This window comes from Onychomys torridus, chromosome 10 (assembly GCF_903995425.1).
Source record: "Onychomys torridus chromosome 10, mOncTor1.1, whole genome shotgun sequence".
In the NCBI taxonomy this organism is placed as follows: Eukaryota; Metazoa; Chordata; class Mammalia; order Rodentia; family Cricetidae; genus Onychomys; species Onychomys torridus.
Window position 1 is genome coordinate 23,682,721 of NC_050452.1, and position 51,879 is coordinate 23,734,599.

Below are 51,879 nucleotides of genomic sequence, written 5' to 3' on the forward strand. Positions count from 1 at the left end.
TGGGATTAAAGGCGTGCGCCACCACCGCCTGGCTAAAAAGCCCTTTTCAATAAAGGACGAAGCTGTTGGGTATTGACCCAGGCCCTTCCGAAGCTATCCTGTGTTTCTTTCTTCTCCTTTGCTAGGTTTCTCTTTCTATCTATCATTTCTTAATTCCTCACTCCTCTACCTAAGAACCCTTCAAAAGGTGGGAGAAGGCTCCTACAGTGTGAACGTGTGTGTTTCCCTTTTTCGCTGGCCCCAGAGAATTAAATTTTACTCTCTCAGATAGAAAAGTCAAGTTGAATGATTAGTTCCTGGACTCCATGGAGTCCCCTCAATCCCGAGCTGCTTGAGGCTGGGCCTCACAGCAGTAACCCTCTTTCTTTCCCATCTCTCCATGACATTATTTCCTTGCTTCTTTCTCTCCCATCTCTCCTCCTCATGCTTGCTCGCTTCTTTCCACCATACCCAGCCTAGTAGTCTTGTTTTTGTTTTTGAGACAGGATCTTTCTATATAGACCTGATTGTCCTGGAGCCCAATATGTGGACCAGGCTGGCTTCAACTCACAGAGATCCTCCTGCTTCTGCCTTGAGAGTTCTGGGATTGAAGCCACATCTGGCACCAATTGCTAGTTTCTTCTTCTTCTCCTTCTCCTCCTCCTTCTCCTCCTTCTCCCTTCTTCTCCTTCTCCTCCTCCTTCTCCTCCTCCTCCCTTCTTCTCCTTCTCCTCCTCCTTCTCCTCCTTCTCCCTTCTTCTCCTCCTTCTTCTTCATTATACAGTGTTCTGCCTGCATGTATGTCTGCATGCCAGAAGAGGGCACCAGATCTCATTATAGACGGTTGTGAACCACCATGTGGTTGCTGGGAATTGAACTCAAGACCACTCAGTAGCTCTGTATTGGTGTGGGCTCTATGCTTCTGCCTCCCATTAAGAAGATCTCGTTGAACTCCTTGGCCTCCTATTTTACTTTTTCCTCCTCCTCCTCCTCCTCCTCCTCCTCCTCCTCCTTTTTTTTCATTTTTTGAGTTTTGGGTTTCTCTGTGTAACAGCTCTAGCTGTCCTGGGACTTGCTCTGTAGACCAGGCTGTCCTCGAACTCACAGAGATCCACCTGCCTCTGCCTCCTGTGTGCTAAGATTAAAGGCATGCACCACCACACCCAGTTTACAGCTCTTCTTTAACACACACACACACACACACACACACACACACACACACACACACACACTGTTCTGCAGTGGCATTCCTGCTGAGCTCCAGGCCTGGCTCCAGAGGGCAGCTCCTAGCCCTGATCCTTCCTTTGTTTAATCACACCTTTTGTTTCTCTTACCTCTTGTTTCTCTTATCGCCCTATGTGAATCTTGTCTGACAGTCATGGATCAGAGAGTCCCCCAAGAATCAAAGGCCTATGCAAAACTCGGCCCAGGAAACCCGGAAAACCAAGGTACCTGAGAAATCAAGTAATTTGCACCTGGCATTTGGTCTCTGGGAACTCCTTTTGGTTTGCTTTGAAGGTATGGAAATTAACCATCTAAACTGTAAAATGGAGTAAATAAATATGCCCTAGGCAAAGGGTTAGCGCTTCAATCCTTCAAGGCTGGACCCCCCCACTCCGCGTCCCAGCAGCCTCTTAGTCAAAAGGCTAAAGACATTCTTAAGGTGCCTCTGAGTCTTTATTCCACAGATCCGTGTGAACCCACACAACTGTGTTGTGATATACAGCAACACTATTCTAATTTGGTTTCTGTTGCTGTGGCAAACACCATGACCCAAAGCAACTTGGGAGGAAAGGGTTTATTTGGTTTATGGGTCACAGTCCATCACTGAGGGAAGGTAGGGCAGGAATCTTGGCAGAAACTTGGAAGCAGAAACCACGGGAAAGTGCTGCTTATTGGCTTTATTGCTCTGGCTTGTTCAGCTACCTTCCTTATACAACCCAGGACCACCTGCTCGGGGATGCTACCACCCACAGTGGGCTAGGCTGTCCTTCATCAGCTAACAACCAAGAAAATGCCCCATAGACAAACCCATAAGCCAGTCCCGTCCTCAATTGATGTTCCCTTGCCCAGATGTGTCAAGCTGACAACTGATGTTATGACATATACACAGACATAATCACTGTATGATGTACATATGTGTGACCTGAGAGACAGAATTAGTAATTAAGATTGGAATAAAAGCACCTTTGTTCGGGTTGGGGGAAGCTCGGTGGGTAGAGTGCTTGGCCAGCACGCAGGAAGCTCCATCTTCAGCTACTTAGCAGCACCAGGTGTGGTGACACGCTGCTCAGAGGTGGCGGCAGTAGGATCACAGCTTCTAGGCTAAGCAGGGATAACTCTCTCTCCCTCTCTCTCTCTCTCAGATTTATTTATTTATTACAAATATAGTGTTCTGTCTACATGCCAGAAGAGGGAACCAGATCTCATTACAGATAGTTGTGAGCCACCATGTGGTTGCTGGGGATTGAACTAGGGACCTCTGGAAGAACAGCCAGTGCTCTTAACCTCTATTGGCGAGTCCAAATTCACAAGGTCGCCTAGCACCCTCCTTGGAAACAGCTCTTATGCCTCCTTGTACGGTGCGCAGGCGCGGAGCGGTGCATAGCAAGGGCACTTAGCTCAACCACTAGGGACCGTAGCCTTGGGCAGCATCCACGCGCAGGCGTTTTACCTCCGTGTGGCTACGCTAGGAAGTGCGCAGGCGCAGAGCCCTGCAAAACTAGGGTTTGGGATTGCGCGGGACGGACAGAACCCCGTACGGGAGCGGAGGACCCGCAACACCGCGCAGGCGCACTTCCGCTTTCGCGCCAGTGCGCAAGCGTTGAGCAGTGCGCAAACCTGCGCATGCGCGGCGTTGAGGCGCGATGGCAGGTGTCGGGGTCCGGCGGCTACCGGCGATGGTGCGGTTTGCGCTGCTGGTGCTTACTGTGTGCGCGGCGGGTGCCCGCGGGCTCTATTTCCACATCGGCGAGACTGAGAAACGTTGCTTCATCGAGGAAATACCCGACGAGACCATGGTCATCGGTCAGGGGGCTGAGGGTGGAGAGGCCCTTTGTTTTCGCCTGGCCCTCGGAAGCGCCCCTCCTTCCCTGTCTGCTCGCCCCCACGCTGAGGGTGCCCTGAGGGCGCCAGGTCCCCTGTCCAGCGCCCCGGGGCCGCTTGTTGGGGGCCCGGTCGTGACTGTGTGTCTGCCCCGCAGGCAACTATCGAACCCAGATGTGGGACAAGCAGAAGGAGGTCTTCCTGCCCTCGACCCCTGGCTTGGGCATGCATGTCGAAGTGAAGGACCCGGACAGCAAGGTGAGGTCCCCCTCCCGCCCCCGGAAGGCTCTAGCGGGTGTCAGCTGCCCACTAACGTCCTCCGCCTTGGTCCTGAGAAAAGGCCCCTAGGTCTCAGGTCTTGCGTTTTGAGAGGTCGTTGTAAAGTTGGGGCCTGATGCACATTGCAGGTGGTGCTGTCCCGGCAGTATGGCTCCGAGGGCCGTTTCACGTTCACTTCCCACACACCCGGTGACCATCAGATTTGTTTGCACTCCAACTCCACCAGGATGGCTCTCTTCGCCGGAGGCAAACTGGTAAGATCCTCAGGCTTAGGGTTTTCCCTTTATTCCCAAGTTGATGTAGTGCCAACTTTTCTTCTTCTTTACATTTTGCCCTTTTGGCGGGGCGGGTGGGCACAGTCACAACTGGGCAAACCGGGCTTGCCCTGCTGCCTCAGCCAGAGACAAGAACGGACTCCATAACAGTACCAGACGGTGGGCGGCACCTGGTCATTCATTCCTGCTTCCTTGTAGCGTGTCCACCTGGACATCCAGGTTGGGGAGCATGCCAACAACTACCCTGAGATTGCTGCTAAGGACAAGCTAACGGAGCTGCAGCTTCGAGCTCGCCAGTTGCTTGATCAGGTGGAACAGATCCAGAAGGAGCAGGATTATCAGAGGGTAAGGGCGTGGATCGCTCTGCACTTGGAGGTTGCGATTGACCTTTGAACCCACCGTGCAGTGTGTCTGCTTGGGGCCTTCCCTACCTGCGAGTTAAGCTTTTCAGAGGGTTGAACCCAGGGCCTCACCTGAATGTTAGTCAAGATCTCTACCACTGAGCCACACTTGCACTACATCATACATTTATATGTGCGTGCGTGCGCGCGCACACACACACACACACACACACACACACACACACACACACATATATGCTACATCATCCAGAATTTTCCATCCCGGCCTGGCCCTGCTTAGCTTCTGATATCAGATCTCAAGGGTTCAGGGTGGTGTGGCTGTGGACCCTTTAGTTTTGTTTTTGTTTTTTATTGTTATGAAATACATATAAAACTTAACGTTTTAACTGTTTCTAAGTGTATAATACTGTGGCATTAAGTAGATTCATATTGTGTTGCAGCCATGTCTACCTTCTGTCTGCCTAACTTCCGCCTTCCCAGAGAATCTGAACCCATCAAGCACTTCCCTAGTTGCGGTTTTGAGTTTTTGTCTGTGATCCTGATCAGTGTTAAACACTGACTCCCCACTTACTTCCCATGTTGCTGTTGTACTTTCTTGCCTATGGTCTTGACCACTGTAACTCAACTTAGTGGAATCCTTTTGCAACTGTCTTAGTTCATTTATCACAATGTGTCCAGGGTTCATCTGTCTCGTAGTGTGTCATAACTCTGTTTTTCACATTTATTTATTTATTTTTTTCAGTGATAGACATTCAATATCTTATAGGCTAAATAAGGGCTCTGAATTCCATCATGCCCCCCACTTAAAGATTTGTTTTCTTATCGTGTGTGTGTGTGTGTGTGTGTGTGTGTGTATGTATGTATGGCTTATGTATGTGTGGTAGAGGTGTCCCTTGAGTTCAGAAGAGGGCATCAGATCCTCTGGAGCTAGAGCTACAGGTGGTTGTGACCAACCTGACATGAGTCCTCTACAAGAAGAGTATGAGCAGTATGCGCTCCTAACCACTGGTCATCTTTCTAGCCTATAGAGCTATCCCCCACCCCTGCCCCTCTTTGAGACAGGGTTTCTCTGTGTAGTCCTGGCTGGCCTCGAACTCAGATCCACCTGCCCCTGCCTCCCAGGTGCTGGGATTAAAGTTGTGCACCACCACATCCAGCTGCAGAGCTCTCCTTTTAAGGTTGAATAATAGTCTGTTGTGTATAGAGACCCCATCTTGCTTTGGATAGTTACTTCTAAATTGTATGAACTGGTCTAGAGAGATCAGTGTACAATCTAAGAACTCCAACTGCTTGCTTGTTTTCCACTGGCTGTTATTGTAGAAGCATTATTGTAGTCCTAGCAGAGATAGTTGCAGAGGGACATCACTTTCCTTCCTAGGGGCAGTCTCAGTGGGGGGACTAGCCACCTAATGGAATTACAGGTGGTATTCCAGAGACATTTGGTCTCAGAGTCTGCAGTCACACACATAGAGGGACCTTATAATAGCAGACTGTGTTTTCCTGTCCATTCTAATCCCTTGTTCACTGTCCCATGCAGTATCGTGAAGAACGTTTCCGCCTGACCAGTGAGAGCACCAACCAGAGGGTCCTGTGGTGGTCCATCGCCCAGACTGTCATCCTCATCCTCACTGGAATCTGGCAGATGCGCCACCTCAAGAGCTTCTTTGAGGCCAAGAAGCTGGTGTAGGGCTCTTGCCATGTAACCTTTCCCTTTTACCTCAATTATTTGATAATCTCCCTACCTAGTCCCTGTCCACCTGGCTTTTGAGGAGGAAAAATGAAAAAACAATGTGTCACATTGGTATCGTGGCAGTAAGCCATTGAGATCAGCTACCTTTTGACCCTCCAAGAAACAAGCATTGGCCCGAGCTTTCCAAATCTGCCTTAGGGTTTGGGAGACGTTGGAATTAACCCAAGATCAAGTCATTTCTTTTGCCTCTGGTGTTCCTCTGTTTTTGAAGAGATGTCCAAATGCTCTTCTGTTTGTCTGCTTGTTTAGTAGGCAATTGGCATGCCCCATGGAGGAGGCCCTGCCTCAGTGTTCCTGGGTTAGTCCTAAGTTCTCTCAAATCTTTGTGAATGTAAATAAGGGGCAGTTCTTGGCCCTGAAGGACTGAGATGTTTTTCTATATTTTAGAACTATTTTTGGATAAATTATATATTTTCCTTCCTGGTTGAATCATCGCTGCCTGTAACTATCCAAAAACACTAATCCAGACCTTATGCATTGTACTTATTCACACGTTTTGAATAACCACCCTCAAGTGCTCAGACTCAGCAGTCTGGGGCCAGAAAGCAGGTACGGTAGTTACTCTAAAGTCCGTCTTAGAAGGCCAAGAGGAGCTCTCTTGAACATGTGTGAGTCCAGTCCCACAGGGTCACAGAGTCGGAAAAGAGTGACAGTGACTCAGAGCAGGCTCGGTCCCTCTGCTTTCACGTAAGCGATGGAAAGTGTTTTGTGGGTTCTCTTTTGCTTTTGAGACAGTCTCGCACTGTTGCTCTGGCTGGCCTGGAACTCCCTATGTGCACTAGACTAGCCTCAGATCCACCCATGTCTGCCTACCAACTGCTGTGATTAAAAAGGCATGTGCCACCACACCTGACAGAAATATTTTCTTCAAGGGAACCGGATTTTGATTCTGGATACAGATTTTTTTTTCCCAATGAAATAAAATATAGTAGCTATGTTTGATTTAAAATAATAGGTTGTGGGCAAAGGGGATGCAAAAAAAAAGAAAGAAAGAAAACAGTAAGGTCACTGGCCTAGACTGCTTGCCTTTATAGAAAAAGTGAGGTAGACTTAATGGGCATTCATTCTGCCACTTGGCCTGGGAGTGGATGTTTTGATTGCTTACCCATTCTGAAAGGTCACCCTAGTAGAGAAGAGGTCAGCGTGGAACTGACAAAGCAAAGACATGGGCTTCTTAGCCCCTGGGTCATAAACAGCACTTTCCTTACCCCTTCTGTAGAAACCTCATGCCAGGAGCTGCCCATTCTGATAGTTTACTTCACAGTTTTATTATATATTTATTTGGAATATTTATTAAATTTCTTTTTCTGACTTATAGAACCAAACTCTCCCCTTATTTCTGTGTACTCTGCTATATATGAACCTGTTTTACACTTAGAATGTATGCAATTTTTTTTTTTTAGTTTGCAAAGAGGAAGGCAAAAAAATAAAAAGAAAAGTTCTACATATCCCTCCTATTTCCTATTTCTAATTCTGGATGGCCACTTAACCACCAGAAAAATTCCTCTGGTACTCAAAATAGTTTTGCAGTTTTCTTCAGTTTAGGATCAGTATGAGAAGCTGAGTGGTGGTGGTACATGCCTTTGGTCCCAGCACTTGGGAGGCAGAGGCAGGTGGATCTCTGAGTTCAGGCCTGGTCTACAGAGCTAGGTCTACAGAGCTACAGCCAAGGCTACCCAGAGAAACCCTATCTCGGGGAAAAAAAAAAAAAAACAAAAAAAAACTAGTATGAGGCCGGGCCGTGGTGGCACACGCCTTTAATCCCAGCACTCGGGAGGCAGAGACAGGCAGATCTCTGTGAGTTCGAGGCCAGCCTGGACTACCAAGTGAGTTCCAGGAAAGGTGCAAAGCTACACAGAGAAACCCTGTCTCGAAAAACAAAAACAAACAAACAAAAATTAGTATGAGAAGTTAGATATTAAGAGAAGTTGTTTAGTTTTAGAGACAGAGTATATGTAGCTTTGGTATACACCAGGGTGGCCTTGAACTCACAGAAATCCACCTGCCTCTGCCACTGGAGTGCTGGGATTAAAGGTCTATGCCACCATGCACAGAAAGAATGCCTTCATTTGTCTTTGGACAGCCTTGAGGTAGCACTTGTATTGGTCTGTAAGTCAAGATCCTCTTGGCCCTGCATTCCAACTGTTGGGATTGTAAGTGTGTGTCAACATGCCCAGAAATAAGATCTTTTAATGACTTAGATGTTTGGACTTGTAGTGTGAGGCTCTTGAGAAGAGATAGGTTTCTGCTGTGTTTGTTGATGTCTCCAGAATTGTAGCCAGCAGAGCAGACTCTGGACCTGAGAGAGTAAGAGGCTAGAAAAGGCCAGGCATTGGTGGGCTTGTCCAACAGTGAACACACTGGAGCGCGCGCGCACGCGTGCACACACACACACACCACCACCACCACCACCACCACCATACCACACCCCTGTGCATAAGCAGGGTTTCTCCTGCTGATTCGTTTCAGCTCCACCTTGGAGACTTAACAGATTTCTGGCAGCACTCAAGTACTGCCAGATGCAGGCTTGTATATGAGGAGTATGGTGGGCAGGAGAATGACTGCCCCTGTGCATCTCTTCTAATCCCTGAAGTTATGAATGCCATCCTCGACCCCTTTACAGGTGTTGCCTAAGACCATCAGAGAAAGATATGTACATTACAATTTGTAAGAGTAGCAGAATTAGAGTTATGACGTAGCAACAAAAATAATTCCATGGTTGGGGTCATCACTACATGAAGATCTGTATTAAAGGGTGCAGCGTTAGGAAGGTTGAGAACCACTGGTATAGGTCATCAGGGTGAGCCCACTGTAATCACAAGTGCCAGGGACTAGCCTTTGCAGTTAGGCATCTAGACCTATCTTAAGTGTCCCTTCGGCTTAGTCTTCCTCTCTCTCTCCTTTGCTGCTGGTTGAGAACTGAACCTAAGGCACCATGCATGCTAGGGGGGACTTCTACACGGAGCCGTTTTCCCAAGACCCTCTGTTGGTCTTCCCTTCAGCTCAGCCCACTCGTGTTACCATGAGTGCTTGTTCTTTCTTAATAGACGGTCACTATAAAAAGACACCGACAATCTCTTCTATTATTGCCCTAACGAAAATTACCAGATGGCTTAAAACAATAAACTGTTAGGTTTGAGACCAGACTAGGTGACCTTCGGGCGAGCAGTTTACTAAAGAGCCAGACAGTGGCAAGGTGAAGGAAGGGCTTTTAATCCTCGGGGAAGGGAGCAGAGTTCTTTGAAGGTCTCTTGTGATGAAAGTGGCTGCAGGGAGTGCTCAGCCCCAGGCTGACACCACCTGACTAGACTTGGAGGCCTACTTCATTGTATGAGTTTGTATGCATTAGAAAGTGTTTAAGAGGTCAGGCGAGGTGGTGCACCTCTAGTCCCAGCCAGCCTGGTTACCGGCCAAATTCCAGGCCAGCCACAGCTAAACAGTGAGAACCTGTTTCAGAAAAACAGAATTAAAAGGTCCCAAGAACATCTCGGGGAAAGGGGTTCTGGAAGACTGGGCCTAGCCGGCATGTGGTAACACTGTCTGACTGCAGCCCTTCTGGTTCTGGTTTTCTGGGAAAGTCGGGTCCCAGGAAGGGGCCGGGTCAATTTAGCACTTCCGCGAGCTGTCAAAGACAGCAGGACGTGTGGCGGGATCCGCGAGAGTCTTCACAGCAGCTGTGTTGTTTTTTTCAGTTTTTTCTGTGTAGCTCTCTGCCTGTCCTGGAACTCTGTAGGCCAAGGCTGGCTTCGAACTCAGCGATCCGCCTGCCTCCGCCTCCCAACCGCTGGATTAAAAGGCGTGCGCCACCACCGCTGGGCTTAACATTTATCTTAATAGGTCAACAGTCTTGTCGTGATTTCTGCACGGTCAGAGGCTCCTCACACTGGTTACCCGCAGACCTCTAACTAACTCCTCTTCGCAAATGCCTTAGGTGGCGGCCTTGCTCCTCCTCCTCCTCCTCCTCCTCCTCCTCAGCCAAAAACAACAACAACAACAACAAAAACCGGTCGGATCCTAACCCTCATTCAGCAGGCCAAGTCCTGCCCCGCCACTCTGCGTCAGGGAAGGTTGGGGCGCCCGGGGACCCACACCGAAGACTGAGGGCGCTCCGAGACCGCCTCTGCGCCTGCGCACGGCACAATTTGCTACGACACTGGATGCCCACACGGAAAACCTCCCAGGAAGTGACGGCTCCTCCGGAACTGATTAGTTGGTAGTTTGTCCCGCCCTTACGCGTGCGCACTGTCAGCACGGAAGCACGCCATGGAGGACCAAGAAGCGCTGGGTTTTGAAGACATGGGGCTGGATCCCCGGCTCCTGCAGGTACGGGGGATGGTTGTGGAGCTGGGACCCGGCGTGCCGCCGCACTCGGCGCCGCCTGAGCCGCGTCCTCTCCCTTCTTAGGCCGTCGCCGACTTGGGCTGGTCGCGACCTACGCTGATCCAGGAAAAGGCCATACCTCTGGCACTGGAGGGGAAGGACCTCCTGGCCCGCGCCCGCACAGGCTCCGGGAAGACGGCAGCTTACGCTCTTCCGATGCTGCAGTTGCTTCTGCACAAGAAGGCGGTAGGTAGCGAGAGGGGCGGTGGGCATGAGGAAGGAAGCCCCAGAAGGCTGGGGAGGGAAGGGTCCCTCCGTGCTGCCAAGGTTTCTCTTGCTCCCTTGCTCGTGTTTGGCGGGCTAGAGAGAACCAGGACCATTTGCGGCATAAGCTCTGAGCTGGAGTTTAGGTTCCCTGGCTGTCTACCCAGGCCTTGCTGCTACTATCACCAGCCGTAGTGTAATCTTGAGTAAACCGTTATTTTATCTAGAGAGTACACATCAGCTAGATACCTAGTCTGTGTTAATTTCCGACACGCACCAAGTTATTTTCAAATTTCAGTGCTGGGTGAAAGCTCTCCATTCAGTGTTCTGAGGTGGTCAGAATTAAGAGTTTATCAGAACCTGGTGGTGGTGGCGCACGCCTTTAATCCCAGAACTCGGGAGGCAGAGGCAGGTGGATCTCTGTGAGTTCGAGGCCAGCCTGGTCTACAAAGCAAGTTCCAGGAAAGGTGCAAAGCTACACAGAGAAACCCTGTCTCGGGGGGAAAAAAAAAGGAAAGAAAGAAAGAAAAAGAGTTTATCAGAACATAGCTAAGTCATTGTATTGTACGCTCCCCACAGTTCGGAGGAGGTAGAGAAAAGCATCAGGTGGACCAAGCTGGCCTCGAACTCACAGAGATCCACTTGCCTCTGCCTCCCGAGTGCTGGGATTACAGGCTTGAGCCACCACCGCCCGGCAGGACCCAGTGCTTTTTTTTTTTTTTTCTGGTTTTTCGAGACTGCACTTTTAACAGTCTTTCATTCATGCCTTTTACAGACAGGTCCCGTAACGGAACAGGCTGTGAGAGGCCTTGTCCTTGTTCCTACTAAGGAGCTGGCCCGGCAGGCCCAGTCCATGATTCAGCAGCTGGCTGCCTACTGTGCCCGGGATGTGCGCGTGGCTAATGTCTCAGCTGCTGAAGACACAGCTTCTCAGAGGTAGGTGAAAGCTGCCGGGTTCTAAAGGGACAGAGCTGCGCAAAGATGTGGCTCTGGTTTTGTGAACAGCAAGAGAAGGCAGGTCTGCCAGAGTGAGGTCCTGGCTGCTAAATTCTTGCTACCTGTAACTTGCCACCTGCAGAGCTATGTTGATGGAGAAGCCAGATGTGGTGGTGGGGACCCCCTCCCGGATATTAAACCACTTGCAGCAGGAGAGTTTGAAACTCCGAGACTCCCTGGAGCTGCTGGTGGTGGACGAAGCTGACCTTCTTTTTTCCTTTGGCTTTGAAGACGAACTCAAGAGTCTTCTCTGGTAAGCAAGAGATGGAAGTGGCTCCTAGTGGGACCCTCCGTGAGTCTAGACTTGGACTGGAGTGGGATGGGCGGGACTCGGAGCCTGACCACGTCCTGTTTTTGCCTTCAGTCACTTGCCCCGGATTTACCAGGCCTTTCTCATGTCGGCCACTTTCAATGAGGACGTACAAGCTCTGAAGGAGCTGGTACTGCATAACCCGGTAAGGGGTGCTGAGGGAGCATTTGGAGCTGGAGCCGGGGACACTCGGAGGCTTGTGTTCCTTCTCAGAGGAAACATTTGGTGTTGGGGTGGGACTATTGTTGGGTGTGCTTGCTCTTCCTGGTTCTTAGTCACTGAAAGGAAGTCACCTAAAATGATTGTATATCTCTAGGTGTCCCCAGTCCAAACTATGCTTTGCCTAGAAGGCTTACCTGGGGTTGCTGTGTCCTCAAGGGGAGCCAAAATTCTAAGATCAGAGTTCTCTTCTTGTATATATTCCGGTCTTCAGGACCATCTTGTAGGCCTTTTGTGCTGCGAGCTGTCTCCTGTCACTGTCTTTGTTGTGTGCACTGATGTTGTGTATAGTGTATATGTGTGTAGTGTGTATATATGTATAGTATACATGAATAGTACATATGTATAGTTTCTGTATACCACAGTAGTTAGGGTGCTTTGAGTTCTTAGGTACAACCCCGGGGGGTAGGGTGTGTGTGTAGTGGAGATGGGGTGATGGCTCACTGTCTGCTCTGCACTCATGTGGGTGCTTTGGCTGGTGAGGCAGCGGTGGCCACAGCGTAGCGCGTCTTCCCGTTCTTTCCTGATCACAGGCGTATGTATCTTCCTAGGTCACCCTCAAGCTGCAGGAGTCCCAGCTGCCGGGGCCAGACCAGCTGCAGCAGTTCCAGGTGGTCTGCGAGACCGAAGAAGACAAATTCTTACTGCTCTACGCCCTGCTCAAGCTGTCACTGGTTCGGGGCAAAGCCTTGCTCTTTGTCAACACTCTGGAGAGGGGCTACCGGCTCCGCCTCTTCCTGGAACAGTTCAGCATCCCCTCCTGCGTGCTCAATGGAGAACTCCCGCTGCGCTCCAGGTGTGTTCTGGTCTGTGTCTTGGTGAAGATAAGCTGAGAAGAAACACGGAAGGAGAACCCAGTTAGTTTTTTTCTTGTTGTAAGAGATAGGGCTTTGTGCTCATTTGTGGTACAGGCTAGCCTTGAACTTCAGCCCTCCTGCCTCAGTATTCCAAGTGCTGGGATGAAAGCGATGGGCTGGCTCACACAGCTTCTCCCCCCTCTCCTCCCTTTGCAATCTAGGGAGTGAACCCAGAGCCTGTTCATGCTGGACAAGCGCTCAGCTGCGGAGTGCTACACCCAGCCTCATGTTCTTGTTTCTTTCTCTCTCTCTCTCTCTCTTTTTTTTTTTCTTGAGACAGGGTTACTCTGTGTAACCTTGGTTGTCCTGAAACTCTCTCTATAGATCAAGCTGGCCCCAAACTCACAGAGATCCACCTGCCTCTGCCTCCCAAGTGCTAGGATTAAAGGCGTGCACCACCACTGCCCGGCTTTGTTCCTGTTTTTGTTCTTTTGTTTGTTTGTTTGTTTGTTTGTTAAGACAGGGTCTCTCTGTGTAGCTTTATGCCTTTCCTGGAACTTGCTTTGGAGACCAGGCTGGCCTGGAACTCACAGAGATCTGCCTCCAGAGTGCTGGGAATAAAGGCGTGCGCCACCACTGCCCGGCTTCGTTCCTGTTTTTTAAGCACTTGCTGGGGCTCAGACTCAACATACCTGATGAGTATTTCTCACAACGCTGAAATACTTAGTGGTGCTCCATTTAGGGGAAGAAATTATTTTTATTTTTTATATGCATGGGTGTTTTGCTTGCATGTATTTATGTATTTATTTATGCCTGATGCCTGTGGATGCAAGAAGAGGGTGTTGGAGCTCTTAAAATTGGAATTACAGACAACTTGTTAGCCATCATATTGGTACTGGGAATAGAGCATAGATCCTCTGGAAGAGCAGCCAGTGAATTTAACCACTGAACCCTTTCTGCAGCCCATTATTCCATTTCCAACTGAGGAAGTTGAGGCACAGCCCTGAGGATGATACAGGAGATTAAAGAGGCCAAAGTGGGAAAGAAAGGATGGTGGTTAGGACTGGGAGAAGCCCTGGGCCGCAGGCTGACCATTCCTCTCGGACTGCAGGTGCCACATCATCTCACAGTTCAACCAGGGCTTCTATGATTGTGTCATAGCAACAGATGCTGAAATCCTGGGACCCCCAGTCAAAGGCAAGCGGCGAGGCCGAGGGTCCAAAGGAGACAAGTAAGTCCACGGTTCTCTTTCGTCAGCTATCCCCCAAGAGGACCTTTCTGCACATGTAAGACTAAAGCCAAAGTGCATAGAGCAGACACTCTTGATGGTTATACTAGGCAGTCCTGTAGGCCCTTGCTTAGCTCCCTGGACAGACATGGAGAAGTAGAGAAGATGGTCAGGGCTCTGCCTGCATGTACAGCACAGTGTCAGGCTGGGCATGGGTTGATGTGAGCTGACTCACAGAGGGAGATGGCCCAGTCAGCCCTGGGCATGTGCCTGTGATATGCAGAGAACATGTTTCAGGGGGAAGGGGACACTCTCTAGGTGTTGCCTGCTTGAAGGGTTCAGGGTCGGAGGCTTGGTTTGTGGGTCATTGTGTTCTGCTATTGCCCACAACTGAGATCAGGGCAAGGGTTTGGCCCTGAGCTAATTCTAATGTCCAAGTTTGGTGGTCTTTCAGCTTTGCTTACAAGGTAGTTTAGAGACTGAGCTTGAGAATGCCTTTCCAGAGGGTAAGGATCTGGCTGACTCTGGGCTGTGTCCCCAGGGCCTCTGATCTGGAGTCAGGTGTGGCCCGGGGCATAGACTTCCACCACGTATCTGCTGTACTCAACTTCGATCTTCCCCCCACTCCGGAAGCCTATGTTCATCGAGCTGGCAGGTAGGAGGATGGCACTGTGGTGAGCCAGGGCATGCTGAAGGAGTTGGGGTGATGTGGGCAGGCCAGTGATGCAGTGATGTTTGATCCCCTCCCACTCTAGGACAGCTCGAGCCAACAACCCAGGCATAGTTCTGACCTTTGTGCTGCCCACAGAACGGTCTTCCTTGGGAAAGATTGAGGCGCTTCTCAGTGGAGGTAAGAGCCCTTGCTCCATGTTCTCTAGAAGCCAGGCTTCTCCCATCACACCTTGAAACCTACCACAGTGCCTAGTATGGCGATGCACCCCTGTCATTGAAGAGCATGGGGGAGTGAGACCTGATGATTGACACTTTGAAGCTAGCCTGGGATCTATAGTAAGACCCTTTTGTTGTTGTTGCTATTTTAAATCAAGGAATGGATCAGTGGTTAAGAGTACTTGCTGCTCCTTTAGAGGACTTAGGTTCAGTCCCTAGCATCCACTTGGTAGCTTATAGCTGTCTGTGGCTCTTGCACCCTCCTTTGGCATCTACAGGCATCAGACATGTGCATGGTGGGTTGTGAGGCTGAGGCTGTGATGGCCCACGGGGCTCAAGGACACACCCTTGATCAAAGCATCTTGGGAACTGCTCTTAGACCCAAGTATAGTGAGGCCGAGTCATCTCAGGGGATAGCCTCATTCAGAGAAGAGGAGCAACAGGCTTCCAGGGAAGGCTTTCCATGGCCCTGCCCTCACTGCTGCCTTCTCCCCAGAGGGCGAGGCTCCCATCCTGCTTCCCTACCAGTTCCACATGGAGGAGATCGAGAGCTTTCGCTATCGCTGCAGGGTAAGCTCAACACTGGGGTGGGCAGGGGGCTGGTTGAGGAATGGACTATGACCCAGGGATTGTACCCCATTGCTGAACACTTGGCTGATGTCTGACCCCTGGTCTACCCACAGGATGCCATGCGCTCAGTGACCAAACAGGCCATTCGAGAGGCGAGATTGAAGGAGATCAAGGAGGAGCTTCTGCACTCAGAGAAGCTCAAGGTGAGGGCAAGCTTGGGAGCTGTCCTTTTTGAAGGCTGGCCAAGCTCTGGGGAGTGAGAAGCAGAGAGCTGGGCAGTGTGCTGGCCTTTGGCAGGGAAACAGGAAGGCAGCTGGGGGTGGGGAGAGGCACACTTCATGGTGGGCACTTGGCATTAGACACAAGTGAGTGTAGATGGGGGTAGGGGTGGGGATGTGCATTCATGCACATTCATTACAACACTATTAGGGAGCCAAAGATGGAAGCCCCATCGTAGGGTCCACAAGGGGCCTTCGAGTGTACAGGCCGTACCTGGATGTTACACAGACACTGGGAAGAGTGAAGAGGCTTTGGGTGTGATGAGGAATCTCGTCTGTGATTCAGAGAGCTGTTGTTTGTGTGATAGAGAAGGGTGTCCTTGTGCAGGGCATGGCATGCCCTTGTACCCGTGGTTGGGAGTCAGAAGAACTAAATCTAGTTGCGCACCTCTGGCATGTGCGAAGGAACTACATTCCAGAGTTGACAGATTTCCAGGAGGTGGTGGTATCTGGCATTGCTGCAGCAGGCAGTGCCTTGTTAGGCCAGCAAGGGTCAGCTGTGCAAGCCATGAGAATTCGGTCCTGGTCCGTGCTGTCAAGGAGGGCGAGGAACAAAGTGGTGGGCAAACTGGACTGTGTCGCTTTTGTGCCTCTTAACTTTGAGCGCTCTCTGCCTGTCAGACATACTTTGAAGACAATCCCAGGGACCTCCAGCTGCTACGCCATGATCTGCCCTTGCACCCTGCGGTGGTAAAGCCTCATCTGGGCAATGTCCCTGACTACTTGGGTGAGTGTTGCTGAGGATGAGGAGACTGGGGAAGTGACCTACCTTTTCTTGGCCATCTTCCACCAGCCCCTGTGCTTGGTGTTGGGAAAGCTTGCATGTGAGAGGATCTAGAGACCCAGGCAGCACAGCATGTGTGAACATGAACAGCCGTGCTGCCATGTACGGTCACATGTAGACTCCCCTCCCCTCCCCTCCCCTCCCTTCCCTCTTTCTTCCCTCTGGATTGTTGAGACTCCCTGTGTAGCCCTGACCATCCTGGAACTCACTCCGTAGACCAGGCTGTCCTTGAACTCACAGAGATCCGCCTGCCTCTGCCTCCTGAGTGTTGGGATTAAAGGTGTGTTCCACCACCGCCTGGCTGGAACCGTTTCTTGGGTCAGGATTGGAGCCTGTGCTGCAGGTGTATAGGGTAGCACAGAGAAGGGGATGGGACAGTGCTGGAGGCCAGGTGTCTTGGGGTAGAGGGGACTGTAGCTGCAGTTGAGAAGCAGGGGTGAGGCTACCCTAAGGCCCAGGATCTCTTCCAGTTCCCGCCGCTCTTCGTGGCCTTGTGCATCCTCGAAAGAAACGGAGAAAGCTGCCCCCCTCTAGGAAGGCTAAGGTATGTCTGTCTCCTGGGCGTCTTGGGACAATAGCAGGGCTCCTCCCTGCTTGCCTTCATCTTCAGCAGCTGCCTTGCCTGGGGGAGGGATGGGACCCCAGGAATAGGGCTGTGGGCTTGTGGTTCCGCACAGCTGCCCGAAGGCCCTTGCTTCTGACAGTAGCTGGTCTCCCTCACATTGTCTGCAGCAGCTAGTAGTCTCTGGCTTGTGGCACAGGGGTCTTGCCAGGTGCCAGCACTGTTCACTCCGTTGGGACCATCTGAGTGTTTCTTCCAACTAACTTGTGACTCTGCCTCTGTAGAAGGTGAAGACCCAGAACCCACTGCGTGACTTCAAGCACAGGGGAAAGAAACCTAAACCCACAGCAAAGCCCTCCTGAGATGGCCTGGGCCTGAGGACACTGAATTGGCATCCTGACCTAGATGGAGTGAGTGGGCTCCCCACTCTTTGTGGGAACACTCTGATGCTCACTGACTGGACAGACTGTACTTTGAAGAAGCAGCCTTGGGCACCCCACCTCCTTGGTACTGCTGGGCTGCCATCCTGCTGCTTAACAGAATAAAGATTCTGGCTGCCCAGGCTGTGAACCTCTGGCCTTTGGAAGAGACTGCTTTCCCAAGTCTCGTGAGTTGGCAGACTTTCCAAAGGTGGTATTGTCTGGCTTTGCTGCTGCATGTAGTACCTCGATTGGCCAACAGAGGTCAGCTGTGGAAGCCATGAGAAGCCTGTCCTGATGCTGCTGGTCCAGTGTTGGGCCATGGCTGACCCAGAGCCCTGTAGCTAGTTCCTGTAGCTCTATTGATCCAGATCAGCTGATAAATGGATTTGTGTTCCCAGGTAAGGGCATTCCTGACCACTAGCCCCTGGATCTCACCAGCACATTCATGTTCACATTCAGAGGGAAAAGTCACTGAGCCCTGGGAGCCAAGGCAGCTGGCTTCCCTTCCTGGATGAAAGATGTGATAATTCTTGTCTGTTTCAGATACATGAGTGGTAGTATAATGAATGCACACCCATGACACCTGTTTTAGGGTTTCTGTTATTGTGAAGAGACACCATGACCACAGCAACTCTGATACAGGAAAACATTTATTTGGCGGTTTTCATTTGCAGAAGTTTAGTCCATTCTCATCATGGTGAGACATGGCTGCAAGCAGGCCGATGTAGTGCTAGAGAAGGAGCTGAGAATTATACATACTGATCCACAGACAACTGGAAGTGAACTGTGACACTGGGCGTAGCTTGAGCATAGGAGACCTCAAAGCCCACCCCCACAGGGACACACTTCCTCCAGCAAGGCCACACCTCCAAATGGTGCCACTCCCATGGGAGCCACTTTGTTTCATACCACCACAGCCGCCCTTCCTCCGTGTCCTAAGAGCACTGGCCACAGGAGCATTCAGAGGAGGTGATTCTCCGCTCGCCCTGCATCCTATGTGCCCCTGTACTACGGTGTCACTCTGTGGCTCTCTGCTTGTCACTTGCCTATCAGGGACGTCATTAGGCTAGGCTGTGGTAAGAGAAGAGACAAGTGTCAAATCTAAAGTGAGTCTTTGGTTATAGTTAGCGTGTGTGGTGTAAACGACGGGATCTGAGTTTGTAGTTTCTACAAAGCGACAAGTTGTCAGTGGGTAGATGTATTCCAGAGCCTCGATGACCACAGGGTTTGTACAGTCATGTTCAGTTGAATTGAGAAAAAGTCCTTGGAACTGGAGACAAAGAAAACTCTGGGGGCCTGAAAGGTGATTTCATGGATAGCATCCTTGCTATGCAAGTAGTGAGGGTCTGAGTTTGCACTCTTAGCATCCATGTAGAAGCTGGGTATGGCAGTCTGCATCTGCAACTCCATTGTGGGCCTTGTAGGCGGGGAGGGTAAATAATCCTTGGAGCTTCTGGCTAGACAGTCTAGCTAACACAGCAAGCTCTTGAGTTGAGTGAAAGGCCTGATCTCAATAAGCTGGAGAGCAATAGAGGAAGACTCTGGCCTCAACTTGTGGCCTCCACATGCATAATAGCATGTACCAGCATGCACAAAAAGTAACTCCTGGCCTTTCCCATCCTGCCTTGTTGACAACCCTGGACAGTTGAGTGCACTAAGTTGGATGTTGCTTCCATGCCTGCTCTTAACGGGATACATTTTCCAATGGCTTCTATCTATAATCCTGTCACTTCAGTTACCATGGCAATGACATATGCACCAGAACCAAATAATGGAAAGATTTCCCCAGTGAGCTTTTTTGGGGGAGATGAAGCTTGTGCTCTGCTGTGTGACATCATCAAGGAGTGGGACCAGAGCTGTGGTGGAAAGCATGGCAGCTGTTTGCTTTCCAACTTAGCAACCCTTGAGGAGGCTTAAAAGTGACTCGGTGGGATTTGCAAAATGGCCCAGCAGGTAAAGGTGCTTGCCAGCAAGGTGTATGAACCAAATTCGATCTCGAACCCACATGGTGGAAGAACTGACCTCCACATACGTACTGTAGCGTTTGTGACCCCTTCATATAAATAATTGAAAACTGAAGCAACCTAGTCAAGATGAGGTCATGCAGCATGTGGGACTAGGTAGGGTTTGGAGGCTGGCCAGGCCAGTGGTACAGGACCACATGTCTTAGTTGTCTGCTGCAGTAGCTATCATTCTTGAGACTTCTGCCACTATCCTGTCCCACAAAGGTGATGTAAGTGTAAGGTAATCTGTTGTAGTTGCAATAGGCCCTACACTTTGGGGGATGGAATGACTTAGACTGTGGAGAAAACATTCCCTGTGTTTTCTGAATCTATTTGGGAGAGTGTAGAGCTCACTGTCTTCGGGTTACTAGTGTGATGAAACACCATAATCAAAGTCACTCAAGGAGGAAAGAGTTCAGCTTACAGTTCATCGTCAGAAGTGTGAGGGCAGGAACCTGGAGGCAGGAACTGATGCAGAGGCCATGGAGGGGTGCTGCTTAATGGCTTAGCCTGCTTTCCAATAGAACTCAAGACTACCAGCCCTAGGATGGCACAACCCACAATGGACTGTGCCCTTCCCCATCAGTCCCTAAGAAAATGCCCTACAGTCATGCCTACAGCCTGCTCATAAGGAGGCATTTTCTTAATTGAGGTTCCCTCTCGAATGACGGCAGCTTGTGTCAAGTTGACATAAAACTGTCTAGCACACTCATTCTCTGCCCAAATGGCCTTGTCATGTGTGAAGATTCAGGTGCTTGGGGTTAGCAGGGTTGTCTCTTGGACTCAGTTTGGGAATGGAGTCTGTTTCTAACCTTACAACAGCTTATCTAAACTAGGACAGGATGAGCCCAGCACTAGGTATACTCATGGTAGAGTCAAGAATGGGCTACCTGGGACTAGGAGGCACTTGGCAAGATAAGCCTGGAAAGGAAGAAAGTGGCAGGGAAGTTGCTGGAAGCTTGAGGCTTCGACAAGCAGTAGGGAAAAACAAAATAACAAAACAAAACAAAAAAACCAGGCAGTTCTCCAGTCTGGGGATGCCCTACAGTCTAACTTTTTCTCTTTCTTTCTTTCTTTCTTTCTTTCTTCCTTCCTTCCTTCCTTCCTTCTTTCCTTTCTTTCTTTCTTTCTTCCTTCCTTCCTTCCTTCCTTCTTTTCTTTCTTTCTTTCTTTCTTTCTTTCTTTCTTTCTTTCTTTCTTTCTTTCTTTTTTTTTGTGACAGTTTCTCTGTAGCTTTGGAGCCTATCCTCGAACTCACAGAGATCCGCCTGCCTCTGCCTTGCAAGTGCTGGCATTAAAGGCGTGCACCACCAATGCCTGCCTCAGTCTGATATTTTCATTTACACCTGGGCAACTTGCTGTTCCTTGGCCATGACCTTATTTATAATCAGGAACAAGACAGTCTGCGTGCAAGAACATTTATGGGAATCAAGAATTGGACCCCTAGCCAGGCAGTGGTGGCACACACCTAGAGGCAGGTAGATCTCTGAGTTCAAGGCCAGCCTGGTCTACAGAGTGAGTTCCAGTACAGCCAGGACTACACAGAGAAACCCTGTCTGTGGGGTGGGGTTGGCGGGCGGGGAGTTGGACCCCTCAGCTACAATTGACTTCACAAGTTAGGGCTTGTACCATCTGTTTCTGCCTGTAGGAGGAAAAGCATTGTGTATTCCTCAAGGCTTACATTCCAGGGTAGAGGGTTGACATTTGGGTAGTTCCCAAACTGGGAAACAGTCAGGATGGGGAAGCCAGGATGCTGGCTGGAGGTTTGAGTTGGTTGGAGGGACTGCAGAGGCAGGAAGGGCAGGAGGAAATGGCAGTCCTGCAGGGGACCTACTGTGCAAATTCCCTGGGAACGCAGGTACATTTGAAGATGAAAATGCCAGTGTGGTTGTCACCAGAGATTGTGACGAGTTGAAACTTATCAGTTTGAACTTGGAAATCTGAAGGTCTCCTGTAAGAGGTGAAAGGAGTTCTGGCTTCTTAGAGGATGGCATCCTGACCAGATAGTCACACCATGTTGATAATGGGACAGGGTGCGTCCAGAAACCTCTGGACCTAGAGCATGGGAGATTCCATGCTCCATACTAATTCTCTGCTTGCATCTGCCAAGGATTAATGACTCAGCTTTTGAGGAACCCAAAAGGGACTTTGGCCTTTATAATTGATGTCCCTGGAGGAAATGGTGATAAGGTAGAAAGAACTTGAACAGGGAGACGCCTCTGCTCTGTTATCCTCCTTTCCCAGGAAAATGACTGTGAGAGGCTCACCTTACAGAAGGGCCTGCAAATTGCTACTTTTCCATTTACAACAGACTGCTTCTTCTATCCTCCCTCTCCCCCACCCTCTTCCCTCCCTCCCTCTCTCCCTTTTTTGGTTTTTTGAGACAGGGTTTCTCTGTATAACAGCCCTAGCTGCCCTGGAACTCGCTTTGTGGACCAGGCTGCCCTAAAACTCACAGAGATCCACCTGCCTCTGCCTCCTGAGTGCTGTAATTAAAGGTGTGCACCACCATGATTGGCTCATCTCCTTTTCTCATTTTTTTGTTTATTTTATTTATTTTATGTGTCTGGGTGATTTGTGAGACACACTCTCTTTTTAACAAGGATAAAGGAAGGAGCAAGTTGGTTCACTGAAGAGGGCTGAGTAGACCTGCTCTGTGCTGGGCATACACACTCATTACTTATTCTTCCTGAGTTGCCTCCAGAACTGGACAGGTCCAGCCTTTCCAGCTCAGCCACCTGACTGCCTACACATGTACCAGCAAACTGCAGGGATTCGCACTGAATGCAATAAAGGTGTCTGTGGCCATGACAGTTACAGAGCAAGGCACGTGAGGGTCTTTTTTCCCCTCAAGACAGGGTTTCTCTGTGTAGCTTTGCGCCTTTCCTGGAACTCACTCTGTAGCCCAGGCTGGCCTCGAACTCATGGAGATCCACCTGGCTCTGCCTCCCAAGTGCTGGGAATAAAGGTGTGCACCACCACTGCCCAGCTAAAGAGGGTCTTTTGGGATAGAGCAGCACATCTTCGCGTGCCCAGCATGGCATGGTTATAGAGGCTGGGCCAGACCATCACAGCCACTTACTGGCCATATGGCCTCATAAGGAGAGACACTGCCTTTTTGAATCCCCTGTAAGTGGTGACAGCATGCTATCTGGAGGGCTCCTCTGAAGGCTAATGCAGCACAAAGGTGAAGTGCTGTTGCAACACAGTGAGGCCCTACTCTGGGCTGACACCTGATGCCCCTCAAATGTTCATACAATGCCCTCCCCACTGCTCCCATGTACACCAAAGTACAAAGCCATCCTCATAGAGTACAGGGGTTTGGGGCTGAGATAGGCGCAGAGGAGTTTGCCTAACATGCCGAAGACCTTAGGTTCTGTTTCCAGGTACATCAACTGACTGATGGTCCTGCAGATCTAGGGCAGGGCTTGGGATTCTGTGTTCCTGACAGCTCTCTTCTAAGCCAAGGCCCACTCTCTGCTGCCTAGACCGCCATTTGAGGTTCACCACTCACCTGTCTTGCAGACAGATAAGCAGTGATGCCGAGGGAGGGTCCTGTCCAAATATCTCCAGCCTGCCAAGTTCAGACCTGTTGTGAGGCTGCTCATTCAGCCAGGGGCAGGACAGACCTTCCTCTACTTCAAATGTTCAGGAAGGTGAAGAAGGTTACTACCTAACCATATCCCATTCAGTATTTGGAATGTAATTGCATTTCTTAAAAAAAAAAAGGTAGGGAGGGGGCATTGTTTTCTGTGGAATTCCAATTTAGCTGTGTCCTGTGTATATGTTATATTTGGCAGGCTTAGGGCATTAATCCTTTCTCACGCAGCATGCCTTCCTCCAGGAAGCAGTCCTGAACCCAGTCAGTGCCTCTGATAACTGTCTCAACTCATGAAACTTCAGTTTCTAGCAGCTTGCCCCGCCCTCTGGGCATGCTCTGAAGGCAGAAGCATGGTAAGTTGTTTGTGTGTTCCTGCATGCAGCTACTCACTATGAAAAGCTTTGCCCTAAGAGTATCAACACCTTTCTTTTCTCTGGTCCAAGGATCTTGAAGAAAATGTCAATTAAATGGGGAAGGAAAGAGCTCATATGGAAAGAACTCACTTGGCAGGGTTGGACTCTGCACCCAGCACAGCAGACATGACCCAGAAGACTTTCACGTCATCTCCATGACTCAGAGCTTAGATGGGAGGCCCCAGCTACACTCCTCCCAAGGGCAGAGATGTGCCAGAGACCCCATGTTTGACAAGACTGGGTAACAGATGTGGACGCCCATATCCCCTAAATACCAGCTTTGTAGACAGAGACTGCCCATTGAGAGGTCTTGCTGCAGACCCCGTTCAGGCTCTTTGTGGGTCCTGACAGTCCACAGTGCAAGTGGTTGGCTTAAGGTTAGAAACTGCAGCGCAGTGTTACAGATGATGACCGCAAAGTCGAGAGTTCTAGGACAGAGGCTACCAGCCAGCTCTGGTGACAGTTTGAGGGCTGGATGCCTAAGCGTAGATCCTAAGCGTGAATGGCCAGTCTCTCTGGCCTCATCCCAGCTCAAACGGGACACAGGACATACGTGTCTTCCCCTGCTCAGCAGTCTGGGTCTACCTCCCCCTGTTCTGTGGTCTGTGTTCAGTGTGTTCAGTGTTCTTGACCCTGTCCAGGTTGAGACTCACTGCTAGAACCTATAAAAGAGGAAGAGGGTGCTGGGGGTCGCTGGTCAACACAGATGGACTGAACTGTCCACTCTGGCCTCCAAGCAGCCGGCAAGGAAGTACTAGGCACCTCTTCACTCAGAAGCCACCATGGAACGAGAGAATTGACTCCTGAAAGTCCTTTTCTGACCCATATGTACACATGTGCCCTGCACAGTGATCACATGAACACTGATGCAGGAGAACACAATGATGCAAAAAAAAGAAAAGAAAGAAAACCAAATTATGTAGTTTTCCTTTTCTCGTCTGTGCTTTTGATGGGCAAGAAATCACTGTGATCTTTTTCGATCTCAGTGTTTTTTAGCCTTCGATCCTCTATTATTTTTCTTTTCTTTTCTTTCTTTCTTTTGTTCTGTTTTGTTTTTTTTTTTTCTGAGACAGGATTTCTCTGTGTAACAGCCCCTGGCTGTCCTGGAACTTGCTTTGTAGACCAGGCTGGCCTTGAACTCACAGAGATCCACCTGCCTCAGCCTCCTGAGTTCTGAGATTAAAGGTGTGTGCCACCACACCCAGCCTTTCCTTTTTAATTTGAGCTGAGGATTCACTAAGTTTCCCAGGCTGTCCTGTCTTGAACTTGCAGTTTTTCTCAGTCTCCTGAGTAGTTGGGATTACAGGCCTGGACCCAAAGGCCTGCTTTGTTATGGATTTCTCAATTTCTTCTTTGGATTGTTCACTTTTACTTAATTAATTAATGGTTTTTCAAGACAGGGTTTCTCTGTGTAGCCCTGGTTGTCCTGGAACTCACTCTAAAGACAAGGCTGGCCTCAAATTCAGAGAACCTTCTGCCTCTGCCTCCCAAGTGCTAGATTAAAGGTATGTGCCACCACAGCCCAGCAATAATGCAGTTTTGAAAAGATTTATTTCAAGGGAACCCACCTCCAATGATGTACAGTGGGCATTCTTGATTCCCTGATGGGAGACTTGAAAACATTTGACTGTGCCACACCTACTTCCTGTTTTGGCCCTGAAGAAACCAGCCTTCATTAGCTATGGTCAGCTTCTTATGACCACCACGGGCCTAAGAGGAGGCAGTGTAGATTCCTTGCATTTTCTCTAACTACATTGGAATCATTATGTTTTGTATATGTAATAAAGGTTTCAAAAGAAAAACAATGATTTGTTTTTATTTTATGTTTCTAAGTGTTTTGCCTGCATCTATGTACGAGTACCACATGCATGCCTAGTGCCCATGGAAGCTGAAGACAGGCATGGATACCCTGGGACTGGAGTTTCAGATGGTTGTGAACCACTATGTTGGAACCGGGGTCCTCTGAAAATGCAGAGTATGTTCTTATCTCCTGAGATATCTCTCCAGCCTCAATCTATGATTTTTCTATTAATAAATATTGTATTCTAGTGATTGATTTCAATATGTTGACCTATTCTTGCCTTCTAAGAATAAATCCTACTTGGCATTATGTGTAACCCCTTTTTTGTTGTTGTTTTGGCTTTTTGAGACAGGGTTTTTTTTTTGTGTGTGTGTGTGTGGCTTTGGAGCCTGTCCTGGAACTCACTCTGTAGACCAGGCTGGCCTTGAACTCACAGAGATCCACCTGGCTCTGCCTCCAGAGTGCTGGGATTAAAGGTGTGTGCCACCAGCACACGGCACCCCACCATTCTATTACCACTCTGAGAACCAAGCTTCCAACTCACTCAAACCATCCTCAAATCTCAGCAAATGAATTTGGAAATGCTATTTCCTCTTCAACAGTTTGGAAGAGTTTCAAAAAGCTGGTGTTGATTCTTAGGTAAATGTTTGGTGGAATTCACCAGTCAAGCCACCTGATCCTCAGCTTTTCTTTTGGGAGAATTTTTAAACTACTGGCTCAGTTTCCTCATTCTGTATGGGTCTATCCAGGCTTTCTACCTATGAGTCAGTTTTGGTTGTTAAAGATTAAGAACTTTACTCACGCCGGGCAGTGGTGGCGCATGCCTTTAATCCCAGCACTCGGGAGGCAAAGGCAAGCAGATCTCAACAAATTTGAGGCCAGCCTGAGCTACAGAGTGAGTACCAGAACAGGCTCCAAAGCTACATAGAGAAACCCTGTATTGAAAAACCAAAAAAAAAAAAAAAAAAAAAAAAAGAAAAGCACAATGTTATCCGGTCTGTTGGCATTCAAAGTGTTGCATTAGCCAGGTGTGGTGGTGTGGCTTTAATCTAAGACATGGGAGGCAGAAGCAGGTGGATCTCTGTGAGTTCGAGGCTGGCCTAGTCTACAGAGTGAGTTAAAGGACAGCCAGGAACATGTAGAGAGACCCTGCTTCAACAAACACACATCTTATTCCTACAACACTGTAAAATTTCCACCTTCAGTTTTTGATTTTTGTTTTGTTTTGTTTTGTTTTTTTGAGACAGAGTTTCTTGGTGTAGCTTTGGCACCTTTCCTGGAACTCACTTGGTAGCCCAGGCTGGCCTCGAACTCACAGAGATCCGCCTGCCTCTGCCTCCCAAATGCTGGGATTAAAAGAGTGCGCCACCACCGCCCAGCATTATGTTACTTGGGTCTCCACTTTGTTAACCTTTGAAGTTCTAGTTCTAGATCATCCAAACATAACTAAGAAGCTTGAGAGAAACAACAAAGAGTTAGTTTATATGATTGGGAATACACTTTAATATATGTTAAAATAACAAAATGGCCATGCACTAAGAGGGTTGAAAAGGCTGGGTGTCATGGCTCACACCTGCAATCCCAACATTCAGGAAGCTACGACAGGAGGGTTGCTGTGAATTCAGAGTCATCTCTGGGCTACTTAGTGAGTTCCAGGCTATGTTCTTCAGCAACAGAGTGAGACTCTATCAAAGGGGAAAAAAAAACAACAAACAAACTGGATGATGGCAGTGCCTTTAATTGCAGCACTTGGGAGACAGAGGCAGGCAGATGGGCCAGCCTGGGCAACAGAGCGAGTTCCAGGATAGTCAGGGCTACACAGAGAAATTCTGTCTCAAAACACCAATTTAGAAAAAAAAAATAGGATGAATGGAAGGAAGGACGGACGGACTACATTTTATTAGTAGGATTAGGAATCCAGATGTTTTGTGATTGCTGGGTGAAATGTCATTGGTGTAGCCTAGACAGATGGATTTTATCATCTTTTCTCTCAGAACATGAAATAGCTGTTTTTGAATGTCCTACTTCCCCCAAGCTTCCTTTGGCTAGATGGTCCTTTGTAGGTCTCTACCTATAAACTCTACCCCAGGCACGGTTTTGAGTAGTGAACTACCTAAGCATAACCACATCAGTGTGGGGATCATCCCTGCCCAGACGGAGCAAATCTCTCTGTTGTAGCAATCGCTGCTGTCCCTTTAAGGCAGACACAGCTGCCACCCTGGGGAAGGGGAGGGGCAAGGGTGAGTAAGGGGAGGGGCAAGGGTGAGTAAGGGGAGGGGCAAAGGTGAGTAAGGGGAAGGGCAGAGGTGAGTAAGGGGAAGGGCAGAGGTGAGTAAGGGGAGGGGCAAGGGTGAGTAAAAGCACCATAAAACTGTTCTAGAATTTCAGGGTACCTTTTTTAAAAAATGTATTGTTTGCTTGGTTGCTATAGACTTTATCTATTTTTATTTTTGAGCACCTACAAAGTTGGTTCTGACATAGCTGCTTGTTTTTATCAATGTTTCTATGTATAGAAACTATCTTAGAGCTTCCTTGTTTGCTATCTTTCTGATATCACTCTGAATGGCCTTTTTTTTTTTTTTTTTGAGATTACATGTATACTTTAATGAATGTGGTACCTTTTGGGCCTAACAGACCTAGTTTTCCAATAGGGCCTGGGTGAGAGGGCCCCATGGGTGGATTAGGAGGGATGGAGTCCCATCACATGACTGCTGTGAATGCTGGATGACCTGGGGTTTTGTTTGTTTGTTTGTTTGTTTTGAGACAGGGTTTCTCTGTGTAGTTCTGGAGCCTGTCCTGGATCTTGCTCTGTGGACCAGGCTGGCCTTGAACTCACAGAGATCTGTCTGGTTCTGTGCCCCCCCCCCCCAGTGCTGGGATTAAAGGTGTGAGCCACCACTGCCTGGTTGAATTGAATGACCTATTTTTGAAAATCATTACTGGGCTGGAGAGATGGCTCAGAGGTTAAGAACACTGGCTGTTCCTCCAGAGGTCCTGAGTTCAATTCCCAGCACCCACATGGTGGCTCACAACCATCTGTAATGAGATCTGGTGCCCTCTTCTGGCCTGCAGAAATACATGCAGACAGAACATTGTATACATAATAAATAAATCAATCTTAAATCATTACTTAATGATACTTCAGTACCACAAGATGATTGCTACAACGCCAGATATCCAGTTTCTGTCTAGAGTGTGAAAAGTGGGGAAGGCTTGAGTACCCCACCATTATGCATGTCACATTTAATGCTGAAGTCTAGAAGTAGGTCGGTCACATGCCACTGACTGTGGCACCGGTGGCTTAGAGCACAGAGACAGCACCCTCTTCTGAACCGTAGGCACAGTCCTGCACCGAGTACAGTCTTAGTTCTGAAGACAGCAAAATGAACATGCCCATAGGAGGCTGGTTGCCCACCAAGAGCCAAAGCATGACCACTCACCTGCATGATGGTCAGCAGAGGTAACACGGGTGACTAGCTTGGCAATGTCACCTCCCCTGCCTTTCCACATGGACTCCCAAACTCTGCAAACTGCTGGAGTACAGAGAAGGCAGCTAGTGAACCTTCTTCACATCTTCAGGTCCTGCCTACGGAGCTTTGCCTGGCAGATGACAAAACCAACACCCCAGACCTGGCCCCAGAAGACTGCTTTGCCCCCAACCCCAAGCTGCCCCCTGGAGTAGTAGTGTAAAATGCTGCTCTCGGCTGCTGAGTAACTACATTATAGCCATAGGTGATTGTATGGATAATAAAAATCAGTTAATGCCGGACAGTGTTAGTGCATGCCTGTAATCCCAGCACTCAGGAGGCAGAGGCAGGTGGATCTCTGCGAGTTCGAGGCCAACCTGGGCTACCAAGTGAGTTCCAGGAAAGGTGCAAAGCTACACAGAGAGACCTTGTCTCGAAAAAACAAAAATCAGTTAAAATGAGATCTCCTGGCTTGCTGTGTGGTTCAGTGGTGTAGCACACGCTTACCATGTTCAAGTAGTCATAGGTTCAAGTCTCAGTACTACGCTCCACCTTCAAAACCCGAGGTATCTTTTTATCATGCTACAGTTACCAAGGTAGTGAAGCCTGACAAATATAATGCATGATTAGATGAGAGTGTGATGAGACACCGTGCTTGCTGGCGTCACTGAGTGTCTGTTGTTTAAGGGTTGGGACTGACCCTTGGCTGGATACCAGTAACAGAATCTGATAATCTCCTGATAATCCTCATTTAGCCTAAGGAATGAAATAGTGAACTCTGCACTTCAGAGTCATAAACACACTTAAAATAATAAATCTCAGTTCTGGGATCACATTTTAAGGAGACACCTCCCCCTCCCCCAAAAAAAAAGAAGAAAGAAGAGGAAGAAGACCACAACACATCTTAGACACAAAGGGGTCAAGTGGATTCTTATTTATAATAATGAAATATTGGCACCCAGTCCAACCTGCAGTGCTGGGAGAGGAGAACCCTCGCTGCTCTGTGGACCACAATTCCAAATACACTAGCTAATCAGAGACCAAAGGCAAAGGGGTGTTAAAACCCAGGGAGAGCCAGCAGGTGTGCATGCCCGTGTCACATGCTCATGAATGAACATGTGCCTGGGCAAGGCCTAGAGGGACCCACATACAGGCAATGGAGGTGATTCTGGGTGATAGTCTTCCTCAATGTCCTCAGTGTGATTGTGTGGTTCTTGTGCTTTGTTTGTTTGTTTGTTTTTTCGAGACAGGGTTTCTCTGTGGAGCTTTGGCGCCTTTCCTTGATCTCACTCTGTAGACCAGGCTGGCTTTGAACTCACAGAGATCAGCCTGGCTCTGTCTCCGGAGTGCTGGGATTAAAGATGTGCGCCACCATTGCCCGGCTTCTCATGCCTTTTTTGGGCTTCAGAAAAGAACTCAGACCACAGATCTGGACCCTGCCTGTCTGGTGCTGGGCTGGGCACAACTGGGCAACCCTCATGAGAACTGACATATAGAAGGCAGGGCTTCAGTAACTCTCATTTGGGCAATTGGGGTTTTCATGTGACTGTGACTGTAGTTTTTCTGTTTTTTTTTGTGTGTGTGTGTGTTTTTTGTTTTGTTTTTTTTTGAGACAGGGTTATACTCTGTAGCCCTGGCTGATCTGAAACTCACTCTGTAGACCAGGCTGGCCTTGAACTCACAGATCCACCTGCCTCTGCCTCCAGAGAGCTGCGATTAAAGGCCTACACTACCATGTCCCTACCAGTAGTAACTTCTTGTTTTGAGGGTTTGTGATGTGGAAAAACAGTGGCTACATGTCCCGAGGTTCAGGCTTCTAGGAGTGTTCTCATTCAGTGACTTGCAGGTGTGGACAGTGCCACGCTCTTATCCACTGGGGAGCAGGCCAGGGGCACTCGGGGGTCGTCTAGGGTGGTTCCCTCTATGTCCTGGAGGTCTCCTCATATCCCATGGTCCTTTGCCTGCTCACTCCACTGTTGACACCCGAAGTGACCTTCCAAGTCAACCGCTTGTCCTAGGATCCTTGTCCCAGGGCCTGCATCTGGGAAAATCAAATGAGAACATTCAAGACAAAAATCAGAAGTGAGCGGATACCATCCAGGGAGTAACAAGAGAACCCGGAGGTGTTGGGTGGGGTTATTACTGCCCAAGAGCTGGTCCTGAGCCTGCTTCTCAGCCTCTGCTGTCCCCTGTCTAAACCTGGACAGCTCCCCTCTGAGCCCACCAGGGTCCATGGACCGCTGGGTGAGGAAGAGTAGGCCCCTCCCTGCAGCTGTCTGGCAGGTAAGCCTCATGAATGACCTTGCTGCAATTATCAGTAGCTCAGCTTTGGCAATAGGGGCCAAGGTCCTGACCCATCTTGGCAATAGTAAGAGTCCAAGGAAAGACCGGAAGATTCCTACTGGAAAGAAGCAGAAAGCAAACCATGATCCCGGGCCCAGGTTGGGTGGGATTTGCTGCCCAGATCGCCTAACCAGAGCTGTTCAGTGGTCCAGGCCAGGGCCAAGAAACAGACAGAGCAGGAGTGCGGAGGAAGAGTAGAGGATCAAAGGGATCTCTGGTCTCTGTCCCGTCAGATCCTGAAGGGACTTCTGTCACTGAATCACTTTACCCTCAGCGTCTCGTTATTATCTAGGTGCTAATATCAATTATTCCGTTGCTAGGATGACAGAGGTGAGTCTGAGCCTATCCTTGATGTTGGTCTGAAGAGCGATGGGTCAGAGTGCAGGTTGGACGCCAAGCCCAGGATCATGTTGACGTTCTGCGGCTCCGTTTAGCCCCCAAGGCCAAAAACAGGCCAGCGCCCGGTCTAGCGAAAGTACAACCCTGCATCTCTTGCCCAGCTGGCTGTAGCCACATTAGACTTCAGGGGGACCCTAGCACCTTCACTAGGAAGTTTACCAAGGAGGGGGTACATGGAGTGGAGCCATCTGATAGGAGGGGACAGACCATGTGAATCATTAACCAGAAGTGCACAGCCCTATTGGTCCTAACTTGCGAGGCGAGGGTTGTCACTAGGAGGAGGAGGCTGCCTTAATGTGTAACTTCGGTAGCCAGACCTCAGCTTTTCCCAGCTGTCCCTGAGACCTGGCCCTACTTTTCCTTGGTCACTTCCTGGACCTGGGATGGCAGCTGGCCTACAGGGATGGCTGCTCTGGGCCCTACTCCTGAATTCAGTAAGTCCATTGTTCATGGCTACTTCTTAGTACGTCCCATTAAGGGCAAGGCAAGCTGGGTACCTGATATCGAAGCAGGGTCACACAGCTGTGGGAGGTTTCCCAGGCCCACAGAGAAGTGCTGGCGGAGCAGTTTCCAGGTCAAGGGGTTGAAGGGACAGAGGGTCAGAGAGGCAAATGTATGGGGCCTTTGCCTGTGGTTAAGTGAGGATTGAGTCGGGTGCTGGAGGTGGATCCTAGGTGAACATCACCTTAAATATTCTGGGCTTGGGAGGAGGTCTTGTTACCATCCTTGCTTGCTCTCAGAGGTGGGTGATAGCCTTGGATAACAGGATATGGGATGGGAGGCTCTTGTACAGACCCTTTACAAGGGACTCTGGCCTTGGTGTGGAGTGGAGCCTAGAGATTCAGACCGACAGCGGTAGGGTCTCTCTACCTCTCCATCTCCTCTGCATGATGACCTTTTAAAGCCACACAATATCCGGTCACTTCCTTTTCTGAATAACCCTATCAGTATCCACTGGGAGAGTGTCTCTCCTCCATTGGCATCCTAAGCATAGCACATGCCCCTCGACCCTCCCCATAATTCTCCCAGCCCCCAATTTAGTGTCCTCTCGTCCCATGCATTCTCTCTGGCCTCTCACTGCCTTGACTGGGCCAACCAGCCTCAGGGCTTATGGGTGCTATTGGTTTTCTCCACAGGCCCAGGGTGAGATATACACACCCATTCATCAGGCTGGCTTCTGTACCTTTTATGACGAGTGTGGGAAGAATCCAGAGCTGTCTGGAGGCCTCACGTCACTGTCCAACGTATCTTGCCTGTCTAATACCCCGGCCCAGCATGTCACAGGTACCCACCTGGCCCTCCTCCAGCGCATCTGCCCCCGCCTGTACAATGGCCCCGACACCACCTTTGCCTGTTGCTCTGCCAGTCAGCTGGTGTCGTTAGAAAAGAGCATGTCTATCACCAAGGCCCTCCTCACCCGCTGCCCAGCCTGCTCTGACAATTTTGTGAGCCTGCACTGCCACAACACTTGCAGCCCTAACCAGAGCCTCTTCATCAACGTCACCCGTGTGGTTGAGCGGGGCACCGGGCAGCTTCCAGCTGTGGTGGCCTATGAAGCCTTTTACCAGCGCAGCTTTGCAGAGAAGGCCTATGAGTCCTGTAGCCGGGTACGCATCCCTGCGGCTGCATCACTGGCGGTGGGCAGCATGTGTGGGGTGTATGGCTCTGCCCTTTGCAATGCCCAGCGATGGCTGAACTTCCAGGGAGACACAGGGAACGGCCTGGCTCCTCTGGACATCACCTTCCACCTCTTGGAGTCTGGCCAGGCCCTGCCAGATGGGATGCAGCCTCTAAATGGGGAGATCACACCCTGCAACGAGACCCAGGGTGCAGACCTGGCAGCCTGTTCCTGCCAGGACTGTGCAGCGTCTTGCCCTGTCATTCCTCAGCCTCCGGCCCTGAGCCCTTCCTTCTACATGGGTAAAATGCCAGGCTGGCTGGCTCTCATCATTATCTTCACTTCCGTCTTTGTGTTGCTCACTGCCATCCTTGTGCATCTCCGAGTGGTTTCTAACAGGAATAAGGGCAAGACAACAGGCCCCCAGGGAGCTCCAAACCTCCCTCTGAAGAGCAGATTCTCACCTCATACCGTCCTTGGCCGGTTTTTCCAGAGCTGGGGCACCAGGGTGGCCTCATGGCCACTCACCGTCTTGGCACTGTCCTTAGTGGTTGTGATAGCTTTGTCAGTAGGCCTCACCTATATAGAACTCACCACAGACCCTGTGGAACTATGGTCGGCCCCCAGAAGCCAAGCCCGGGAAGAGAAGGCTTTCCATGACGAGCATTTTGGCCCCTTCTTCCGAACCAACCAGGTTTTTGTGACAGCTCGGAACAGGTCCAGCTACAGGTACGACTCCCTGCTGCTAGGGCCCAAGAACTTCAGCGGGATCCTGTCCCTGGACCTGCTGCTGGACCTGCTGGGGCTCCAAGAGAGGCTTCGACAGCTGCAGGTGTGGTCCCCGGAGGCCCAGCGGAATATCTCCCTGCAGGACATCTGCTATGCCCCCCTCAAGCCGTACAACACCAGCCTCTCCGACTGCTGTGTCAACAGCCTCCTTCAGTACTTCCAGAACAACCGCACGCTCCTGCTCCTCACGGCCAATCAGACGCTCAGTGGCCAGACTTCCCTGGTGGACTGGAGGGACCACTTCCTATACTGTGCAAAGTGAGTAGATCTGAGGGGAGGGGAGCAGGTAGGAACTGCTATTCCCCCACCCCCCCCGGAACCAGGCCAGAATGCAGCTCCATCAGAGTCGGGGAGAGCTCCTATGTGTGTGCATCATTGTGTGTCCGAGTCCGCTTCAGTCTTTTCTCAGAGCTTAGTCCCATTGGACCCCTGTTCTCCGCAGTACCTTTGTCTTACCAGTCCTTCCAACGCAGTCCGTGTGGTCTTTCTGTCCATGATGCCCCTACTGTGATCTTAATAATTTTTAGAATTATTTTAATTTCATATGAACAAATATATATATATATATAATTGGTTTTTTTGAGACAGGGTTTCTCTGTGTAGCTTTGCGCCTTTCCTGGAACTCACTTGGTAGCCCAGGCTGGCCTCTAACTCACAGAGGTCCGCCTGGCTCTGCCTCCCGAGTGCTGGGATTAAAGGCGTGCGCCACCACTGCCCGGCCAAATATTTTTCTTTTGTATGTATATGCATGGCTTATATATGTGCTTGATGCCGCAGAGGCCGGAAGAAATTGCTAGATTCACAAGAACTGGAGTTAAGGTCAGTTGTAAACCGCCAGGTGGATCCTGAGAACTGAACTCTGGTCCTCTGCAGGAACAGCACTTAGCCACTGAGCCCTCTCTTCCGCCTTTGGTGTAGTCTTAGTTTAAACCCCAAAGTGATGGCTCAGACAGTGTTTATGCTTGTACTATTTTGTTTTCTTGACTCTGTCAGGATCTGTAGGGCTTTTGATAGCCTAGGAATTGGCTAGAAATAAGTTCATTTGGACTTGACCAAGACTTGGCTAGTCTCTGGGTCCCAGGCATCAGGCCAGGTATTCTAGGGCAGTTTCATCCATACCTTGACGCCATTGAGGTTCTGCTCCTGGCTTTGCCCATGTTGGGAGGTATAAACAGGATGCCAGCAAGGCCACTGGGCCAAGGGAAGGGTGGTGAGAGGGTCAGGAGCGGTGGGGTTCCTGGAGAAAGGAGAGGAGCGTGAAGGGCCCCAACAGCCTTCTTCTCCTACACTCGAGCAGGTGAGGGCTACAGCAGCCAAGCGCATGAGTGCTGTTATGAAAACAGTTTTGACCTTGCAGAGCCAGCCTTTAAGATTCCCTAGATGGCCGTGTGGTGACGGCGCACGCCTTTAATCCCAGCACTCGGGAGGCAGAGGCAGGCGGATCTCTGTGAGTTCGAGGCCAGCCAGGTCTACCAAGCGAGTTCCAGGAAAGGCGCAAAGCTACACAGAGAAACCCTGTCTTGAAAAAACAAACAAACAAACAAACAAAAAAAAACCAAAAAACAAAAAGAAAAAGAAAAAGAAAAAGAAAGAAAGAAAAAAGAAAAAAAAAGATTCCCTAGATTAAAGGAGGAAGCCTCTGCTATATCTCCATGCTACTGGTTGTCTGTCCATCCTCAGCTGAGTGTCAAGTGCAGGCTGCTTCTTGGGTGTCTGTGATACAGCAGAACAGAGAGGCCGTTGATAGGCATCAGAGATCAGCCATCCTAGATGCTGTGAGATTTTTGTTGCTCTTGCTGATTTTTGTTTTAAGATAGTGAGTCACACTATTTGAAAAGTTGTCCTCAAATCCACGCTCCTCCGTCAGTCTCCCGAGTAACAGAGGTTGCAGCCCTGGGCAATCGTGCTTGGCTGGTGCCATCTTTATTTTGATTTTGGATGCTTGAAACTCTTGGTGAGCTGATTATGCTTATTTCATAGACTGGAAAACTGAGGTTCAGGAAGGTAGGGTAAGCTGCTTCAGGTCACACAGCAATTTGGCTCTCTCAGATGGTGCTGTTGACTGATATACTCCTCAGAGCTGAGGATGTGTGTAAAGAGCTTTTGTGCTCGGCAGAAAGGGTTTAGTTGAAGCCTGTCCAAGAGCACTGGCTGGGTAGCTGTAGACATGTGGCTCTGAGCTCCAGGGCTCAACTCAACACATGGAGGGTTCAGGCTCTGGGAAGGAGGAAATGAAGAACAGCAGGACCTGTGCAGGAGATGGTCGCGGCTGAAATCTGGCCTTCTCACGTAATTGGGGTGCTCATTTGGAGCTGGGGTAACGGCAGGTCTGGAAGGGGAAATGTGAAGCACAGAGAGACAGTATCTGTCCAAGGGAGACACCTGAGGCAGCCCCTACCTCGTTCTGTGGACTGGAGGACCACAGGAGACCACCTTATAGAAAGATGGTCACTTTGAACCCTCTGGGCCAGGTAGTCTGAAGCCTTTGCTCCTCACTCAGGGAGCTGAGGGCCTGGGGTAGGGTGGGGCCAAAGGCACCAGGCAGAGACAGGAAAGTATCTTTCCCTTTGTGGTTTCCCTCTAGTGCCCCTCTCACGTTCAAAGATGGCACATCTCTGGGTCTGAGCTGCATAGCTGACTACGGGGCCCCTGTCTTCCCTTTCCTTGCTGTCGGGGGGTACAAAGGTAAGTGAAGAGGCAATTTTGAGGTAGGAATAATAGGTAGAAGGGAGAGGCCATGGTGATGAGTGTGATGGGTGTTTCTAGTTCCTGGGGGACTGGCTTAAGGGGGCTGCAGAGGATACTTCCTACTTCCCTCTGCCATTCCCCTCATCTCTCTCTCTCTCTCTGACTTATTTATTTTTTTGTATATGAGCGATCTATCTGCAGAAGGGGGCATCAGATCCCACTATAGATGGTTGTGAGCCACCATGTGGTTGCTGGGAATTGAACTCAGGACCTCTGGAAGAACAGCCAGTGCTCTTAACTGCTGAGCCACCTCTCCAGCCCCTCCCCCTCATCTCTTAGTGCTGCCTGGGAGCCCTGGGTTTGTGCTGGGAAAGGGAATTGGGACATTGGAGAAGGCTATTGTTGGGGTAGGGGGGGGGCAGGAGAGGAAGAGGAATGGGGAAGAGCACAACTTGAGGGGCAAGGGTGTATTAGGAGGGAGGCTCAGAGTTTCTCTTCCCAGGGACGGACTACTCCGAGGCGGAGGCGCTGATCATAACCTTCTCGCTCAATAACTACCCCGCTGATGATCCCCGAATGGCCCAGGCTAAGCTCTGGGAGGAGGCCTTTTTGAAGGAAATGCAAGCCTTTCAGAACAGCACGACTGACAAGTTCCAAGTGGCATTCTCAACTGAGGTAGGGACCCTGCGGAGTTCCTGGTTCCATGTTTGCATTCCCTAATCATCTTGGGCCAATTCCAGTCAAATCCACATCCTGGCTCTACTTGTTCCTGAATGGCCCTGGGCAGTGAAAGCCTGTGCCCACCCTGATATGGTGGTGCTTGTAGTAGAGGCTCCTGTAGTTCCCCAGAGCATCAGCGGGCCACTCAGCAAAGAAACCCAGTATGTGGCCAGTGACCTGGCTGTGTCCTTGTAGCGCTCTCTGGAGGATGAGATCAATCGCACCACCATCCAGGACCTGCCTGTCTTCGCCGTCAGCTACATTATCGTCTTTCTGTACATCTCCCTGGCCCTGGGCAGCTACTCCAAATGCAGCCGGATAGTGGTGAGAGTGGGAGGCGCGAGAGGGACTCAGGGCCTAGGACATCTCTAGAAGGCCTTCTGGAGTGTTCCTAGAGAGGGCTCTTCAACACAGCAAGTTAGGTGCATTCAAAGAGAACCCCTCCAAGGGTAGTAGTTCTTGGATGTGCTCTGTGTTGGAAGTTTTCTTCCTGCCCTCTAACGTAGCCCCACTATCCACACGCTAAGCTGCCATTTAAAAGGCCATGCAACACAATTCTAGGCAGATGCAGCCAGACACACCTGCACGTTTGGGTGCCATGGGCCTGCCTCTGGGGGGATGGTTGAGCCGAGAGACTTTAACACACATATGGGTTCTTTATTGAGGTGGGAGGCACTGAGCACCTGTGAGCACCAAGAGCACCCGAGGCTCCTCACCCACGCTGGGGAGTAAGGAGGATCTGGGCAGGGGCTCTGGTAGCCGACGGGCTGAACCTAGTTGCATTGCAGGTGGATTCCAAGGCGACTCTGGGCCTAGGTGGGGTGGCTGTTGTGGTGGGAGCAGTCATGACCTCCATGGGCTTCTACTCCTACCTGGGTGTCCCCTCCTCTCTGGTTATCATCCAAGTGGTACCTTTCCTGGTGCTGGCTGTGGGAGCGGACAACATCTTCATCTTTGTTCTGGAGTACCAGGTAAGAAGGGAGGGGTTTTTTTGTACCCACTGGCAACCCAACATCCTCATTAGACGAAGCCCACATAGAGTTGCTGTATTCTTGCGGACGCTTCTCCGCAGCCTTCTACGTGTAGGAAGTAGCGTGGGTTGACACAAATTCACTCAGACTTCTTGTGTCATCTTGAACTTGTTTTCATCTGAGCACATACACTGTCCAGTGAGCTTTCTGTGTTCCTGTATTAGAGCTGCCACCTTCCTGCCTTACACTACTGTGTGTGGTGTCCCATGGCAAGCACAAACCAGAGTCCATATAACACCTCTCTGCTGTCAAGTGCTTAGTGACAAGAATGCTTGGTCCTTTCATGTCTACTATTCACTGAGTGGTTCTTTAGGCCACAACACAGAAGCAGAAAGTGTGGCTGTGAGTTGTTAGGAGGCTCTCCCGTCTCCAGAAGGTCTGGCAGTTCCTCAGATTTGGCCAGGAGGCTAAGTCCTTCACCAACCCACTGCTGGCCTTTAAAGTCTGGTGACCTTGGCAGACGCTGTATGCTCCCTCTCTCTGCCCACACAGAGGCTGCCTAGGAAGCCTGGGGAAGAGCGAGAGGCTCACATTGGCCGGACGCTGGGCAGTGTGGCCCCCAGCATGCTGCTGTGCAGCCTCTCTGAGGCCATCTGCTTCTTTCTAGGTGAGCGAGGGTTGTCCTCCTCCACGCGGAAGCTTGGTCTATGTGGGGGCGAGGTTCTCAGAAGGCAGTGGGCATTTCCTGCTTTAAACCATCTGTGCTGACATCTGGCCCACGATGCCAGGATGATCTGACAGACTCTGTGCCCTCAACAGGGGCCCTGACCCCCATGCCAGCTGTGAGGACCTTTGCCTTGACTGCTGGCTTAGCGATTATCTTCGACTTCCTGCTCCAGATGACTGCCTTTGTGGCCCTACTCTCCCTGGATAGCAAGAGGCAAGAGGTAATGCCAACTAGACCAGGGCCGAGGGATTTACCCTGCCTGGGTCCCCACATTCCCTGGAAGATGTGGCATTACTACCACAGAGAGAGCCAGGAGAGCTGGGTTGGGGGCAGGAGTGTTATTCTGACAGAGGATATTTGGGCTCTGTGTTCTGTAATTTCCCATAGAAAGATAATTTATTTTGGGGAGTGCAATCAAACCTCCTAAAAGTATGTAGGTTTACAAAATAAATTACGTTAACAGAAGTCAAGCTGGTGGGTTTTTTGTTGTTGTTGTTGTTTGTTTGTTTGTTTTTGTTTTTTCGAGACAGGGTTTCTCTGTAGCTTTGGAGCCTATCCTGGACTAGCTCTGTAGACCAGGCTGGCCTTGAACTCACAGAGATCCACCTGCCTCTGCCTCCTGAGTGCTGGGATTACAGGCGTGCGCCACCACCGCCCAGCAGGTGGTATTTTTTAATGATGTAAAATTCAGTGTTTAATTAAGGCAGGAAATAAAGGCAATAAAAATGGTAGTGGCCATCTCTGGGGCTTCCCTAGGTGGGGTGGTTCCTGGGGTCTGCCTTGGACCCGGTCTTGAGAGGTTGTCATTCTCTAGGCCTCTCGCCCCGACTTCTTATGCTGCTTTTCAAACCGGAAACTACCCCAACCTGAACAAAAAGAGGGGCTCTTACTCCGCTTCTTCCGGAAGATATACACTCCCTTCCTGCTGCACGGGTTCACCCGTCCTGTTGTGGTGCGTGGGCTGAGGGGGCTGTGCCACTTTGGGAGAAAGACCGGGAACAGCATGGTGGGGTGGCTGCCCAGGTCCAGGGCAGATACAGGCGGCTAGAGCTTGAGTCTGTCCAGCTCCAGGGTGTTTCCCAGAATTCCCAACAAAGCCATTCAAGTTTGGGGGAAGTGGAGGCAGTCTGGGGAAGGTTCTCATGTGCCAGTTTCTCCCTCAGCTGCTGCTGTTTCTGACCCTATTTGGAGCAAATCTCTACCTCATGTGCCACATCAGCGTGGGTCTGGACCAGGAACTGGCTCTGCCCGAGGTGAGCTTCCTCTTCTCAGCCCTTGGTCCTGAGACCTGGCAGGGGCAGCAGTGCCCAGAGGGTGTTTTTTTTGTTTTTGTTTTTTGCGGGCGGGACACACACACACACACACACACACACACACACACACACACACACACACGAGACAAGGCCTGGCACCATGCGGAAACCACATCTGTGTTTATTAAGTGTAAGGGCTGAGTGCTGGCTCAGGCCACAGAAGACGCCTTACATGGGAGGGCTCCTCGTGTGGCTGTCTACACAGGGACTGCTACTTCCTTCTATGTGAATTCCTCACTGATGCTTGTTTGCGGATTTATGATTTTTATGTGTATGAGTATTTTGCCGGGATGTATGTTTTGGGTGCAGTGCTTGCAGAAATCAGAAAGAGGGGTGTCAGATCCCCTGGGACTGAGGTTACAGATGGTTGTGAGTCGCCCCGTGGGTGCTCAGAATTGAACCCGGTCCTCTGCAAGAACAAGTGCTCTTAACTGCTGAGCTAACTCACCAGCCCCAACACTTGTTATTTTTCTGTGTGTTTTCTTTTTCAGTGTTGGGGATCAAATTTGGGATCTCCCACTTTGTTGGCAAAGTACTTTATAGTAAGCTATAAAGTCATACCCTGTCTGCCCTTTGTTTGGCTGTTTGGTTGTTTGTTTTGTTTTGTTTTGGAGACAGTATTTCTCTGTGTAACAGCTCTGTTTGGCTGTCCAGGAGCTCGCTTTGTAATCGTAGTCTTCTTTCTTCCTCTGCCTCCTCTTTTTCTTCTTCTTCTTCTTCTTCTTCTTCCTCCTCCTCCTTCCTTCTTCTTTCTCCTCCTCCTCTTCCTTCTTCCTCCCTCCCTCCTTTCTTCCTTCCTTCCTTCCCTCCCTCCCTCCCTTCTTCCTTCCTTCCTTCCCTCCCTCCCTCCCTCCTTCCTTCCTTCCTTTCTTTCTCTACAGTCATGGTACAGGGTACAAGTAGTATCTGTAGTGGTGGATTCTTTTGTTTTGTTGAGGCAAGCTCCCACTATGTGGCCCAGGCTGGTCTGGAAAGCCCTGTCCTCTTGCTTTGGTCTCTTGAGACTCCCAGCAGCACCGCTGCCCGGCTTTATAGTTGTTTCAATATGCATATCTATCTATCTATCTATCTATCTATCTATCATCTATCTATTTATTTTCTATTATCAGCTTGATACAGTACAAATTCTTATCCTAATAGTGATTGCCTAGTGATTGAGTAAAACCAAAACTTATTATAAGCCACAGTCATCCTAGGGTCCCCCCTGCTATGTAGCCTCCCTGGTTCTGTGGGTTGCAATCTGATTGTTCTTTGCTTTATATCTAGAATCCACTTATGAGTGAGTACATACCGTGTTTGTCCTTCTGGGTTTGGGTTACCTCACTCAGGATGATATTTTCTAGTTCCATCCATTTGCCTGAAATCAATTTGCATTTTTAACAACTAGAGATGTTACATATATTTTTATGTACATATTGATCACCTGTGTATCTTTTTTTTTTATTTTTTATTTTTATTTTTATTTTTTTTAGCTGAGAATGGAACCTAGGGCCTTGCGCTTGCTAGGCAAGCGCTCTACTGCTGAGCTAAATTCCCAACCCCCGTGTATCTTTTTTTTTGTTGTTGTTTTTTGTTTGTTTGTTTTTCAAGACAGGGTTTCTCAGTGTAGCTTTGTGCCTTTCCTGGAACTTGCTTTGAGACCAGGCTGGCCTCGAACTCACAGAGATCCATCTGCCTCTGCCTCCCGAGTGCTGGGATTAAAGGCGTGCACCACCACCGCCTGTCCCATGTATCTTATGTAAGAAAAAAAATGTGTTTAAGTCCTTTACTCATTTTTGAATTGGCTTTTTGTTGTTGATGTTGCTGAGGCTTAAGAGTTCCCTGTATATTCAGGAGATTGGCATCTTGTTGGAGACCAGATTATCAAAACATTTTTCTCTTTCTGAGGGCTGCCTTTTTATTCTAGCGGTAGTGTGTCTTGGTATGTGAAACATTTTTTTTTTTTTAAGATTTATTTATTTATTATGTATACAGTGTTCTACCTGCATGTCTGCCTGCAGGCCAGAAGAGGGCACCAGACCTCATTACAGATGGTTGTGAGCCACCGTGTGGTTGCTGGGAATTGACCTCAGGACCTCTGGAAGAGCAGCCAGTGCTCTTAACCTCTGAGCCATCTCTCCAGCCCCAGTGAAACATTTTAAAACATCCACAATCTTTTTTCTTTTGTTGCCTGACTTTGGTGCCATGTTCAAGAAATTGCTAAATCCAAAGGAATGGAATTCTGTTTCTCCTAGGGGTTTTTACAGCTTTAGACCATACATTAGGTCTTTAATTCATTTGAGGTTTTGTTGTTTGTTTGTTTGTTTTGAGACAGGGTTTCTCTGTGTAGTTCTGGCTGTCCTGGAACTCACTCTGTAGACCAGGCTGGCCTCGAACTCAGAGATCCTCTTGCCTCTGCCTCCTGAGTGCTGGGATTAAAGGTGTTCAGAGCCACCACCCAGCTTTGAGCTGATCTTTATAGTGTCCACATTTTAATTCCATCCAGTTTCCTCAGGACTATTCACTAAAAAGTGTAGCTTTTCTCCATTAAATGGTTTTGGCACCCTTACCAAAATCATTCAAGCATGCATGTGCATGGCTCCTTATTGTGTGCCACTGATCTCCATGCCTGCTCCCATATCAGCTCTCCCCTGCTTTGATTCAGGAGTCAAATTTCTTTTTCTTTTTTATTCATTTATTTATTTATTTATTTTTGGTTTTTTGAGACAGGGTTTCTCTGTGTAGCTTTGGTGCCTGCCCTGGATCTTGCTCTGTAGACCAGGCTGGCCTCCAGCTCACAGCGATCCACCTGCCTCTGCCTCCTGAATGTTAGCATTAAAGTCATGGGCCACCATCACTCATATCAGTCAAATTTCAAGCCAGAAAGTGTGAGTCTTTCAAACTTGTTCTTTGTTAAGACTTCTTGGGCTATTTGAATTCTCTAGAGGTTATATTTGAATTTAGCTTGAAATTTTTAGATTTCTCCAAAAACTGTCATTGGTATTTATACACAGGATTGCACCGAATCTTTAGATGGCTTTGCTTTGGTAGTACTGATACTGGAACAATATTGTCATCCAGACCATGAACACGGGAGGTGTTTCTGTTTACTTATGTTTTAATTTCTTCTAAGAACCACATCCTCCTACACTTTTTTTTTTTTTGAGACAACATCTCACTATGAAGCCCTGCCTCACTATGTACTCACTACATAGATTAGGCTGGCCTTGAACTCACAGAGATCACCTGGTTCAGCCTCTCAAGTCATGGGACTAAAGGTGTGCGTCACCACACTAGGCCTAAGCCACTGAGTCCCTGCACGCCGCCATGCGCGCTCACCCCTGAGCTTCATCCCTAGCCCGCCTCTTGGAAGGACAGTTTTGCTGGAAGTGAGACTCTTTTTCCCTTTAGTACTTTGTATAAATCCACCTTCTTCAAGGTTGCTGATGAGAAATGTGGAAACAGATGCATCGTAGCCCTTCCTTGTGACAAGTCATTTCTCTTGGGTTGTCTCCAGTGCCCTTTGACGCTGGCTTTTGACAGTGCATGACAATGTGCTTTGGGCTAGATTTGTGTGGGTTTGTCCTATTAGACCTTGCTGAATTCATCTAATGTTTGTATTTATGTCTTTCATCAATTTGGGGGAGTTTGGGCTATTATTTCTTCAAATAATCTCTCTGTTTCTTTAATTTTTCTTCTCTTTCCAAAATTCTTAAAATGCATATATCGGTCTACTTGCTGTCTCCTGGGACCTCTCTGTGTGTTTCTCGGTATGTACTCCACGTGTGTGTCAGGGCCTGTTCCTCTAAGTACACAGCTCTGTGTGTGCCCCTATCTGTATCTTGTATGTATGTGTGCATGCACTCTGTATACTTCTGAGTAAGTTCCTTTACAAGTGCCTCTGAGCACGCATATCTGAGTGTGTATCTGTGTGTATACGTCTGAGCGTCTGCCTTGTGTGTGTACCTCTGAATGTGTTCTTTTGTGTACTTCTCCATTTACTCTAGTAGGTACATTTTCACGTACTTCTCAGCATGTACCTCTGTATGAACTGGGGCAAGGCCATTATGGGTACATATGGTCTCCTGAGCCTCACAGATTCTCTTCTTTCCCAGGACTCCTACCTGGTTGACTATTTCCTCTATTTGAACCGGTACTTTGAAGTGGGGCCTCCGGTGTACTTTGTCACCACCTCAGGCTACAACTTCTCCAGTGAGGCAGGCATGAATGCCATTTGCTCTAGTGCCGGCTGTGACAGCTTCTCTCTAACCCAGAAGATCCAGTACGCCACTGAATTCCCTGAACAGTGAGTGGCGACGCCCGACTTGCTCCCTCTCTGCCTCCTCTGTGTTTTCTCTTCCTGTGTGTGCTGCTGCCTCCGAGGCTGACAAAGCCAGAGGCGCCCCGGTGCAGGGGTCGGGCAGGAGTCACCACCAGGCTCCCTGGCTCTACCTGCTCCCCATTGTCTGGCTGCAGGTCTTACCTGGCAATTGCTGCGTCCTCCTGGGTGGACGACTTCATCGACTGGCTGACCCCATCCTCCTGCTGCCGCCTTTACATCTTTGGCCCCAATCAGGGTGATTTCTGTCCTTCAACCGATAGTGAGTGTGGGGTTGCAGGGGGCTCATTGTCCACCACAGCTTAGGGACACTGAGGCAAGAGAAAAGAAAGAACCCACCATATAGGGTTCAGGCAGGTTAGGCCCTTGACACTCATACCTGTGCATGGAGCATGATGCCTTTGCTTGGAGACCATGCTGGTTGTGGGCAGCGGAGTTGGAGCGGAGCTATAGCCCTGCACATGGGGGTGCTGTGTATACAGCTGTGAGACAACCCATGTCTTGACCTAACTTCCCTCTCCTACCAGCCTGTAGGGACCAGGAGGGGCACATCTCCCACAACAGGGGCTGGCAGGAGTGAACCCCTCCGAACGGGGGACTTTCAATTGGGGCACAGAGTGGGAGTCAGGACTGGTGGTGCCTTGTCTTGTATGTCATTGCCCAGAGTCTCCCCTCCCCACAGCGTCCTTGAACTGTTTAAAAAACTGCATGAACTTCACTCTGGGCCCCGTGAGGCCCACAGCAGAACAGTTTCACAAGTACCTGCCCTGGTTCCTGAACGATCCACCCAACATCAGATGTCCCAAAGGGTAGGTCCAGAGAGTGACTCCTGCTAGAGATGGGGTAGACTTGTGGGTTCTGGAGATGGTGGATGCAGGGGTGCAAGGCCTTCTTGGGGTATGCTGGGTGGGTCGACAGGACAAGGTCTCATCCCCACTAAGCCTTTACTCTGGCCTCCTCTTGGCAGGGGTCTGGCAGCGTATAGAACCTCCGTGAATTTGAGCGCAGATGGCCAGGTTGTAGGTAAGTGTGGCCTGGTTTGGGGAGGAGGTCTCAAGTCAGCTAGCTGTTGTAGAGTCCCCCCAAGAGAGCGCCTGAGCATGTGTCTGATTGGTATCGTGTGTGTGTGTGTGTGTGTGTGTGTGTGTGTGTGTGTGTGTGTAACTGTCCTGGGCCTGTCAGCAGGGAACCTACTTCCCAGCTCCATGAGCTAGGACTTCAGCCGTTCTTTGACCGGAAGTCCATGGCCACTGTGAATGTGTGGCAGCCTTTCTAACAGCTCAGGTCATACTTGGGGGCTACTCACCTTGACACACAGTCACTCGTGTGTATCTCACGTGGAGATGTCAGCGGCAGCAGCTGCTGGCTAAATGAGGTAGGATGCCTCTGTGTAGTGGAATGAAGTGGGAGTGGCGGGGAGAAGGGTCCAGTGTGCTGTCAGCGTAACACGGCAGGTAGCAGAGCCAGACAGCCATCTGCATGGAGGCAGCCAGCTGTAGTTATGTCTGTACACACCAGGGTTGAGTACCCTGGTGGAGCTGTTGTGGGAGATGGGGAAGCTTTGAATGAATTCCTTTTTTTTTTTTTTTTTTACTGAAATTATTGGAATTACTAGCTACAAATTGTAGCACACTTATTCTATCCTCCATAACTCTTCTATAAAGTTCTTATCTTCCAAGAGGGCAGCCCACCTTACCCTGGTCCACATCTCTAGACAGTAAAGGCATGAAGAACCCATGTGAACAAAAGGAAGTGGGGTGTCAAGGACAGAGATGTGGGTTGTTTCTTGGAGGGACCCCTCACACACACACACACACACACACAACAGAATCAGCATCCTCAGGAAATTGTTAGATATGCCCAAGCCTTGCCCGAGACTTGCTAGACCATGTCTCTGGATGGGGATGACCATCCCTCTGGCTGTGAATTCCCTGCAGGTGCTCAGGTCTGACACCAGGCTTCACAGGCACCTAGTACATTAAGACTGTGTCTCATCTGTCTTTGTTATCCCGGTGTGTGCAGGGCCTCACTTCCTATGCCGACACATTACCTACTGAGCACAATTAGCAAATGTTGTTTATTGTACTTATTGGCAGGATCCCTAAGCCACCGCTCTAATAAGTCACTCATTTTTGTTTGCCTGTCTGCCTTTCTAGTCTGTTCCTATAGGAATAGGCAAACTGAAAAATTAATTTCTGTTGAGACAGGGTCTCACATAGCCCACATTAGTCTATAACTTTTTATGTAAAATCCAGTGCATGTTTTGAAAGCATGCAAAGAAGGATTTGGTTTCACCAGGGAAATCTCTTAGTTTTGTTTTGATTTTGAGACAGTATCTTACTCTCTAGCCCACACAGGCCTCAAACTTGCAGTAATTTTCCTACCTCAGCCTGAGGGTACTGGGATTATAGGTTAGGTATGTAGAGGTGATTTCTTTAAAAAATACTTATGTATTATGTACACATGTACGTAGTGTTCTGCCTGCAGGCTAGAAGAGGGCACCAGATCTCATTACAGATGGCTGTGAGCCACCATGTGGTTGCTGGGAATTGAACTCAGGACCTCTGGAAGAGCAGCCAGTGCTCTTAACCTCTGAGCCATCTCTCCAGCCCCCAAGGACAATCCTTTAGGCTTCATCTGTCAAGGTCAGTCTTGGTCTCAAAGAGTGGCAGGAGCAGCTAGGTGTGTGTGTGTGTGTGTGTGTGTGTGTGTGTGTGTGTGGTGGTGGGGCTGATACAAAGTGCAAATGCAGGCCTTGGGGCTGGAGAGATGGCTCAGAGGTTTGGAGTACTGGCTGCTCTTCCAGAGGATCTGGGTCTGACTCCCAGCAGCCACATGGCAGCTCACAACTGCCTTTAACTCCAGTTACAGGGGATCCCATGCCCTTTTCTGGCCTCCATGGGCACCAGGAATTCATGTGGTGCCCAGACATACATGCGGTCAAAACACTCGAACACATGAAAAATAACTAAGAAAATGCAGGTATCTTGTAGAAAATCAATTAGGACTTTCAGACAGTACTGGCAGAACCCTGAACCCAGTCTGATCACGCCTGTGTCACTCTGGGAAATGGGAGTGGGGGTGACCTTTGACTCTACTTCTCTCGTGTGCTGGGGTCTTTCAGCCTCCCAGTTCATGGCCTACCACAAGCCCCTGAGGAACTCGCAGGACTTCACAGAAGCTCTCCGGACGTCCCGGTTGCTAGCAGCCAATATCACCGCTGAACTCCGGAAAGTGCCTGGGACAGACCCAAATTTTGAGGTCTTCCCCTACACGTGAGAACTGGCGGGGGGGGGGGGGGGGCTGGGATGTGGGAGGTAACAGCCACCCAAGAGATGTTGGGGGCTGCAGGCTTTTGAGTGATCTTGGGGGATGAGGACCATCGTTGTCTCTGGTGTCCCCTGGGGTAGCTCGGGGCCTGCCCGTTTCTCACACGGGTCAGCATCCGACTCCAACCTGTGAGTCTGATGTTTTCCTTCTGCGGTGGGATGTCCTTCCCACCTGATGGCTGGTGCCCTGACCATGCCCTGCTCTCTGGCAGGATCTCCAATGTGTTCTATCAGCAGTACCTGACGGTTCTCCCCGAGGGGATCTTCACACTTGCTCTCTGCTTTGTGCCCACCTTTGTGGTCTGCTACCTCTTGCTGGGCCTGGACATCCGCTCGGGCATTCTCAACCTGCTCTCCATCATCATGATCCTCGTGGACACCATCGGCCTCATGGCCGTGTGGGGTATCAGCTACAATGCTGTGTCCCTCATCAACCTTGTCACGGTAACTTGCAGGATGGGTCACAGGTGGCCTTTGGCAGTTGGAGATTTGAACCCATATGCCAGCCCCCCACCCCCACAGTTCTGTGTAGGCTCTAGACACCTGCCTAGCTCTCTTCCCTGTCTTCTACCTTGTCAGCTGAAGTTCCCCTCTCCACCAATAGGCAGTGGGCATGTCTGTGGAGTTCGTGTCCCACATTACCCGGTCCTTTGCGATAAGCACCAAACCCACCCGGCTGGAGAGGGCCAAGGATGCTACTGTCTCCATGGGCAGTGCGGTGAGTGGAGAGGGGTGGGTCATCCTGTGCTCCACCTGACCCTTTTATCCTGCCCGAGTCCTGGCTAAGACACCCCCCACTCCACGCAGGTGTTTGCTGGAGTGGCTATGACCAACTTCCCAGGCATCCTCATCTTGGGCTTTGCCCAGGCCCAGCTTATCCAGATCTTCTTCTTCCGCCTCAACCTCCTGATCACCTTGCTGGGTCTGCTGCATGGCCTGGTCTTCCTGCCGGTTGCCCTCAGCTATCTGGGTGAGTACCCATGCCCACCCCTGCCAGGATGTCACAGTTATGAGTACTGACCAAAAGGGGGCCTGTTCCCTTGGAAAACTCGTGGAGTCCAGGTCAAGATTACGACCTTTGGTCGTACTTTGGAAGCTTTTGATTTTCATTTAATACGCTGCAGGCACCTTTCTCTGTGAACTGACTGTGTCTTCAGCACTGTTTGTGTGGTCTGTTGCACTTCTCTGTTGGACTTTTAAACATGGCCTTTGTGTTTACACACACACACACACACACACACACACATGCGTGTACACACACACACACACACACACACACACACACACACACACACACGCTTTTGTGGTGCTTCTGCGGACAGAATCCAGAATATTGTACGTGCTGGGCAAGTGCTGTACCACGGAGCCACACCTAAGCACAGAAATATATTTCACACTGAGAAATGATGTGTGTGGGCACACAAACAAACATATGTAACTAGGACAAGTATCTTATAAAATAGTACTTCCTCTTAATACGCGAAGCATTCTGATATTTTTTGGTTCTTTCCTATCACTGATTTGAAAATTCTGGTGTTGACCTACAGGTTTCATTTAATGATTCTTCAGTGGGTAAAAACTCATAGTTTGAAAACACTGTCCCATTGTATGCTCAATCATCTGGTTTTGTTTTAAATTTTCTCCCCTCCCCCTTCACCTGGGTAGAAATCATGGGCAGCAGGCAAAGGGAAGCTCTTTAAATGCCAGTCTCTGGCATTTTATTCCCCTCAGCGTTTAGCAGGAGCAGCAGTGGCACCTTCAGTACTGGAGCCGGTACGGAGGCCTTGGGTGCGAGGACCCTGAGCCCTGTGGCCTCCGGTGTTACTGCCCTCAGCCCAGGCTGTTGACACCTTTGGCCCTGGGGACTTGACTCCTCGGGCAATCTGAGCATACAGCTTCTCATCTGCAGTTCCTCAGAGTCTAGTTCTCTGCCCTCTCTTTCCGCCTGTCACCCTTCTTCCTGCTGAGGCTGCTCTAAAGCAGTGCCTGGCTTCAAGTAGCCTGCTGCCCCGCTGCCGTCTCTGCTGGCTAGGCTACCGGAGCCGCCAGAGCAGTGTTCTATCCATGCTACTTCCTTTGTCCAGTTACCAGCTCAGCCACGCTTCTAAAAGGAAGGAAGGGTCACCCAAGAGGATGGGCACTCAAGAGGCCTGAAGTTACAACACCAGGGGGTAGCCTGTGAGACTGCCTGAGTAGACTCCGAGCAGCTTGCTTATAGAGCAAGTGGTCTGGTTTGGGTCAATCACAGTGTATATGTTTGGAATCACAGACTTGCCTCTTAACATCAGATGTGGTCACCGAGTCTCTGTTTTGGGGCAATCGCAGCTTTCCCTCTCAGCATCAATGACATCACTTGGCTTGTGCTTTGGGCCACTCACAGCCTTGCCTCTTAGCATCCGTTGCAACAGTTCTCCGGCTACACCACCAGGGGGCATGTTCCTCTTACGGCAGGTGCAGGCATAAGGGCTGTCTGGCTAATGGTTCTCAAGGCGGCCAGGATAGCCAGGAAGAAACCCACAGCCGCTGCTTAGGAGGGCGGATCGCCCCATCCTGCAACATCTTTGCTTATTTACGGGGACACGAACAGCAGAAGGAGTGCTTACAACACAGTCTGAAGACTGTATTAGAACTAATAACGATTTCAGTAGGTCCGAAATGGTGCTTCTCGGTGCTTACTCCCAAGCACTCCAGGGAGAAGTGTGCATCCCTCATCTGACTCACGCCCTCCACTGTTTATTCAGGCAGCTTGCAGCCGTTGGTCATTAGATTATTTCTGACTCTATGCTACTCTGGCCAGCACTGCAGTGACTGACCTTGTGCCTGAAACCTTGACCTCGTCCTCCAATATTTTCTTAGAGAAAACCTGGGAATGCTGACTACTGATGCCAGTTGTTAATACTTGCCACAACGTCAGTTTGTTTTTTGGTGACACTCGGGTCACCTCTAGGATCTCACTGGCCATCTTTGGGGAGGAGAGCGTATGTGTTAGGGACAATAAGTACCAGTCCTGGGCAATGCTCCAGCTATGGACTAGAAGTTTCTAGACGGACAGAGGCTGGGGAGCACCAAGGACCTGGCAAGCCTCCCATCATCCTCAATGCTGTACTGTAGCTGGGAATACCCTGAAACTGGGGGTATGTAGGCAGAGACCAGAACGGCACATGGTAAGTACAGAGCCCTGGTTGCCCTGTGCCTGGGGTTTGTGGTACAGAGTAAGGAACAGTGCTTTCTAGAGCAGGGTTGCTTGTGGTGTCAGTACCAAACTACCCCAGGAAGACAGGGAGAGAGAGAGACTGGCTGTCAGGGATCCCCCTTGAGAGAGCACGCCTGCTGAGGCTGACTAGCGGGGGTGTTGGAAATGCCGGCTGAAATGGCTGTTGGCAGGGTGAGGCGGGAGCATAGGGGTGCAGATGAAGTCGGAGCCCAGCTCCCACTTTCTGGATTTGCACACCTGGCTGTGCCATCGGCATGCCTCTCTGACCGTGGGTGCATGCTCTTCTTTTTCCTCTGCAGGACCTGATGTTAACCCAGCTCTGGTACTGGAGGAGAAACTAGCCACAGAGGCAGCAGCGGCCCCAGAACCCTCCTGCCTGAAGGACCCCTTCCCTGCTAATGACTATGTTAATCACAGCTTTGAAGAATTGACCCCCGGAGCTAGTGCTGCTAGCTCTGTGCCCAAAAGCGGCCAGAAATTTTAATGGAGTAGGAGCTCATCCGGGCTCCGTGGCTCTTGCTGATGAGGGGGACATGTCCCCTCTGGTTGTCCTCAAGGCTCCGGGGAAGTTGTTCCGGAAAAATGCCTGGCCTTGTGGCTATGAAGCAGCCATCAGCATTGCAGTGGCCCCTCTGCTCCCACACCAGGTCCCTGAGACCTCGGTCTGTGTGAGATTGCCTCCTCCTTCTGGTCCAGGGTCCTGGAGCTGCTGAGGATGTTTGTCTCCGGCTCAGTCAGGGTATATATTTCTCACCCAACTTTTCCTTCCCTGGAGCTGCTGAGGATGTTTGTCTCCGGCTCAGTCAGGGTATATATCTCCTCACCCAGCTTTTCCTT

At 49.9% G+C, this 51,879-nt stretch overlaps 3 protein-coding genes across 3 annotated transcripts; all 3 read left to right on the plus strand.

Moving 5' to 3' along the window:
• The first annotated feature begins 2,804 nt into the window (after positions 1–2,804).
• On the plus strand, positions 2,805–6,674 carry Tmed4 (transmembrane p24 trafficking protein 4). The gene is made up of 5 exons (XM_036200817.1): positions 2,805–3,006; positions 3,182–3,282; positions 3,432–3,557; positions 3,777–3,923; positions 5,478–6,674. The coding sequence occupies exons 1-5, from the start codon at positions 2,847–2,849 to the stop codon at positions 5,625–5,627; spliced, it is 684 nt and encodes a 227-aa protein (XP_036056710.1). The 5' UTR covers positions 2,805–2,846; the 3' UTR covers positions 5,628–6,674.
• Positions 6,675–9,677: 3,003 nt separating this feature from the next.
• Ddx56 (DEAD-box helicase 56) lies at positions 9,678–17,915 on the plus strand. The gene is made up of 14 exons (XM_036200818.1): positions 9,678–10,013; positions 10,095–10,256; positions 11,050–11,210; positions 11,353–11,523; positions 11,635–11,725; positions 12,351–12,595; positions 13,708–13,827; positions 14,366–14,479; positions 14,580–14,674; positions 15,209–15,282; positions 15,396–15,485; positions 16,182–16,287; positions 16,815–16,888; positions 17,191–17,915. Exons 1-14 carry the CDS (start codon positions 9,954–9,956, stop codon positions 17,266–17,268), a joined length of 1,641 nt encoding a protein of 546 aa, XP_036056711.1. The 5' UTR covers positions 9,678–9,953; the 3' UTR covers positions 17,269–17,915.
• Positions 17,916–31,738: 13,823 nt separating this feature from the next.
• Positions 31,739–51,526, plus strand: Npc1l1 (NPC1 like intracellular cholesterol transporter 1). The gene is made up of 19 exons (XM_036201656.1): positions 31,739–31,789; positions 32,492–34,020; positions 36,347–36,447; positions 36,953–37,125; positions 37,366–37,494; positions 37,959–38,141; positions 38,694–38,808; positions 38,961–39,088; positions 39,683–39,820; positions 40,032–40,121; positions 44,276–44,466; positions 44,637–44,761; positions 45,182–45,308; positions 45,467–45,522; positions 47,624–47,774; positions 48,041–48,272; positions 48,433–48,546; positions 48,636–48,798; positions 51,342–51,526. Exons 1-19 carry the CDS (start codon positions 31,739–31,741, stop codon positions 51,524–51,526), a joined length of 3,981 nt encoding a protein of 1,326 aa, XP_036057549.1.
• Positions 51,527–51,879: the final 353 nt, after the last annotated feature.

Coding starts and splice junctions, on each gene's coding strand:
- Tmed4 (XM_036200817.1), top strand. CDS start 2,847: ATGGCAGGTGTCGGGGTCCGGCGGCTACCGGCGATGGTGCGGTTTGCG. Junction 3,283..3,431: donor TGAAGGACCCGGACAGCAAG/GTGAGGTCCCCC, acceptor TGCACATTGCAG/GTGGTGCTGTCCCGGCAGTA. Junction 3,558..3,776: donor TCTTCGCCGGAGGCAAACTG/GTAAGATCCTCA, acceptor GCTTCCTTGTAG/CGTGTCCACCTGGACATCCA.
- Ddx56 (XM_036200818.1), top strand. CDS start 9,954: ATGGAGGACCAAGAAGCGCTGGGTTTTGAAGACATGGGGCTGGATCCC. Junction 10,014..10,094: donor TGGATCCCCGGCTCCTGCAG/GTACGGGGGATG, acceptor CTCCCTTCTTAG/GCCGTCGCCGACTTGGGCTG. Junction 15,283..15,395: donor GCTTTCGCTATCGCTGCAGG/GTAAGCTCAACA, acceptor GTCTACCCACAG/GATGCCATGCGCTCAGTGAC.
- Npc1l1 (XM_036201656.1), top strand. CDS start 31,739: ATGGCAGCTGGCCTACAGGGATGGCTGCTCTGGGCCCTACTCCTGAAT. Junction 38,809..38,960: donor GGCCATCTGCTTCTTTCTAG/GTGAGCGAGGGT, acceptor TGCCCTCAACAG/GGGCCCTGACCCCCATGCCA. Junction 48,799..51,341: donor GGTTGCCCTCAGCTATCTGG/GTGAGTACCCAT, acceptor TTTCCTCTGCAG/GACCTGATGTTAACCCAGCT.